This window comes from Ixodes scapularis, unplaced genomic scaffold, assembly GCF_016920785.2.
Source record: "Ixodes scapularis isolate PalLabHiFi unplaced genomic scaffold, ASM1692078v2 PGA_scaffold0__279_contigs__length_252992795, whole genome shotgun sequence".
Lineage (NCBI taxonomy): Eukaryota > Metazoa > Arthropoda > Arachnida > Ixodida > Ixodidae > Ixodes > Ixodes scapularis.
Window position 1 is genome coordinate 180,924,326 of NW_024609835.1, and position 71,090 is coordinate 180,995,415.

At 51.5% G+C, this 71,090-nt stretch overlaps 3 protein-coding genes across 3 annotated transcripts; all 3 read left to right on the plus strand.

Annotated features, from left to right (window-relative positions):
* Positions 1 to 18,793: 18,793 nt before the first annotated feature.
* Positions 18,794 to 19,302, plus strand: LOC121837792 (ice-structuring glycoprotein-like). The gene is made up of 2 exons (XM_042293605.1): positions 18,794 to 19,086; positions 19,188 to 19,302. Exons 1-2 carry the CDS (start codon positions 18,794 to 18,796, stop codon positions 19,300 to 19,302), a joined length of 408 nt encoding a protein of 135 aa, XP_042149539.1.
* Positions 19,303 to 26,715: 7,413 nt separating this feature from the next.
* Positions 26,716 to 32,712, plus strand: LOC121045739. The gene is made up of 4 exons (XM_042293606.1): positions 26,716 to 26,757; positions 28,724 to 29,756; positions 31,956 to 32,423; positions 32,573 to 32,712. Exons 1-4 carry the CDS (start codon positions 26,716 to 26,718, stop codon positions 32,710 to 32,712), a joined length of 1,683 nt encoding a protein of 560 aa, XP_042149540.1.
* A 6,160-nt stretch (positions 32,713 to 38,872) lies between these two features.
* Positions 38,873 to 46,810, plus strand: LOC120851076. Its single transcript, XM_040223623.1, has 4 exons — positions 38,873 to 38,933; positions 41,138 to 41,517; positions 41,822 to 42,213; positions 46,684 to 46,810. Exons 1-4 carry the CDS (start codon positions 38,873 to 38,875, stop codon positions 46,808 to 46,810), a joined length of 960 nt encoding a protein of 319 aa, XP_040079557.1.
* Positions 46,811 to 71,090: the final 24,280 nt, after the last annotated feature.

Sequence of the window (71,090 nt, forward strand, 5' to 3'; positions counted from 1 at the left end):
CTTGATTCTGCTCTGTGCTGGCGATGTACCGCTCAACTCGGGACCGTCTCCTACATGTCCTCGCTGCTGCATGCCGCTCTACGACAGCATGGCGGCGTTACAATGCGACGGGTGCAACATCTGGGTCCACAGGATATGCAAGCAGCTCTCACTGCCTACCTATCGGCTTCTGTCGAACTACACAGAACCATGGTACTGCGGCGTGTGCCAGCTGCCATCGTTCGACGACAGCCTTTTCGAAGCGTCGAAGCAGCCTGCACTAACGACGATCGCATCACCTACCACAGCCGGGGACAGACCAACGGCTCCCGGTACCACGGAAACAAGGAAAACAACCTCCTTCTGGTTCTCCAACCTCAGGTCCGTGAAGAACAAAATGCTGGAGTTCCCGGTGATCACTGAGTCCCGCCCCAACACCATATTCGCCTTGTGTGAGACTTGGCTGGACAACTCCATTTACGACAGCTAGCTCGTCGACCTGGCATGGTTTAAAGTCTACAGGAAATATTGTAACAGATCTGGTGGTGGAGTTCTCGTCGCCATACCGTCGTCAATCACATGCACTAGAGGACATGACGTAGACCGGAACAACCTCAAGGCCATTTTTGTAGACCTTCATTCAAAACAGGGACTTCTACATCTCTGTGTTGCGTACTGTCCCCCCAGCAAAAAAAAAAAAAAGAACAGAAAGCTACCATTTGTTACAGTCGTCGCTGTCCTCCGTTACCCTCTCAAAGAAGTACTCCAACATGCTAGTTGTCGGAGACTTCAATGCGCCCATTAATTGTTCAGGCTTAAGCTCTCCCAAGCCCACAGGATTTTCTGACACTGTCCTCCTCGACCACATAGAAACACTCGGACTTACCCGAGTATGCAGCGAGTCAACTTACGTCACCAGCAATAACCAAGTTTCTTTCCTCGACCTCATATTCGTCTCTAACCCCACACTCATCTCAAATTGTTTCAAAGAACCCAGCCTCACGGGCTTTGACCACAAAGCATTGACTGCGACCACATACCATCGTTTGCGTAAACCCGGACGTCATGCCAGACGCCTCTAGAACTTTGCGAGATTGGACACCAACCACCTGAATTCGCTTATGCACCTTGCCCTTTGGGGCATTGTGTTCCAAGACAACCATGAAGACCCATATGACATATGGCTCGACTTTATGTACGCCATCGAAGCTGAATGCGTCCCCTCCAGAAGAAACCGAAACAAACCCCGAGCGCCCCGGATAACAAAGGAGATACTGCTCCAAGCCCGACGGAAGCGTCAGGTGTTCGCACAAGCAAAGCGAAACAGCTGTCCCATTACACTTGAGGCAGCTCGCACTCTCCAGAGAAACCTAGAAAAACAGATACGAAAGTCTCGCCAAGATTATGCTTTGGACATGGCACAACAAGCTGTAAGGGATCGAGAGAAATTTTGGGCCTATGTAAGGCGTAACAAACAGAACACGTCTGCTCTAAATATATGCCAGGACGGCAAGGCTTTGAGCTACTTGGAGACTGCGGAACTTTTTAGCAAGCACTTCGCTGCAGCATGGACACCACCCTGCAGCCTTTCATCACAACCAGAAACTTGCCCATCATCATCGCAGTTGGCCCCCTCGCCGCGCTTAACCAGTGCCCTTATCACCGAGGATGATGTCAAGGAGGCTCTCACCTGACTTTCCCAGTCGCCCGGTCCTGACGGCATACACTCTGCGCTCCTTAAAGCATCTGGTCAACAACTAGCCCCATTACTGGCCCGACTGTTCCAGCAGCTCTTGGACACCGGGTGCGTCCCCGCCCCACGGAAGCAGGCTTATGTCACTCCCATCTACAAAGGGAATGAATCCCCAGCAGACAAGCCAGAATCCTACAGACCAGTCTCAACAACATCAGTCTTTTGCCGTACCATGGAGCGAGTGTTAAACTCTGCCCTACACAGATACTTAAACGCCCACGCTCTTCTGTCTCCAGCGCAATATGGCTTTCGCCCCGGTCGAAGCTGTGAGACTGCCCTGCTCACTGCTGTTCACCAGATCAGTGACAGCCTGGACAACTCCACGCCATGCGAACTGGTACAGGTAAACTTTACCAAAGCGTTTGATAAAGTAGACCACAAGCTCTTGATAACCAAACTGGAAAGCACCGGTATCGACGGCCCCTTCCTTCGCTGGCTATCTAACTTCATCCTGCAGAGACAACAAAGTGTGACGTTCAACGCGTCAAGGTCCCGATCTCGAACCGTTCAATCTGAAATCCCCCAAGGCACAGTACTTGGTCCGACCCTCTTTTCAATTTTTATCAACGATATCGTCCAGGTTATAGACTCTGCCACCATCATGTGTGCTGATGATCTCACCCTCCTTCAACCGATTCAATCTCAGGAAGACTATAATCAACTGCAACAAAACCTTGATCACATCCAAGCCTGGACGATCAGAAACAAATTACCCCTGAGTGCATCAAAATCTGCTACAATTCACTTCACCACAAAAAGTAAAGCACAGAATCTACCAGTAATTTTAACCGTTAATGAAACTCCATTGGAACGAAAGGAGAGCATAACCCTGCTGGGTGTCACCCTTGACAGCAAATTGAACTTCACTGCACAAGTCCACTCAGTCGCCTCACGCGCACTGCGGATGCTGGGATTCGTGCAAGCTATCGATAAGGGTGTGGGGCCTGCTGTGATGGCGGAGCTGTACATTGCACTGGTCCTGCCGCTATTAGAGTATTGCTCGCCTATCTGGTCGCCACAGGGAGCCTCAGCTCAGGCGACACTCGAGACCATCCAGCGGCGGGCAGCTTATAGCGTCTACTGCCGAACCTCTTCAAGTCCTCGCTTTTTGCCACGTGACGTCCCGGCAACCCAACTCTTGAGAGCAGCCAAGTGGAGTACACTGACCCACCGGCGAGATGTAGCCATCCTACGGTTGCTGGCTCAGGTGATTGGTCCTGGGATCCCGCAAGACGACTACCTTGGCTCTGTGTCCCGGCGCAACGAACGAACCGGGCGCATAGACCCTCTCTTCGCGTGGATCCAACGGCACGACAACTCATGTCTCCTCCAGGGTGTGAGACTGGAGGTCCCTGCCTGACGCCATCACCAGCTTGCCCATCACAGACAGAGAGAGGTGACACAGCTCTGCAAGGCAGCAGCCAAACACCTCAAAACCAACACCCACGAATGTCTTGCGTACCTTATCATCGACGCCCGCAGTAGTAGTACAGCGGGCGTCGATCAGCCGTGCGCCACACATCCGTCATCTCGGAGCCGGGGGGTTCGGCTCGGACGTACGGACCTTGCTCCTCAGTGCGCCAAGCGTAATGTGGCGCAGGGACTTCCCGTCGGGGCGGCGCCAGCTGCTGATACTGGCGGGTTGCGGGCGGTGGCCGTCAGGCCATGGCGGCTTAGCTCAAGGTCGGTCGCTCGAGAGGAGCAGGGTTTACTGGAGCCCGTAGTTCGATGACTCTTTAAACCTCTTCCCGCACAACTTCGGCGATGAACAGCGACGCCGGAGGGTCGGCAGCAGGCAGCAGTTTCTTTAGTTCTTCGCGAACTTCTCGGATGATCCCCGCAGGGTGCACCTGTGAAAGCAGGTGTTTGGAGAGTGGTGTCTCCACGGATCCTGAGCCCCGCAGGAGGCGCCTGCACTTTGATGCTAGGTGCTTGGTGAGTAGCGTCACCACGGACCCCAGCAACGTGGGTCACCGTACCCGCACGCAGGGGGCACCTGCTTTAGTAGGTGCTTCGTGAGTGGCGTCACTACAAACCACGAGCCATGTGGCTTCGCCCACCCACGCCTGGGTGTGCGTGACTTGACTCGTGTCCGGGGAAAAGGGGATCCTGGTGGTTGAGCTGAGCTCGGGGAACGTTTGGAGCCCTCGGGGCCCCCCGGGCGAGGCAATATACCGCTGGGGCCCCTGCTTCTCGTAGGCAAGTGTCCTGGCTTGGCCCGACCAGAATAATTCAGTCCCCCCACACCCCTGTGGCCTCTTTACACCTCTCCTTCTTTACTTCTCTTCTCCTTCTCCTCTTCCTTCTTATTTCACCTCCTTTGGTGGCAAGGGCTAACTTGGGTGTTGAGAGATACCCTCTTCCAGATCCACACTTGGTTGCACACTCCCGGTAGTGCTGGTAGCGTAACTGTGTCAGGCAAGCCACTCTTGTTATGAAACATTACGACTCCCTTTGTTGGGCTCGGTGGTGGGTGGTGCACCGCGGATTCCGAACAACCTTGCCATTTTATGGCGTCCCTTTCTTCTAAACCCCGGGCAGAGCGACCCCTTAAAAGTAGGGCTGGGCAATTGATCGATGAACCTTCCGATTAATCGATTAAGGCTTTAATCGCGATCAATTTTTTAACCGGTTAATCGGTTTTTTAATCGGTACCCAAAAAGTTGTCGATTGGACTCACGCACGGCTCTATCCTGGACGACCGGCCCAAACTAGAAGTTCGTAGCTGGAGCAAAAAAATCTGAGTCTGATTCGTTGAGCTAGTGCCACTAAATAAGCTACGCTTCAGAGTAACGACACTTGGCCATATTGTGTCTTAAAATCCTGCTTGCCAGTTATCTGAAGCTTTATCTGAAAGCACAGGAAACGCTTTTCCGCCCTTCACAAATGTTTAAACAGTTCGCGATAGAGCAAAGCAATATCGCGTGACCTTCCGAACACCGAACCTAATGCTGAGGAAGTCGCACTTTTGAATCATGACGATCGGCAGTTGCGTCTGCTCTGCATACGAGCCAAAATGGCGGCGCCCACAACGATGTCGGGGAACGGAAGTGCAGATACTCTAAGCGAAGCTCATTTAGTAGCTCTAGGTTGAACTATATGTATCCTCACTCGTAAACGTCCTGACTCCTTTGCGCCGTGTACCAGAGAGTAAAATAAGTCTTCAAAGGCAAGACGAGTTGTTGCATTATTTTAATATATTATAAAAATCAACGAAACCGATTAATCGATTAATTAATCGATTAAAGGGTGGCGATTAATCAGGTTAAAATTTTTAATCGACGCCCAGCCCTTAAAAATTTCGCCCCGCTTACTCTATTCTTGCAAAAGCCGAAGAACCCGACACCTTCTCACGTTTCCTTGTAGTTCATGCTGCAAACGACAGTCTACCGTTGTCAAAGATTTCATTTTTCCTTGTCTCTAAGGTCCTAGAGTAGACAATCGGAAAGAATTACAAGGCAAAAAAAAAAAAAAAGAACTTCCTGGGGACCTCCTTGTTGAAGTAGAAAATAAAGCTTAAAGCACAGCCTTACTCAAGTTGACAAACTTAGGCAAACACCAAGTTTCTGTAACCCTTGTGGTTCGCCTTGGGGCCACTGCCTTTGGGAGTACCACGTTCCCGGCGAGACGCTCTACCGCGAAGCGGGTTCGTACTCGCGTGGCATGCTGCTCGTTGAGCGCAAACAGACACCAGTCACGTTGGTCAAGGTGATAAACTTTGTTTATTTACGATGCAAAACAAATAACAAGAAGACAGCGGCTATAAGCTGGTGAACGCTGTCGGTGTGGAGATCGCTCACGGCCGGACGGTCGTTCACAAAGAACAAAGGACGGGGTAAACGCTCACCGGTGCACCGGACGGTTCCCCGTTGTTGCCGCCGCCGAATCCCAGGAAGAAGAGAGAGCGAGATACTGCTGTTCGCTGGGCGAAGTGGCCAATCAAGGAGCGAACGTCGATCTCCTTTCTGCGGGGGTTCGTTCAACACCACCTAAAGCTGAAGGCCGCAGCGCTCCTTCGGTGACGTCACACGGGTCGGCTGGCGAGCGCCGCGGAAAAGCACTACACTGAAGGCGTCGCGCATAGATTTTCCGACTTAGAATGGCATTTTTTATTGACCCAAACGTTTGTTAATTGGTAAAAAGGATTTATAAATATCTGTATGACTGGGAAATATATTTTGTTGCACGGGTAGCATATTAGGACGTACAATTATTGTTATGATATGAAAGAACAAGGTTAACGACGTTTTGTGAGATGGGTTTTCGTATTAGGCGTCCAAATCTTGGGTGCTTTAATTATCTCTAGGAGTTTGAAGACACAAACAAACAAAAAAATAAATGCCCTGAAACGTTATTATAAGTGATGGGACCAACCAAAATGCGTAACAGCAACAATCAAGATGGTGATGACATATGTTGTTACTAAATTCGTTAGTGAAGCATTATTTTAAAAAAATGTGCGGTTTTGGAGCATGAAGAGATGTATTGTGTTGAAATGTATTTTTTACCAGAAGTAAACATATGATAATAAAAACAAAACTGCAGGCAAACTAGGGAATGCTTTTTTATAAAGTCATTAATCCGAAACGAAGACATGAAGACAAAAAATTAATCGCAGAAAAGACACAAAAAAAGAGGCAAAGACGCGGCCTAGATCAAAGCGCACAAGTTTTGATTTAACCGGGTGCAGGCAAACCTAGCAAACTTAAAGCATAATTTTCAGTAAGGGACACATGCAGCTGTGAAAGCTTCATGCACACACCTACCCGCGCTCGTTCACACTACGAATAGATGTTGTGAATATAAGTTCTCTTACCTGTGAAAGCTTCAAATTGTATATTCTCGTGTATCCAAACTTTCTTCTTGTATCCATCTTGACACAATTTAAACACAGGTAACTTAGATGCCGCTCTGTAGCTTTCGCGACACTGAGACACAGCACGTGTACGGCCAGGTACGCAATAATAATGCTATGACAACTGTTGCACTGAATATAAAATGATTATTTAGATTTTAGGGTTTCACATTTTCTTTTCCTTTGACTTGGAATTAGCTTCATAGGCTTTTCGTTCACCCTTCCTCAATAGTTTTTCAGCACAACGTTCGTGCTGCACCAGAACGAATTCTTCAGCACGAGCTCACTTGTGTGCCTTTCTTCACATGCGTCGAAGTCAGAAGTCTCGTTGGTAGACAGCAGTTCCATTGTAAGCTCGCCGACGAGCTGACGCTGGATCGGAACCTTCATGGAGAGTTCTTGAGCAACAACGTGACTGTGTGTCATGGCACTAACGGCGAACATGGTTGGATAATTAGGAGTCCCCCTCGATTTAATTGCTTGACAAGAGAGTAGTTCTTCTGCGCAAGTGAAACTGTTGCCGTCTTATCTTCTTCGGTAAGCGAACCCTGCATTTTTGACATTTCGGCTTTTTCAAAGCGGCATAAACTGTGTACCCTGCAACGGACACTAGGACTGGGGGGTCTAATTTATCGCTCGTGACACTGCCTCGTATTCACACGGGGTTGTCGGCAACGTACTCTGCAGTCGCAGCTTATTTTCAGCTTCATAAAGCTGCCTCGTAGATAATTGATATTGTGAGCCAGTCAGCCGCCTGTACTTCCCCAAACGGTCTTCCCAGCTATCATTCTAAATCTTTCCCAGCACGACATAGTTCAGCCCGAGTTCAGTGAAGTGGTATTCGGTGATCTGTACAAGTGCACGGGTTGTTTGACGGACTGCTCCGTGAGTCTCCTTGGTTATCGTGCCACTGGTGAGGTTCTCACTCTCCCATACGTCAAGCCAGATGTCCAGCCAGTCAAAAAGACTGCACAATAAATGCACATTGAGATCAACTTCTGCACAAGTCACTGGTTCTTGAAAGTCGTCTCTGAGTCGCGTTACTTTGTTCGGCGTCCATGATAAAATTTCCTTCGGATTCCGAGACCTCGAAGGTTTCATTGATTCCTTTAATAATATGCGCCACAGATGTAGGAACAAGACGGGGACGTAGAGCGAAGGCTACAGGCTCTTTACCGTGGTTTTGAAAAGGGGAGCTTGCGCTACAAAGATACGTTTCTAAAACTAAAAGCGAGAGCTAGCCTGTGCTTGTCGCCTTCGCTGCCACGTCAACGTAAAATTCATCTAAATAAATTAAATAATTTTAAAAAATGTGGAAAAGATACGAGAGTTTTGACCCTGGTATGCGTCGATAGAATAAGGTTTTTTCGAGGAATCGTCCAAGCTCCTACTTTTCGCAGTTCTTCATCCTCCTGGAACTTAAACACAGACACTTTCTTCGACGACGTTTCATAGTTCCCGTGGCACCCAGGGACACAGCACTTATGAGACAAGGCCAGCCCCAAAGCCGCCCGTAACTTGACAACCATTACGCGTTAACCGCCGCGCACACCAAACACAAAAGAGAAGTGACGGTTATCGTAGTCCCGCCGCGAGACTTGTGCAAGCCGCCGTGCGCAAAGGAGACAAAAATTGTCCATTGCGCAACTGCCCCGGGAGAACCCTGGGCTCGGAGAAAGCTAAAACATTAAAACATAAACAAAAAAAGGTCGGAGCATGCGCCGCTTGGCGTCTTTGGGAAAACACATTTAAGAAAAAAAAAAGAAAAGAGAGCATGTGTTGCGGAGAAGCTTTCCTCTCAGGTTGGCCCACTCGTCGTGAATCCGTGACGTCACAACTCAGAGCGCTGCGGCCTTTACTCTAGGTCGTGTTGGTTCGTTACGAAAATCTCCCCTAGGGGGAAAAGGAGGAAGCCACTCACAGTGGTAAGCAGCGCCACCTCTCGCTACGTCAGCGCGGCCGCCACGGCACGCCAAAACGCTGACGCGACAGAATGTTGAGGGATCACAATCCCCACACCCTGCACCACACTTTGAATGCTGTCCGCGGCGTCATCTCCGAGGAAGACCTGCATCAGTGTACTGAAGAAGAAATCCTTGAAGGTCGGCGTCGGAGTGCTGTAGTAGCCGTGCGGCGAATCACCCTACGACGAGACCGACAAGAGATATCAACCCGACAACTAGTCCTGACATTTGAACTCCACCCTCTCTGCCTTCCACCGTGAAGGCAGGGCATCTAAACTGCAGAGCCTGTTTTTTTGTTACAAATCCCCAGCGGTGTTTTCGTTGCCAGCGTTTTGGGCATGGTTCCCGAAACTGCCGTGGCCGAGAAACCTGCCCAGAAATGTACCGCCACTGACCACGTCGCTGACATATGTGAAAATGACCATAAATGCATAAACTGTGGCGTACCACACGTGCACCCCGCGTTTTTTCGCACATGTCCGAAATGGAAGGATGAGACAGAAATAATCACACTTAAAGGGGCGGTGCAATGATATTCAATTGGAATGTTTTTTTGTTTTTTTTTATTTTACACGAGCTTACTGGCACTAGTGTGACTCAATGATATTCGCACGCAACGCCAATGGCCGAGAAACTCCTTTGTTGCGGTGTAATTTCAAGGACCAAGGCGAGCGTTTTCATTCAATTTCTCCTTCACAAAACTTGATGACGTAGCTCAGAGCTCCGAGTTCCGCCGAGTGACGATATTTGAATGCGGCTCATAAATTGGACCCGAGCACTGCGTGAACACTCGACTTGGGCTCGTGATAATCGATAGCTCGAGAAGCATTCGGGTAGTCGCCCGTGTCCAATTGCTGCAGAGAAGACAATAGCCGAACCATTACAATGTCTGGAACTCAGCGCGTGTCCTGTGACTTGCCAACCCCAGCGCGTGGCCATGATCAACATTGGCGGCAAATAATCGGCTCCAGATCACGTCACCGCTTGTTCTGGCTACAAGTTGAGAAGGTGAACGCTGCTCGTTTTTCTTTAATTTTTTCTGCGACTTGGTTTGCGTGTGGTGAAATACGAAGGGGTGCTTCACAGGTCATTAACGCCAGGAATCCGTTATAACCGGTATTCGCGCAAAGTACAAGAATTGCTGCATCGCCCCTTTAACGTCAAACACAATCTCAGCTACCAAGACGCCAAATAACAGTTTGCCTTCAAGGCAAGGGGTTCATATGCCCAGGCAGTGTGAAGGGGACCCTAACTGTCTATGGCACCCGTGGAGACGCACACTTCCCCGGAAGACCTGTCTTCTCCACAAGGGTCCTCAAAAGGGGTATTCACACGAGGGAGAAATCCCGGGGATTTCTCCCCGGCACGCGCGCATCACGAGATGAAAACGCGAGACTTTGGCACATCGCAAATCCTGACGTTTTCGTCGGGGGATGCGCGTGCCGGGGAGAAATCCCAGGGATTTCTCCTTCGTGTGAATACCCCTTAACGAACGTCCGAAGACGGTGGGCAGCCCACCGCCTTCATGCCCTAATGAGGTTGTTGTGCTCTCTAAAAAGGGGTACTGCACCCTCCAAAGATCCCGGCGTGCCGTCACCGGCTCTAGCTGACCCTTCTGGCTGGGGTCGGGGGCTACCTCCCCGTGCCTCTGGCAGCTCTTCAAAGCTTGGGCGGTCATATTCACCTCTGCCGCCCAAAGGACCAAAGGTCTCATTGGATGAAAAAAGTGATGAGAGCATCACTCTCTCTGATGAGGACCTTTTTCTCTCTAGATCAGGGTCTGTCTCCTCGGTTCCCTGCGACGCTGCAGGGCTATCTAAGGACACTGCAAAGAATAAAACTATCCTACGGATTGTGGCACTAAAAGGCATATAAACTACATTTCACTATTTTTTGTATAACGCATATATTGAACCGTTTACTTTTTGAAGATAAATGTCTTTCTTCCTTCAGTGGAACTTCAGAGGCCTCCTACTGAACTACGACGATCTGAGCTACTTTTTAGAAGATCACCGGCCCCATTGCATGTTGCTTACAGGAAACGCACCTCAAGACCCCACACACTAATGTTTTAAAACACTTCCAGGTGTTTCGTAGGGACCGTACACATGCAGCTCACGCAGTTGGAGGTGTTGCGGTGGTTGTGCAACGTTTGGTTCCTTGTAACGAGGTGGCCCTGCAGACTTCACTGGAGGCAGTGGCTACACGGATTCTGTTAGATCGAATAATCAAAGTCTGTTTTTTTTTGTATGTACCTCCCACCTATGGAGGAGCTAGTAGACCTTGTTAATCAACTTCCTTCACCTTTTTTACTTTTAGGAGATTTTAATGCACACAATCTCCTGTGGCGTAGTGACAGACTGGATTCTAGAGGGGCCCTAGTCGAACGTTTTTTGCTTTCTACGGGATTGTGCCGGCTAAACACAGATTAATCTACATATTTCAGCTCAGCAATTCACACTTTTACTTCCATTGACCTGTCCATTTGTCACCCATCATTATTCCCACTGCTTTTATGGAAGGTAATCCCGAATTCTCACGGAAGTGACCACTTTCCCGTCATTTTTTAACTTAACCATCTTCCTATGACAGTCCCAACGCACTCTCCTAGTTGGAAATTCGAAAACACCAACTGGTCAACTTTTAAAGAATCAACTTTTTAGGGTCTTTAGGGTCTAGCGTTGTCCGGCGTCGATCGATCGCCCATCCCATCTGTCTTCTTAAAAAAAAAAAAAAATGTTTGCGCAGTCGACAGGATTCGAACCTGTGCGGGGACCCCAATGGATTTCTAGTCCATCGCCTTAACCACTCGGCCACGACTGCGGGACGAGTAGGGGGCTCTGAGATGTGGTAGTAACTCAAGAGCTGGGGATGTCATGGATGAAACGTTGCATGTAGCCGCTCAACGTCCATACAGGAGAGGGCGCTGCGGTCAAATGCGTATATAATAACGTTAAATTTTGCATGCATTGGCTCAACGTTTATAGACGAGAGGGCGCTGCGGTCAAATGCTCAACTGCGTATATAACCACGATCCATACCACACATTCTCTTGCTGACATAAACCGTTGACTAAAGCGGTGGAGATGCGTTCCCACGGCTTCTAGCGGATCCAAGCTGATCCGCTAGGAGAACCACCGGCTCTGCATTTCACCGACCATAAAACAGTAATAATGAAGTCGAAACGGCAACCCGGAACTCAGCACTACCTATGAGCAATAAAAAAAATAAAAAAAATCAGCACCATCAGCACTACCTATGAGCAAAATCAGTATCATCAGCACCACCAGAGCTTCGCCCCAATCAACATCATTCACCACGTTGAGATGCGGTTATTTTTTTAACATGCACATCACTTGACGATCTTGATATCGACAGAGCCACTGAACATATCACTCAGCACATTTTAAAGGCAGCCATTCTCTCCATCCCCATGACTTCCTCACATCTACCCAGGAGACCTAAGCCTTGGTGAAACAAAGATTGCCGTTTGGCCAGAAAAGAACAAAATTGAGCATGGGGTATTTTTAGGCGCTACCCTACAACACACAATCTTATTGAATTTAAAAGAAAAAGGGCCCAGGGCGAGGCATATTCGAAGGCAATCGAATGAAAAAAGTTTTAGAGGGTAGGCTTCCTCAATTAACAGCACTGTATGTGCAACGAAAGTGTGGGATCGCATACATAAAATTAACGGCTCTTACTGGGCAGTCACTGTCCCACTCTTGTGTCGTAATGGAGTGTGTCCTGCTAGTCTTGAGGAACAGGCCAACGTCCTCGGTGAGCGTTTCGAGTATGTCTCCAATTCCCGACATTACACTCAAACGTTTCAGCGATCCAAGATAAATGCAGAACAATAGCTGTTATCACATCAGGTGGCATGCACGAACCCTTTAATACTCTATTTACATTATACGAACTTCTCATGGCACTTCTATGTTCCAAACAAACTGCTCCTAGACCAGATGTTATGCATTATAAAATGCTCGCACATCTTCATCCATCCACTATGGAGCTAAATTTGTACCTTTTAATATAGTTTGGCTCGAGGGCCACTTGCCATCCTATTGGAAGATCGCTGTCGTTGTGACAGTGCTGAAGCCTGGCTAAAATCCCTCTTGTGCATCTAGCTTCAGACCTATAGCTCTAACTAGCTGTCTTTCTAAGACATTCAAAAGGATGATCTACAAGGGTCTCATGTTTTTTTCTAGAAAAAAACAACTGCCTTGATAAGTTCAATGTGGCTTTCGTTCAGCACGGTCCACTGTCGATCATCTCGTCCGCTTTGAGACTTTCATACGTGAGGCGTTTGTCAACAGGCAACAGTGTATCTTCAACTTCTTTGACTTGGAGAAGGCATACGACACGGTTTGGCGTTTCGGCATACTGCAAGATGTATTCGATCTGAGTTTCCGTGGCCGAATGTTGAGTGCAATAGAGAGTTTTCTGCAGCACCGTTCTTTCCGAGTGAAGCTGGGGAAATCTCTCTTTAAGGAGTTTTTACAAGAAAATGGAGTTCCTCAGGGCGGTCTACAGAGTGTCACTCTTTTTATTGTCAAAGTTAATTCCATTGGCCGTGCAATTACTCCTTCAGGGCAATATTCTTTATATATTGATGGTCTCCAGATCTCCGTTTCGTCCTGTAATTCCTCAATTTGCGAACGTCGGATTTAACTTGCGGCTCACAATTTGGTCAGATGGGCCAATAAAAATGGTTTTAAACTTTCTCCTGAAAAAAAAAAAACAGCCTATTGCAGTTTTTCTCGCCGACGGGGTTCTTCAGAAACCGCCTTTCAGCATGTATGGTTCACCTATTGATGTAAAAGATGCACGCAAGATTTTGGACCTTGCTTTTGGTTTCAAGTTGACTTTCGTTCCACACATTAAAAGCTTAAACCTCAAGTGTTTTAAATTTTTGAACACCCTTAAGGTCTTTCACATGTATCATAGGGCTCTGACCGACTGCGCCTGTTGCGTATCTACCGCTCAGTCATTCGTTCTCACTTGGTTATGGTTGTATTGTCTATAACTCTGCTCGGGCATCAGTTCTAAAAATGTTCGATCCTATTCATTATTAGAAACTGCGATTGTCTGCTGGTGCATTTCGCACCTCCCCAGTGCTTAGCCTTTATGCGGAAGCAAAAGTCCCTGGAATATAGAAGGTTTTCCCTCGGTTTTATGCACTCTGTCAGGGTACGTTCTGTCGCGGAGCACCCCGTTCGAGATAATATTGAGACTATCAAGTTTGAACGCACATTTCAAGACGAACCTTCCATAGTTTCCTGTTTTTCTATGAGGAATATTAGTGCAGCACAATCTGTTGAGATGGATGCAAAGCCTCTGTTAGTTTAATACCCACCAGATATAGTTCCATGGAACAACTGCCACAAGCATTGCGACCTTATACTCACCAAGTATAACGAAAAGGATTCATCAGGCAGGAATTCTTTGAGCTTCAAACCAGGTACCACGAGTACGCCAATTTTTATACAGACGGGACAAAAAGACTCGGTAGTAGGCTATGGTGGGATCACTGGTAAATCAGGTAAAAAGAAACATTAAAAAGCCACTATACTAACAACAGAGCTTTATGGTTTGCTGCTGGCTGTTGGTTACATAATAAAAAAACGGCTTCCTCACGCTGTAATATACACCGAATCCTTGAGCTCTCTAAAGGCAGTCACATCAATGAACGGTGTAAAAAAACCGACGTGTTTCTGAGTTAAAGAACAAGATTATCCTGGCTGCAAATAAAAATCTTGACATAATCCTATGCTGGGTTCCTCGCTATGTTGGCATTCCTTTAAATGAAGCGGCTGATTGCGCAGCTAGCTCCGCTAATGATAGAGAAATTGACACACACCAAATACCATACAAAGATTACCACAACCCTCTTAAACGTTGCATCAAAGCAAAGTGGCAGCTGCAGTGGAACAATGAAACCGGCAACAAACTACATGCAATCTAACCTGTTCTAAGCGAGTGGGAGAGTGCCCGACATCGGGAGCGCTTTTATGAAGTCATACTGCGTAGGTTACGAATCGGTCATACCCGTCTCACACATGAACACCATTTGAGCGGGGAGGATGCCCCTAAATGTGTACGTTAAGTTTCCTCTTGAAGTATTATGCACATATTCATCGAATGCCCTATGTAGGACGAATGCCGTTATAAACACTTTTCACTGCTTTATAAAAAGCAGATTCCACTACACCTTGCCCTACTACTAGATGATGAACCGCTCATTCCATACAGTTGTGTTTTTAATTTCCTCACAGATATCGGCCGTCTACACCGACTGTGATTTAACTTTCTATCCTAGACGCATTGTCAGATTGTTTACACGTATAAGCATTCATGTTCATAGTTTTATCACATATTTCGCTACTACAGCTCTTTCCTCTTCTTAAATTCGAATTGCAATAGTCTAAACTTAGCGCATTATAGCCTTAGATGCTGATGCGCCATAAACCCCCAACGAATCAATCAAACTGGGATGATATCGCGAAGCTTGTCAGCCCTGGTGCTGAACTCGGAGCTGGCCGATACCAGAGTCGAATCTTCGGTTAGACGGTGGTTGTTTCGCCCCGCTCAATGTTTGTTGCTTGAGCGAAAATTCTTCAACGGTCGTCGGGGGGTTGCGATAAAGTCCGCCGAAGATTTCGCACTTCACGCCTTTTATGAGTAAGCGCAAGTTTATGTCGTCGGTGGTTTGCAGGTCGGCTCGTGCACTTGGGCATAGTACATCTTCAACGAAGCTGATTACGCTTTCGTTGGGGGCCTGAATCCGTGCTTGAAGCAGATCCTCCGCCCACTGCTCTAAGTGTTGGCTCGTAAGGGTTCGCTTCAACTCGGCCACGCAGATGTCCCACGACGTGAACGAAGCCTCGTGATTGTCGAAACAGTGCCTCGCTGTACTTTCGAGCGAAAAGTAGAGGTTCTGTAGGTTATGCTTGGCAGTCCAACCGTTGTGGCGTGCCACGCGCTCGTAGTGTTGGATCCAATCCTCGACGTCCTCGTGGATCTCGCCGTGGGAGGGCGTTGGCGTACGAGAGTCGACGGGCCGGTAAACGACGGACGGGGCAGCGGCGGGAGTCTCAATTTGCAGGCCCGGGAAGTCATAGTTGTTTTCGTCGACTTCTTCCACTGGGGGTTCAGTAGAAGTCTGAATTCCGGGGCTTATATTTGATGCGGTGGCTTCCTTGGGTCTCGGTTGTCTCCATGGACGGTCTTCTTAAGCAGGGGATAGGCTTGCGCTGCGATGCCTCGGAGGGGTACGCTTCGTGGGCCGTGGTATCCCGCACCTCCACCAGAAATGTCTCGGAGTAAGGCGAAGAGGCGATAAATAATGAACTGAAAAGAATGGCTTAATCGGCGATATTGTGCCAAACAAAATAAAAAAATGACCGTCGAGACAGCAGAAAAACGGGCGCCGATGCAGCGGCGCAATAGGAAGCGAGAGCGAGACTTACTCTACAAGGTCATAGGGAGCTCCTTATCTAGTGTGTGTCGGCATCGCAAAATTTCGGTCCAGAAGATTCGAGCACCGGGCGTTCGGGTTGAGAATGAACAGGCACTTTTGAGAACAAGACACTAGGACGAAATGATAATAATACTGCCTTTATTTTCCATCCGGGAGATGTGGGAAGTTGGGGAACAAAAGCTGGATAAATCAGCTTGACGACCTCCCCAGAAATTATACAATGTAGAAAACAAAAACAAAAAGGCATACAGTACAGCACATCGCGCAGAAACACTCTGTATAAATCATACCAACAAGCTTTTTTTTATGAGATTGGCTATAAACATTTTACAACCATAACACTTTGATGCTCATAACTTCATACTCGTGTTAGAAAAGAAAAACTTCAAATCTTTTTTGATGTAGATTCTAGCTGTATGTCGCAATTATTACTGAAATTAGGCAATTCTGGGAGCTTGCGTTGCATCATTGGCTCACCATAACTCGTTTTACACGAATAAATCTTCCATATGTCATTGCTACGTGTGGAATATGTGATTGTTCTTTTACATAAACAAGCTAACTGAGTAAGAACATTCATGTTGTGTTTTGCTTCCTGTCTATAGATTATACTTAAACGAAATGAATACATGTTATGAATGTTCATTACGCCATGTGTTTGAAAAGTCGGTGCAGAAGGGTTATCACACGGAACGTTATCTATATTTCTTAGCATTTTCTTTTGCAGTAAAAAACATTCTGCAAATTTTGGAGGGTCGTGTTTCCCCCTACTAGATGAAGTAATTTATATGCGAATAAAATAATGTGTTATGTACGAGAAGTTTAACTCTAGTAGGTAAAATGTGGCGATGAATGTAAGTTAAACCTATGATACTCGATAATTTCGAGACGGCGTAATTTGTATGTTCTTCCCAAGTCATGCGCTCCGTGAAGACTACGCGAAGGGTTTTGAAGGTGCTGACTAATCTTATTTTCAAATCAGACAATTTAATATCTTCATAAACGCGTATAATTTTGTTTTTTGGGTGAAATAGGACAGCTTTAGTTTTACTTGTATTTATTTTTAGCGCGTTGCTCAGAGTCCATATTTCCTATTTTACAAGGTTAGCATTTGCTCGGGACATTTTGTTCAGAGGGACATTTTTCGGAAAACAACAATGTAGTATCATCTGCAAAAATAACAAATTTTGCGACGTTATTGATGTTTATACTATATCGTTCAAGTATATGTCAAATAAACACGGACCCAGGATACTCCCTTGTGGTACACCTTATAAAATTGGTTTTATATCGGAGGAGTGACCATTTCTTTCGACTACTTAGATACGATGTTAAGAGCGTTAAAGCGTTTCGTTGGAAACCATAAATTTCCAGCTTTTTTAATAGCAAGTCATGATTCAAAAAATTGAAGGCTTTTGTAAAATCAACTAAAATTGCAAGTGATAATGTTTTGTTTTCAAAACAATTTAGGATGAATTCTTTCTGTTCTTTAAGGGCGAGTTCTGTAGACCGATGTTTCCTGAAACCGTATTGCGTGTCATTCAATATAGAATGCTTATCGCAGAAATTGGACATTCTAGATAAAATAATATTTTCCAGTCCATTCGCAAAAACAGGCAATATTGATATAGGCCGATAGTTCCCCATATCGTTTTTGTTCTCTTTTTTACACAAGACGGTGACTCTTGCTGTTTGCATTCGTTTAGGAAAGACGCCTTCTAGTAGGCAAAGGTTAAAAGTGTAAGCTAGATATGGCGATACCAAATTTAAAACATACTTTACGGGCATAATTTTGATACCGTCTGCATCGCAGCTTGCAGTGTTATATAGTCCTAGAAATACAGATTTCACTTCAGTTTCTATTGCCGGGCTTAGAAATAAAGACTTACTATATGCTCCTGTCATTTAAATTAAAAATTAACTGTCAAAATTACCTCTGTCGAGGTTGACAAAGAAGTTATTAAATTCATTAGCTAAGCAGCTTTCACTCAATTCTTGATTGTTCAGACAAATTTTCGCGATTGGTTTTGGTTTACAAGAGCGATTCACTATTGTGTTCTATGTTCTCCCCATTACATCTGCCTTATTTGCGCACTTGGAAAAAATGTCGCCAAAATAGTTTGCGTTTGCATTTCTAATCTCTTCTGTTAGTTTGTTGCAATATTGTTTGAACGTTTTAAGCAAATCACGATCACGCGTTTTTAAAAATCTTTTTATATAATTTATAGACCTTTTCTGTGTACTCTCGTCCCCCGCCACCTAATAGGCGTATCCGGTATGGGCGACGAAAAAATAATCCAACGTTTCAACCTGCAAATAGTAAAAAAATAAAGGGGAGGCAAAACGAGAAAGTGCGACGGTTACGCTTATATCCTAAATGCCTTCTTTTGGCGTGGCAAAGGTAAAACAATGTTTTCGCCCATACTGGAAGTGACGTCAATTCAAGATGGCGGCGCACTTGCAGAAAAGGACTATATTTTACTTGAATTTTTTGTCCAGCAACTCTGGGGTAATCCAAGGTTTCAAAATTTCTTTAAAAAAAAGTTACGCCCGGAGTAAAAATAAACGCGAATCTTATAGAATTCCGTGATTGAGTGCTGCTTGTTCCACCCAAAGGTTTTTTTTAATCAAATATAAAAAACAGATAATGGTCACTGTATGCAAATATGTAGACTTGAATACTGATTTAAAAACGTCGCATTGCGACTTGTTAAACTCATCATGGAATTCGCCTGCAGCTTTCTCTGACTATCCTCATCATGGCTGTTGTCGGTGCCCTTGCTGGCGTGCTCGGAGGCTACGGGAACCACGGACGCTACGAAGCTACCGAGGATACCGAGGCTACGGCCGCCAGGGCGGCTAGGGCGGCTAGGGCGGCTAGGGCGGCTACGGCGGCTACGGCGGCTACGGCGGCCACTGCGGCCACGGCGGCCACGGTGGCTACGAAGGCTACGCCGGCTACGAAGGCTACGCCGGCTACGAAGGCTACGGCGGCCACGGCGGCTACGGCGGCCACTGCGGCCACGGCGGCTACGCCGGCTACGAAGGCTACGCCGGCTACGAAGGCAACGGCGGCAACGGCGGCAACGGCGGCTACGGCGGCTAGGGCTCCTAGGGCGGCCAGGGCGGCTACGGTGGCTACGGCGGCTACAGCGGCCACGGCGGCCACGGCGGCTACGAAGGCTACGAAGGCTACGCCTGCTACGAAGGCTACGCCGGCTACGAAGGCTACGGCGGCTACGAAGGCTACGGCGGCTACGGCGGCTAGGGCTCCTAGGGCGGGGAGGGCGGCTACGGCGGCCACGGCGGCCACGGCGGCAACGGCGGCAACGGCGGCCACTGCGGCCACGGCGGCCACGGCAGCCACGGCGGCCACGGCGGCCACGGCGGCCACGGCGGCCACGGCGGCTACGGCGGCCACGGCGGCTACGCCGGCTAACCGTGGCTACGGCGACTACGGCGGCTACGGCGGCTACGGCGGCTACCGTGGCCACAGCGGCTACGGGCGCGGATAAGTCATGACTACTGTAAAGAGGATACGGCGGGCTCGGATCCTACGGCAGACATGGAAGCTTCTACGGTTGAAATCCAGATGAAAACGCGAGAATAAATAACGTTTCCGTTTCTAACATTGCTTGTCATCTCATTTTACTCACCACTACAGTTCTAGAGTTTACCGATACGGCCGTGTTCCGGTTTCAACGAGCAGATTGCCTTATGAAACTGGCAAATCGGTCTTAGGCTACGCACTCAACTAAATACGATGTAACTATTTTTAGTTCATAACCCCGTGAAAATATCCCTGCACTTTTTCAGCTCTCGACAGTATCATCACAGTGACTTTTGATCTAACTCGGTGCCCTTTTTATGGATGCAACTTAACCCAAATCAGACGGCTTGAGCGACGTATATGGGATATCCATAGGATGTTCTAACATAACTTCGACCTCCCAAAAGACACGTGCTTTAGGAGAATGATTCAGAATGACCTTTTACCCCGGTTGTTTGGCGCCACCTATTGGTAACCTGTGGGATAGTATCCATAAAGTAAATGGTATATATCGAGCATTCTCTGTTATTCTCCTAACAAAAAATGGGCTATGCCCAGAAAGCCTAATTGAGCAGGCAGACATCTTTGAAGAGTATTTTGAATTCGTATCGAGTTCGGAGCACTATTCAGCTACTTTCCATTATAACAAGGTGCAGGCTGAAAAAAAGGCCATCAAAACAACAGGAGGCGAAAGAGAGCCATATAACACCGCTTTCACACTGCTTGAACTTGAAACGGTTCTTCCTAATTCTAAGCCTTCAGCAGCGTGGCCAGATGGCATTAAAGGGAAGCTACGGAGCTTCTTGGAAAAAATGAGTTAGAAGTGAATTCTAGTGTATTTTTACCCCGTGAACCCGAATACCCAAACCATTTGCTGCGTAAGTATTGTTAAACGCGAGAAAAACGCGAAAGACGGTCGCTGTCCGTGACGTCATCGACGGCTCTTTTGGCTGCCCAAGGCGGGACTTCAGCCCTATTTTGAAATTGCTCTTCTGGCTCTCCGGCGCGTCGCATTGAAATATAATTTTGATATCTATTATTCTAAAGGCCGAATGAACGCAATTCAAGCGTTTTTTCTCAAATGTAGAAGTGCCCCATCTTCCCTTTAACTACATGCTTAAGCAGCTCCACCCCTCTACCTTGGAGATTGTTCTATTTCTTTTTAACCGTGCATTGCAACGAGGTATAGGGCCTTAGAGTGATAAACTGGCAGCTGAAAGTGGCCCCCAATTGGCCGCCGCCATGTTGTACAATTTTGACCACTAGACACGTGACCAGGCCCAACTCTATGACGTAACGAGACCAAATCTCTGGCGTCAACGATTCAAATTCAAATTCAAATTCGTTTATTTTTGCCACAAACGGTACATTTGTGACAGGGGCGCTGGAAAAAAAGCTGCAGGTCTGCAGCTTGACGAGTCCCAGCACCCCAGAACAAGGTAAGAGCGGCACCGGCACACACAGACAAAAAAGAACGAATATGCGCACACATACATAGGCATACACATATACAGAGGATAAACACGAGAAAAACATAAAGAATTCAACTTCGCAATCAACAGTATACAAAAAAGTGGTGGTTACTTATTATAAAGCTTCTTGAATGGAATAATGACTAACGGAGTGCATTTCAATATCACGGGAAAACAGGGTGTTTAATAAAAGTGGTAACTGGTGCCGATATCTTTGTAGACCAAAATTTGTCCTTGAAAAGGGAATACGCCAGGGGGGCCTACCTCGCGATGGATATACAGACTCGTTTGCTTCTAGATTACCAAGATCTAAAGAAATAACATTATTTTCTCTTACGGATCGTTGATAATTAGCTATCAGTCTATGTGCATACAAATTGGTTATATCAATGACTTTATGTTTTTCAAAAAGAGGAAGGGAATGATAGTCACGCGGAACATTTTCGATTATCCTGAGTGCCTTTTTCTGTAATAGGCGTAGTTTGTTAATGTTGCCCTTTGTAGTCGAACCCCATACCAGGTGGGAGTAGCAGAGCACAGGGTAAAACAGAGCATTGTAAAATAGTTTTTTAATATTTACCGGAAGTATGTGCCTGAATTTATTCAGTATTCCGACAACTTTGCATAGCTTTTTATGAATATAGGCAACATGATTATTCCAGGACATGTGACAAGAAAATATTACTCCCAACGTCTTTGTACTATCGACGCACTCTATCGCACAATCCCCCAAAAACAAATGGCGCGACAACCTGATGCGTGGTCCTGGACACTGAAATAAAACTGCCTTTGTTTTGGATGTGTTAATAACAAGGGAATTCATAACTACCCACGATTTTCATTTATTTAAAAAAATAATTCGCTTTGAAAGTGAGCACCCCTTCCGTAGAATCAGAAAAAAATATGCTGGTATCATCCGCGTATATAATAAATTTAGCAGACGTTTCAATATTTACAATATCATTAACATAAGTGATAAACAATAATGGGCCTAGAATACTTCCCTGAGGGACCCCGGAACTAATGCGTTGCATAGAAGATCTGTTATTCTTAATTTGAACGTATTGGGAACGGTACTGTAAATAGGACGAAATGAGTGCTAATGGAACTCCTCGAATACCATAACAATCTAATTTATCAAGAAGAGTTCTGTGATTTATCCGGTCAAATGCTTTGCTGAAGTCTACAAAGATCCCCAACGTTAAAAGTTTACTCTCGAAATTTTCTAATATTGTCTCTTTTTGTACTAATAAAGCAGTTTCTGTAGACCTACACCTTCTGAAACCGAATTGCGAGTCCGTCAACACAGAATATTTTTCAAAAAAGGTTATTAGTCGAGAATATATTATCTTTTCTATTGGTTTCGAAAATACAGGAAGAATCGATATGGGGCGATAATTACTCATGTCAATTTTATTCCCGCCCTTATAGAGGACAGAAACTTTAGCCACTTGCATGTTTTTAGGAACTAGATGATAATATGAGATTATACAAATGAGTTATGCATGGTAATATCAAATCTAGTACAAATTTAACAGGTTTGATTAAGAGGTCATTACAATCATGACTACGCCTATTTTTCATATTCATAAACACCGAGGATACTTCTGCAGTATCTGTGGGATTCAAAAAAATAGTTTCGCTAGTGCGGGAGACGTTATCTTTGGCGTTACTATTGTAAGTGCTATTCCCGACACTCACAAAGTAACCATTGAATTTATTTGCAAGTTCACTGCCGGAAATAATTTCATTATTTATAGTCATGTTAACGATGGCTGTATCTTTAGATTGGCTACGCAGAAGAGAATGCAGTTGCTTCCAGACCATATCGGGCTGCCTTAAACAGGATGAGTAGAATTTAGCCGCATAATAAAGTTGTTTAGCTTGTCTTAATTGAGCATTAACAAAATTTCTGAACTTTTTGAATTCGCGTAATTTTTCTTCGTCTCGTGTTTTCACAAAAGAGTCATAAAGTATGTTTTTCTTTTTAATGAGTTTCAAAAGGTGACCATTTACCCATGGCTTCCTAGCTTTCTTGTTTCGACGGATGCATTTGATTGGAAATGAAGTGGAATAAGCATTTTTGAAAGTACTTATAAAAAAATCGTAGCACTCATCAGCATCTGTAGAATTAAACATAGGACTCCAGTCTATAGTGCTGATTGTTTCTCTAAATTCTTCCAGTGTCCTAGAACTTATGTCTTGAGACATTGTTGAAAAGTTTGAAACTGCGCTATCTGACATATTCTTATTGATAAACATGATTATTGGAAGATGATCGCTGATCCCATTACTAAGCACACCAGCACTAATATTATTTTCATCATAAGATGGCAGCGCCCAGTGCGTGTCGGAAGCGTTGTGGGTGTTGATCGGAGTGTGTGGATTTCATCTGCGGAATTTGGTTTTTCAGGGTTTTGTATGCTCTCCCGCGTAGAAATAACGTGAAGTACGAGGGAATGAGGCTTTTCTTTTTTATTTCAGTCAGGGTAAGTTAGATTCGGTCCCGTGCTTCTCGTACGGGCTCGGATCACTACCGACCGGTGCTGCTTCGGACATCGCTTGGTCGTTCGAGTTTAATTAAAATATCCGCACTCGTTAACCATGGGAGCTCCTCGATAATCGCTGTGTCTAAGGATACGTCGAACCCATCCGGAACGCGGAGTCTAAAGGTATATAGGACGTAACCAGAACGCGGAGTTCTAACGGTACGGCGGACGTGCCCGGGCAATTTTCTTAGCTCGACGGTCAAGATTCGCATTTGAGACACCAAAAGAAGTGTTAAAATCACCGAACTGCTCGATTCTGAGCTAACTACGGACCACGTCACTACGTGATCCGTAGTGACATGCAAAAGACTGACAGAGGTCACTCCGGGCAAACGGCGGCTCCCGGTCGCCTGCAAAGTGCCTTCTGTAAAGGGGCGACAGTCGTGTAAGCAGTACTGTACCAGCTTCTCTTATAGTCTGTTGTTTTCGAGCAGCTTCCCGATCACTAAACCCCGCAAACGCGTGCCGAACTTTCAAAAGCTGTCTGCCCACCTGGAAAACCTTGAACTCACAGGGAATTTCGGATCATCTGGGAAAGTCAGAATCATTCAAAAAGTGGGCTAAATAAGGGAAGACGACTAGTGAAAGCGGCATGGCGGTCAATTGCTCGTCGGCCCGGCCATGCTGAATGACATTGCCGAAACGTCATCCTTCGACTCAAAAACTCAAGGAATTTGATCAAAACAGTCAGGAAAAGCTTGGAAAAGCCAGGGAATTTGAAATCAGTAGTTTGCTAGACACAATGTTTGATTTTCTTGACACTCCGTGTTTTTACACATGACAGGCACACGCCCGTGTATCACACGGCGGCCAGGACAAGCGGCTGCCAACCACTTATGCAAGGTCGATAAGACGCAAGCGTGGAACGCTTTTGGACTGCTGCAAATACACCAGCGGGAGCGTCCGGCCGCAGTCCGACTGCCCACGCTAGGACACCCGACACAAACTCCACGTCCTGGGTACGTCTGACGTATCTTTAGATTTTGCATCCTAGGTACGTCAGACATATCTTTAGACACAGCGCCTGATAATAGTAGTGAATAGGGTCACGTTCAGTGCGCAAATCACTTTATTACACTCGGAGAGCAGAATTCCATTCCCGTTGCGCAGGTAGTTCCCCAGCTAGGCATGCACTTGAAGACTATGTTTCACTCTTTTATAAAGCAAGCTCTGCGGGACCCCTCCGCCCTTGTGCATCCATCCGCAAGTCGTGTCGCCTTTTCTCACGTAACTCCCGCAGGTCCAGCGAGTTGCCGAGCCGCTGTAGCCCCGGCGTCGCTCGGTCCAAACGAGAAGATGCTCACGTTGGTCGTCCGACAGCACACTGGAGGGACGCGAAGCTCGCAGCCTCCTTGGTGCATGCAAGACGAGGCTGAGCAGACCTCCAAGCTCTTCTGACACACATGTGCACTCCTATGAGACAGGTGTCGCACCCCGATTTCTAGAGATGTGGGCGCACTAGCAGTCTTGTTGGTCCTCGGAATTCGTCGAGGGGTGCCAGAAAGCAGAATTCCATCCTTGTTGCGCAGGTAGTTCCCCAGCTAGTCACTTCCTTGAAGACGACGTCGCACTCTCTCTGGAAGCAAGCTTCGGGATGCTCTTGTGCACCCATTCGCAGGTTTTGTCGCCTTTGCTCACATAGCTCCCGCAGGCGGCAGGGCAGCGAGTTCGACACATGAGCCCTATTCGTCCCCCAATTGAGAGTCATATGAACTCTACAAACCAACCTTGCCATGTTGCTTGTCCATCTCTGGCTCCATTCTTGGCACTCTTTGCTCGTTAAGCCATCTTCTCTAGTGATTATGTTACATGGAGCCTGCAGAGCTGTTTTGGGTGCAGTTTTCACGACAGAGCTGACACTTGAGTGAAAATGTCTTGGTGCTGCAGTGGATCCGTGACCCTTATCAATGCCCGCGAAAGATTACCAACTTCGTCAAGAACTGTCGGATGGTGCGACCTCTTTCTGCGGCACTCTGCTGACGGCAGATGTGGTGGATTTGCAGCTTGAAGAAGTATTCCAGCATTGTCTTGACCATAATTGCGCAGTGGGTCTGGTTGTCGATTGTCTGTGCCAGGAAGAGGTGGTCAAAGCTCTTAAACAGTGGGGTCATGAAGATGATGGCCATTGCCTCTGCCTGCAGTCTTTGTAGCCAGTTTCGACCTCCTTTGGCCGCCTTGTCAAAGTGCCTGCGAAGCACCTTCTCCGCTATTTTGCACAAGCCCAGGATGTCCTGTGAGGGGCTGTGGAGCCCACCAGCATCCTTGATCAGTATAAGGTCGCACTTTGCTCTTGTAAGAAGCGCGATCTTAGAGCACTCTGGGCACTTGTTCCTTTTTGCAAAGTTGACTGTTACGTTTCCAGCAATGTACTCTACAACAGATTCGGCGAACTCTGAAAGCGGCTTGTAGGAGACAGTACTGTTGGCCTCTTCGCCTCTTGCATCCTCAGCCCTTCTCTGATCTTGTTGGTACCGCGCCGACGAGCTTACGAGAAGCGTCTCGGTGCCGTCGACCTGGCAGTTGCCGCAAGTTGAAGGCAGGACGTTGGCGAGCAAGCACTTTCTGTATGCTGACCGAAACTCTAGCGTTGTGGGGTTGTTGTTGTTACCCGTCCTGTTGCGTACAGTGGCAAAAAACAGCTCAAGGTGGTCCTGACTGAGCTTTCGCCTCAACAGGCACCTGAGTGGCGGACTGAGGCTCCAGACCAGGTCTTCTGCCAGACCTTTGATGGAATCAAGGACAAGTAGGAAACCGAGGACTGGAGTCTTCTTTGCCCCTTGGCTCAACGGCTTGCCCGTTACGTCTTTCAGGGCTCAAAGGTAGCGTGAAGCTTGCTCAATCCTTTCCAAAATGGTAACTTGGTTGCTGGCACGAATGGAACATTTGCTTCCACGACCAAGTGGATGACATGAGTTCGTCAGGTCAAATATATCATCGACTGCTGCGGCAAACTTGGTAGTCGCCTCAGCACCCTCGAAGCCTTGGATACCCTTTTCCTTGCAAAACAGCAAGGCGCAGCTGACGGACCGGCTCAAGGTTTGGGCTGCCAGTGACACCTTCATCTTCTGTCTCTCAAAGTCAATGTGCTGCTTTCGGAGCTTGTTGGCTGCATGAAGGCCTTCTTGCTGCTGCAGGTTGTCCAAGGCCGCAAGGTACCGCCAGGCCACGACCTTACCTGCCCCATCTCTGATGCACCCTTTCTCGGCCAGCAGGTTCCGCATGAGCTTTAGCATATGGCAGGCGTCCACGACGGCGTGGACCCTGCTGGTGGGGTCCGATGGATGCGTGAACCAGCTCTTCATCGGCTCAGCAAAGCGCACTCCGAGCGCTGTGAGCATGGTAATATTACAGTTTGTCCTGTCACAGGTCACACTTATACACTTTGCTACAGCATCCTTCAGTTTAAAGGGGCGGTGCAACGATTTAATGATTAAAAGAATCTGCATCTCGTCATTTTTACGTTGTTTATCGTGTCGCGGAGGATAGAGAAAACACCTCTTTCATTAAAAATGTCGCGATTCCGCCGCATAATCGCAAAGCAAAAGCCGAGCTTTTTCCCCCACCTGCAGCCCCAAGTGACAGCCGAAGGAACTACGGCGAAAAGATTACGTGACCTCGCTCGGCTCTAAGCTGCAGCATAACGCCCGCTAATGTCAGCAGAGAGAGGGAGAGGAAGCGTCCTCCGAGAGAGCACACGGGAACCTACACGGCACTCCGAGTGACGTTACTAGGAGGGGGACCAGGTGTGACCCTCAAGGCTGGGAGTGAGTTGACGGGTGCCCGAAATGCGAATCTTTATCTTTTTTTTTTTACGCAACAACTAGGACACGCAGGCGAAATCGGTTTTCGGTTCTTTAGCTCAGAAGTGTCAGAGGGCAACTTCCAGAAATCTTTGACCGAAGTCCGAAAATAGTTGCACCCCCCCTTTAATGATGTACTCCCGTACCAGGTTGGCGCGAGCGTTCCCGTCTAGACCATCGATGAGGGCGTAACCCAGGGGGATCGTTTCGGTTGACTGCCACCGCCAAAAATACAAGTGCGTGCTTTGCAAAGGTGACGCAGTCGTTACGGATGATACCGTGACCCAGGTCACAGCACCCGACGACTTCTTTGCCATCCCAGTCTGTTTGTATTTTTATTCCCATCTCATCGACCATCAGGCTGACGAAAAGAGGTCCCTTCTCGGCTTCCTGTGCAACTTTTTCAAACGACTGCTGGGAGAATCCTGGTCGTGCATCAACCACCGCTGCCCATTTCCGCAGAGTGCTTGGGTGTGGTAGCTTGACGTGCTTTCGCAGAAAGCTGTATGTCTTTGCCGAGTAAAAATGGAGTGTGAGGGCAAACTTGGGCACATATTCTGTACATCCGTTTTTGTTGTGCCTGACTCTTTTTAAGACGAGGTTGCGCATTGTGTTGGTGAATGCATTGTCAAGTATGTCGACTGCTGGCTTAGGAAGTCGTGTCCTTAGTTCACGGAGCAGCGTGTTCAGCTTCCTAATCCTGGCCGTCTTTCGATTGATCTTCTTTGCCTCTTTCAATCGCTCGTGTTTACGGTGGAATGGAGTGCATAACTCGCTCTAAACAGCTGTCTTCTTGCATGCATGGTGAGCTTTATACAGAGCACTCACCCCGCATAACTTTGTGGCTTCCGTCGGGTTGAAATCTTTTCGACCGATTTGGTGAAGCAAGATCTTCCTCCGAGGTTCATTTTCCGTTCCAAAGAGAACACTGAATATCTTTCCGGCCGACTTTTCTACAGGCCAACGCTACAGGCGCAGCAGCCCGCCAGCTGCGGCGCAGCAACATCTTGGGAAATTCATGGTGACCGGAAGTCCAAAACCGAAAGCCAGATGTCACGTGACGACCGGTCAATAGTGTGCACGGCGGCTAGTTCAAAGAATGGCGCCACTTTTCCCAGGATAGAGGGGCTTTAGTGCCGCCTAGAGTTCCTGTATAGGCTCCCTACGGGAGCTAGAGTTGCGCGTTCATCTCCGAAGCGCCGCCTTTCCTGCACGGCATGTTGAACCCACTCGTCACGTGGTTGAATTCGGCGAATAGCGGCGCCGCGCGTTCGAGGCGCGCGGCGTGCTCAACCTCATCCGCATTTCCACCTGCGAGTCCGCGGCACCGCTGCTGGCACGCATCGCGGAGAGGCCCGAGTCGCGCTTGGGGCAGCTTCTGTGCGTTTTGGGGGACGTCGCAGGCCCTGCACCGGCGATCACTCCCCTCCCACCATTGCACTCCGACCCCCATCCACTGACTGTCCACCTCCGAGTCGACGGGATGGGCCCTCAACGGAGGACGGCCGACGTCGTGGCCAAACAGCTGACGGAGGACCACATCGAGCGGCACCACCCCGGCTGGGCAAGGGTGTACACCGACGGCTCCGTGCGGCCCAGCGACGGCTCGTCGACGGCGGCTGTCTTTGTGGAGAGGGCAGACCTGGGCGTGGGCGAACGGTTCGCCTTCCACGCCACCAGCACCACCACGGAGCTGGCGGCGATCCTTCTGGCGCTGCGCCTGATCCACTACAAGAGCCGACGCCCGGACAGCTGGCTGCTGCTCTCCGACTCCCAGGCGGCCCTGTCTCAGCTGTACGGGCTCGAGGGGGCATGCCCCCTCGCTCGGGAGATCGCTGGTGAGGCTCTGCTTCTCGGCGGCCTCGGCCACCGCTTGGCGTTCCAGTGGGTCCCGAGCCACTGCGGGATTCCTGGCAACGAGCGCGCGGACGCCCTGGCGGACCGGGTCCATGACGCCGCCGAGTTCCGGACGTCGGACGTGGGCCCCTTCGCCGACGCCAAGCTTCTTATCGCACGGGAGGCCGCCGCAAACCACCCGGACGAGCGGTACGCGGCCGGGGACCGACCGGCGAAGCCCCCTCGGGGCACGGGCCGTCCAGCCGCCGCAGTCGTCCACAGGATCCGGACGGGGTGCGCCCTGACGCCGGCACGGATGCATCTCCTGCGCAACGAGGCCGACCCGGAATGCCCGACCTGCGGAGAATGGTCGGATCTCGACCACCTCCTCCTGACCTGCCCGGCACACGCTGACGCCCGGGCGGCCATGACAACATCCCTCGCCGCACTGGGGCTGCCCTGCAACACCACAGAACAAATACTGAGACCCAGGGGCGACCGGCGCGGCAAAGACCGTTCCTCCGGGCGCCCGCCGACTGCGGAGCGGGGCCCTGACGGCTGTGCTCAGTCGTGCCCTGGACGCTCGCTTTGGCGCGTACCTGCCGCGTGCTCGACGAACGCGCCCGGACTCCGGCGCGGGTGGACTAGAGTGGGACCTCCCACCACACGACGTGGTCGCCCCGGACGATTGCTTGATCGCCGGACACCGCGCCGTGCCAGCCTCCAGCGCTGGACCCCCAACTCCCCCCACCCCCCATCCCCGGCCACCCGGTATTCGATGCAACTAAATTAATCCCCCTCGCGCGTACTCCGACATGCCCGCCCCCCCTCCCCTTCTACAAATCTATTTCTATCTCCCCCCTCCACCCCCAACCTTTCTCCCCACACCCCCCTCCCCCCGAGAGCCAGTGACCAAGCGCCCGGTGCGCAACCACTATTGGCCCTCTCCTCCTCCCCCCCCCCCCCCCCCCCACCATCTTTCACAACGCTTAGAAGAAGAAGAAAGCAGAGGAACGTACGCCGGGGCGCGTGCAACGTCTACTTTCCCGCACGGCACTTGATCCGGCTGCTCACGTGATCGGATCTCGCGAATAGAGGCGCGGCGGCACGTGGAAAACAGACGCGCAACTCTGGCTCGTGCCGCCTAGAGTTCCTGTATAGGCTCCCTACCCGCTCATTCACACTGGAAGCGGATCCGCGTTCGCAAAGCGGTTGCGAACGCGGTTGTATAAAGATCCAGTGCAATTGCACGCGCACTCGATGACATCATGTGCGTGTGCAATTGCACTGGATCTTTATACAACCGCGTTCGCAACCGCTTTGCGAACGCGGATCCGCTTCCAGTGTGAATGAGCGGTACGGGAGCCAGTGTTGCGCGTTCACCCCCGGAGCGCCGGCTTTCCTGCACGGCGTGCGGAGTCTGCTTCTCACGTGACTGATTTCGGCGAATAGCGGCGCCGCGCGTTCGAGGCGCGCGGCGAGCTCAAAAGCAGGGGAACGTACGCCGGGGCGCGTGCAACGTCTACTTTCCTGCGCGGCACTTGATCCGGCTGCTCACGTGATCGAATCTCGCGAATAGAGGCGCGGCGGCGCGTGGAAAACAGACGCGCAACTCTGGCTCGTGCCGCTTAGAGTTCCTGTATAGGCTCCCTACGGGAGCCAGTGTTGCGCGTTCACCCCCGGAGCGCCGGCTTTCCTGCACGGCGTGCGGAGTCTGCTTCTCACGTGACTGAATTCGCCGAATAGCGGCGCCGCGCGTTCGAGGCGCGCGGCGTGCTCAAAAGCAGGGGGCAAGATGGCGGACGAGGCCCAGAAAGGAGCAGCCGCTCCCGCCCCGCCCCAGGACTCCCCCGTCGCGCACCACACGCGCCAGAGCCGCCGGTCGCCACCTGGAAAGAGTATCATCAGCTCGTCTTCACCAGGGATGATAATTTTAAGGCAGCTGGCGGCCGCCAGCCAGAAGAGTTTACTTGGACCCCCCCGGACACCGCGGACAAAGGACAAGCAGCTCCCGCCCCCCTGCCCAAGCACTCCGGGCCTGATCCCGATCGGCCCTATTTTTGTGTCCGAGCCGACATGGCATCTCGCTCCACCGTCCCCTGAACACCCCCCGACAACCACCGCCCGCCCAGGCCAACAGGGGGAGCACACGCCCCCCACCCCTTCTCCCGCGCCCCCGAGCACCCCCGAGGACAAGCGGCAAGAACCCCCGGGCCACGCCTCCCCCTCCGCCCCCCAGAGGGACTCGGAGGTAGAACCCCCCGCCGCCCTGGACAAGCAGCCAGAACCCCAGGCCGCCGCCTCCCCCGTCGTGACCCCGAACGCAGGCGCGCGCGGAAAGCCCCACCCCCCTTCCCCCGTGAGCGAGATACAACGCGGGGCAGCAACAGCCCCAACAGCAAGGCTCCAAGAACACCCGCCCCCCAAAAAGAGGGCCGCCGGGAAAAAGAACACCGACAGAGACAACAACAACAACAGCAGCAGCAACAACAACAACGACGACGACAGCAACAACAACAACGGACCACGCCCCCCCTCCCCCACGCGAAAGAGGCCGGGCGGGGCACCCCCAGCGTTTCCCCCTGCGGCCTCGGGTGCCCCGGAGCGACAGGAGCCCATAACGCCGAACGTCCCCAGCGAGCGGCCCCCACTATCCAAGGAGGCCCTACAAAATATCAGCGTGACAACCATCCCCACCAAAAACCGCTTCGCAGGCATGACCGACGACTGCGAGGGCGGAGACGGCGATCAACTTGACGGGACCGTGACCGCCACCCCCGCAACAATCGACCCGGCCGTGCGCCGACGCGGCAAAAACAGCAAACAGCAACGCCCCAAAGCAACTCAGAAACCACCCGCGCGGCCAACCATCCGACCAGGTGAGAGGATCACCGTCCTCGTCCGACCCACCGGGACTAAGGGTCAGTTTAACGCGACAAACAAACTAAAAATCGCGAGGGCTTTAACACTGGCTACCAACGGAAGGGCCCTCGCGACTCGCGTAAATACGCGACGCAACGTGGCCGCTGTCGACCTCGACTCCCCGGAAGCGATCGACATCATGCTCGGAGTGAAAGTCCTGCACAACATCGCAGTGACAACCTACCTGAGCAAACCGACGGCCCAGAGCAGAGGTATTGTCCGCCCCCGTTTCGAGGCGGAGACGGCCGAGGTGGTCGAAGGTATATCCTCGGCTGTCCCAATCCAGCGCACCGACGTCTTTGCGGGGGGGCGCACCATCAGACTCCACTTCGACGGCCCCCGCCCGCACCACGTCGATCTCTGGGGTCTTCGCCTCCCCGTCACGGCGGCGCATCCCCGCCCCATCCAGTGCGGCGCTTGCGGCAGACTGGGACACACCCGAAGAGCCTGCCGAGAGAAGAACCGGTGCCCGTACTGCTGCGGCGCCCACCCCAAGAACATCTGCCGCAGGGACACAACAAGGTGCCCAAACTGCGACGGCGACCATGATGCTTTCGATCGGAGCTGCGTCGCCTATGAGCGAGCCCGGGAGTGGGCGCGGGCCGCCGAAGCGAGGAGGCAGGCCGGCGGGCTCCACGGGGCGCGGGGCCCCCGCCGGTGGACTGGGAACACCGCAGAGGGGGATACGCGACGCGGTGAGCCCAACGCGATGCTGGAGCTGGACGATGACTTTCCCCGGCTGGACGCCCCGGGCGGCGGCGGAACATCGGCAGACACCCGTCCTCTGCACCGACCCGCGTGGGGACAGGCACAACAGCAACAGGCCCCCTCTCGCGCCGACCAAGCGCGCCGGGAAGAAACGCACCAAGGGCAGGCGTCGCGGTTGCCAGATGTTGGGTTGCCGCGCCAACGAACCCCCTCCCACGACGGGGCAGCGAGCTGCGCCGTCACCACCACCGCTGCGCCGGACGGGAGGGAATTCCCCCGCGCACTGCGGGGAAACAAACCAGGCGCTTTTCCGCAGGGGCAAAGTGCTCTTCGGGGAGACCACGGCGTTTTCTCGCAGGGGCACGGCGCCCAGCGCGGGGGCAAGCTCCCTGCTCTCCCGAGCGCGCTGCCTCCCCAAGAAGATCACCTGCCCGCCGGCCCGCAGGGCGGCGACTCTGAACTCCGGGTCCTCCTGGAACAACTGACCCGGATTATCGCCGCCCTCGCGCAACATCTGCCACAGCGGTCTCTAAACGGGCTACACCGCGCCTGCTCTGCCATCCTCGCAGACGTCGCACCGAACTCCCATCTCCACACCAACAATGGGGGACAACATTGACGATCCAGGGCCCCCCCACAGAGCGTCCGTTTGCGCCGTGCTGCAGTGGAATTGTAACGGCCTCGGTCGGCGCCTACAAGAGCTTCGCTCGCACCTTAGGGACAAAAAGAACCCCTATGAGGCTCTGGCCCTCCAAGAGCCTAGGTGCACAGCCGCCCGAGTGTCCGGTTACGTTCCATACTGCAGCACGCCCGCTCGCGTGGGCGACAATCCTAGAGCAATGTTGCTCGTCCGCAGGGGTCTCACGCAGAACAGGCTCGACCTCCCCGACATCCGAGGCCCAGCGGAAATGGTGGCGGTTACGCTGCAGCTCGCGGACGGACCTCTCCATATTGTTTCCGTTTACGTCCCCGGCAACGCCACCTGGGACACCCTTGACCTCTGTGCCCTCCGTGCTCGAGTGGGGCGTGACCGTGCTATCATCTGCGGGGACTTCAACGCCCACTCCGAAGCATGGGGGGACCGCAAAACGAATTCCCGAGGCAAGCGGCTACAGGAAACGCTAGAGAGAGTGGACCTCCTGAACATCACGGGGGGCTTCCCCACCTACGTCGGCCCCGGTGCGGGGGGCAGCGTGATAGATCTGACCCTCGTCACACCGGGCCTGCGACTCTCTGCGCGCCCTCTCCCAGACAGCTGGGGCAGTGACCACCTCCCCATCGTGGTGGGCACCCCCAAGAAGGCCCCAATGAAGGTATGCAAAATCACCGACTGGGACCACTACCGGGCACTGATCGCCGAGGGGGCGGCGGCCGGATTGCCCTTCACCTCCCAGCTTATCGAGGACGCCGTGCGAGCAGCGACGAGGACCGTCCAGGTGCCCAGCACCCGCCCCAACCCCGACCTCCTGTGGCTCAAACTCCGCGCCCGCAGAAGGCAGGCCCAGCGCCGCTCATGGCGAACCAGCCACCCTGAAGACATCCTAGCGTACAAGCGTCTCGACGCGGACTTCAGGCGCCATGGGCGACGACTAGCCAGGAGACAGTGGCGTCTCCTGTGCGCCTCCTTCGGGGCCCCAGGAGGGGGAAAACGTGCGTGGAAAATGGTGCGGACGTTGGGCGGCCTCCCGGTCCCGCGCAGCCCCGTGCTCTGCTTGGCAGCACACCTACATCTGTCCCCGACCGAGATGGCGAATTTCCTGGCGGACTCGCTCTTCACGGCCCCCACCCCCCCTCCCCCGGGCACGCCACCTCCCATGTGGTGGATGTTTGAGGCCCCGACGGCCCCCGCCATGCGGGCCCCCGACGCGGACTTCAAACTGCACGAGCTGCGGCACGCGCTGCAGTCCGCCCCGCGCCGACGCACAGCACCAGGCCCCGATGGGATCACCGCCCAAGCCCTCCGGAACCTGGACGAGGGGACCCTGCCACAACTCCTGGCCTTCTTCAACAACATCTGGCGAACGGCCAGGCTCCCCAGCGAGTGGAGGGAGGCTGTGGCAGTCCCCATCCCCAAGCAAGGCAAGGACCCCAACAACCCAAGCTCATACAGGCCCATCTCTCTGACGTCATGCCTCGGAAAGACAATGGAGAGAATGGTCCTGCGCCGCCTCAACTACCACCTCGAGGCGGCAGGGGCCTTGCCTGAATGCTTCTCGGGGTTCCGGACCAAGCGCTGCACGGCGGACTCCATCGGGGACCTCGTCAGCTCGCTCGAAGAGGCCAAGGCGAGGGGACACTCCGCGGCACTGGTCCTACTCGACATACGCCAGGCCTTTGATGCGCTGCCACACGCTCCGATCATCGACGCCCTGCGGAGGCTCGGGGTCACCGGGCGGCCGCTGGGATTCGTCCAGGCGTTCCTCGGCGGCCGCACGGTGACCGTCAAGGTGGGCAAGGACAAGAGCTCACCGCGGCACCTCACGCGCGGAGTCCCGCAGGGCAGCGTGATCAGCCCACTCCTCTTCTCGGCCGGGATGTCATCTGTCCCGGCGGCAGCCCGTACGGGGGGCACGGCGCGATACCCCGTCAACGTCGCTGTCTACGCGGACGACGTCGCGTTGTGGGTGACCGGACAGGGCGGCCGAGAAAGATGGAGGGCTGTGGCCGAGCTTCAAAGGGCGCTGGACAACGTCATCTATCATCTCAGGCAGCTCGGACTCACTGTGTCGGGCGGAAAAACTCGGACGCTCATCTACGCCCCGCGTCCGGCCTCATTCCGACCGACACTGCTCATCGAGGGGCAACCGATCATCCACGAGCAGACGGTCACATACCTGGGCCTTGTCCTGGACAGGAGGCTGACGTGGGGGGCGGCGGTGGCGAGCGTAGTCCAAAGAATGCGGCGCCGCATGAACACCCTGCGGTCGCTCGCCGGCAGCACTTGGGGGGCATCCCAGAACATGATGCTCCAACTACATCAGGGACTGGTGCTGTCGGTGGCGCTCTACGCGCTGCCGCTGCTCAGCCTCAACACCTCACAGGCAGCAAACCTCGAGACAGTCCACCGGATCGCACTTAGGATCTGCCTCGGCATATCCAGGTCGGCGGCGTCCATCCCGACGTACACGGAAGCTGGAGCCAACACCGTCAGCAACCATCTCCAAAAGCGCGCACTTGGGCACCTCATCCGCATTTCCACCTGCGAGTCCGCGGCACCGCTGCTGGCACGCATTGCGGAGAGGCCCGAGTCGCGCTTGGGGCAGCTTCTGTGCGTTTTGGGGGACGTCGCAGGCCCTGCACCGGCGATCACTCCCCTCCCACCATTGCACTCCGACCCCCATCCACTGACTGTCCACCTCCGAGTCGACGGGATGGGCCCTCGACGGAGGACGGCCGACGTCGTGGCCAAACAGCTGACGGAGGACCACATCGAGCGGCACCACCCCGGCTGGGCAAGGGTGTACACCGACGGCTCCGTGCGGCCCAGCGACGGCTCGTCGACGGCGGCTGTCTTTGTGGAGAGGGCAGACCTGGGCGTGGGCGAACGGTTCGCCTTCCACACCACCAGCACCACCACGGAGCTGGCGGCGATCCTTCTGGCGCTGCGCCTGATCCACTACAAGAGCCGACGCCCGGACAGCTGGCTGCTGCTCTCCGACTCCCAGGCGGCCCTGTCTCAGCTGTACGGGCTCGAGGGGGCATGCCCCCTCGCTCGGGAGATCGCTGGTGAGGCTCTGCTTCTCGGCGGCCTCGGCCACCGCTTGGCGTTCCAGTGGGTCCCGAGCCACTGCGGGATTCCTGGCAACGAGCGCGCGGACGCCCTGGCGGACCGGGTCCATGACGCCGCCGAGTTCCGGACGTCGGACGTGGGCCCCTTCGCCGACGCCAAGCTTCTTATCGCACGGGAGGCCGCCGCAAACCACCCGGACGAGCGGTACGCGGCCGGGGACCGACCGGCGAAGCCCCCTCGGGGCACGGGCCGTCCAGCCGCCGCAGTCGTCCACAGGATCCGGACGGGGTGCGCCCTGACGCCGGCACGGATGCATCTCCTGCGCAACGAGGCCGACCCGGAATGCCCGACCGGCGGAGAATGGTCGGATCTCGACCACCTCCTCCTGACCTGCCCGGCACACGCTGACGCCCGGGCGGCCATGACAACATCCCTCGCCGCACTGGGGCTGCCCTGCAACACCACAGAACAAATACTGAGACCCAGGGGCGACCGGCGCGGCAAAGACCGCGCGCTCAGGGCCCTACTGACCTTTCTGGAAGAAACCGGGCTCCTGTGGTCCCTCTGAACTTCCTCCTGGCGCCCGCCGACTGCGGAGCGGGGCCCTGACGGCTGTGCTCAGTCGTGCCCTGGACGCTCGCTTTGGCGCGCACCTGCCGCGTGCTCGACGAACGCGCCCGGACTCCGGCGCGGGTGGACTAGAGTGGGACCTCCCACCACACGACGTGGTCGCCCCGGACGATTGCTTGATCGCCGGACACCGCGCCGTGCCAGCCTCCAGCGCTGGACCCCCAACTCCCCCCGCCCCCCCCATCCCCGGCCACCCGGTATTCGATGCAACTAAATTAATCCCCCTCGCGCGTACTCCGACGTGCCCGCCCCCCCCCCCCCTCCCCTTCTACAAATCTATTTCTATCTCCCCCCTCCACCCCCAACCTTTCTCCCCACACCCCCCTCCCCCCGAGAGCCAGTGACCAAGCGCCCGGTGCGCAACCACTATTGGCCCTCTCCTCCCCCCCCCACCATCTTTCACAACGCTTAGAAGAAGAAAGCAGGGGAACGTACGCCGGGGCGCGTGCAACGTCTACTTTCCTGCGCGGCACTTGATCCGGCTGCTCACGTGATCGGATCTCGCGAATAGAGGCGCGGCGGCACGTGGAAAACAGACGCGCAACTCTGGCTCGTGCCGCCTAGAGTTCCTGTATAGGCTCCCTACGGGAGCCAGTGTTGCGCGTTCACCCCCGGAGCGCCGGCTTTCCTGCACGGCGTGCGGAGTCTGCTTCTCACGTGACTGAATTCGCCGAATAGCGGAACCGCGCGTTGGAGGCGCGCCGAGCGCCCAGAAGCAGGGGAATGTACGCCGGGGCGCGCGCGACGTCTTCTTTCCTGCATGACACTTGATATCTCGGCGAATAGCGGCGCGGCGGCACGTGGAAAACAGAGATCTTTTTTGCATAACCTTAAACCAGCCAGTAACTGACGTACCCTCGACCTGGTGCATTTTTGGATTGCCCGCTGACACAGGGTATGCAACCGCCAAGGACGTCGTGCATGAGTTAGTTTCGAGTGCTCCTTTTTACCGTGCTGCAATTTCCGAAAATCTAAGGTTGTCTGGCGACCGCTGCGTGGTCTATGGGTAAATAATTTTAAAATCATAAGAACTGTAGCAGCAAGTGTGCCATGAGCACAAGAAGCTGCAGCACGAGTGTGGCTGCAATGTTATCGAGCTTCGCATTTTCCCCGAGAATCCTTATTTATGAAGTCAGTCGATTGCGAGCTTGAATCGCGAGGGATTCGTATCAGAATCAACGTCACGTTTAAGCTCACGACCACTTCGTCTACGACAAGAGGACCGATTTCAATTCCCCGTGCAGGTGGTCCAATTAGGTTATCACTGCAAGCCCCATGGTATGTGAAAGGTATGAAAACGTCTACATGCCACCACTCAAGATGGAGCTATCAAATGTCGAGAGCTTACCAGCATAGACTACATTAAACTGCTCGTATATACTTGGCTGTGCAAACTCAATCAAAACACCCCACCGTCTTTGTCCTCGTTCTCTCGAGGAGGCAAGGTGATGGCCTGGGAGCAGCCAGCTGGATTCAACCGGACAAGCTCGAACCAAGTTATTGCAGCCCACCATAGCCAAGTCTAGCCAAGTTCCCCCCATACCCACACCGTTGCCTACCCAGATAGCTGTGCTGCCAGAACTAGCCGGTATTTCTTTTTCTAAGCCACTAGACGGCGTCGTCGGCGCTGCAATTCTCAAGATGGCGGCGCCGTTAAAGAAAGGGTCTTATGATGGCGCTGGGGGCACGGACCGACCGATGGGTTCTACCAGAACTTACCTACGCACACGATGTAGTACTGGCCGCGGCATCAGTCTGCGACATGCAGAAACTCCTAGATATCTGTACCGAGGTGGCAAAAGGACTTGGATTGAAATGCAATGCCAACAAGTCAGCAGCGGGTCCCTTTGCAGGTGGCCCAACATTCGGCAGTCTTCGACTCGGGGTGGACTGCGTACCTGTAGTGAACTCGTACAGGTACTTGAGCATTACACTCACAAATACAGAGGATTACTTGGAAGAGCACATCGCCCATCTCCGCCAAGCAGCCACCAGAGGAACCGGCATTCTCCGGAGACGGAATCTCTGAAGTTGTAATAGATTCGTTGTGACCTGGGAGCTGTGGAAGGCGGTGGTGCTACCGGGACTGACTTTTGCTAGCGCTGTGGTGTGTCCCCCTGGAGATATCCGAACTCACACAAAACGTAGGCAGAGGGAAGTCGGGTGCCAAGCGCTAGGCTGTCATGGTACAGTAGCAAATGAGGCTATCCAGGGCGATTTGGGATGGTCTTTTTTTTAAGCCCTTGAAGCCTTCACTAAAATCGCTTACGACGGACGTCTCCGACATATGGACACCTGCCGGTGGGCCAAAAGGCTCTTCAGGTACACTCAACTGACTGGGCTGCAGACTCGCTGGCAGAAACGCCTATATCAGCTTGAAAGCAAGTACGCGTCTTCTTTGCAAACCCTGTCATCGTCGGCCACGGAATGGGAGAGGTCCGGAAAAAGGTTCGCGACCAGGAAGCACGGCAGTGGCTCAAAGATGCCCAATCGAAGACTACGCTCGATGTGTACATTGCACACAAGAGGACCATCGGCTCGGAGGCTAGGCCATACGATAATAGCCTGGGTAGTCGTCTGCTATTTGAGACACGAGCCGGAGCACTAAGGACGCTGTCTTACAGACGACACTTCGATTCCACCGTGACCACGAGCGTGTGCCGGCCGTGCGGGGCCCACGACGAAACAGTAGCACACGTTATACTGGAACGTGCAGGACTTCGGCCAACTCGGTCACGAGACAACGACCGAGACCTTCAAAGCACCCTGAAGCTTGCCGAAGTATTGGGCTTCACTGTTTTTAGAGATGAACACCAAACCATTGAAGTTAGGCCAGCCGCACCAGTGGACAGGCCTGCCACGAACGAGAGTATACGGCCTCCAGTGGCCTGCATAGGCCTTCTGTCGAGGCAACAAAGAGACAATTAGAGGACTGGTGGAGAAAGATCTACCTTAGGGTTCAATAACACGCAAATGCCCCCAGGCTTGGGCATGAATATTGTTCGAGCCTGCCCGATCGAAAGGGAACAACCGTATCATCACCATCAGTCAGCGCGCAGATAAAACTAAACGCCGCAACCCCATGCCACTACGGGTCCCGTGCCGGTTAAAGCGGACACGTTGGCGCGCGCTCGGAGGCTTCTGCTCGTCCTACCGCCAACCAACATGCCGTCGCCTCCATCATTCACGTCGTCGGCGGTGCTTCTGCTCGTCTCGCCGCCGACGAACATGGCGCCGCCTCTAGCATCCACATCGTCGCCGGTGCTTCTGCTCGTCTCGACGCCGACGAACATGGCGCCGCCTCTAGCATCCACATCGTCGCCGGTGCTTCTGCTCGTCTCGACGCCGACGAACATGGCGCCGCCTTTAGCATCCACATCGTCGCTGGTGCTTCTGCTCGTCTCGCCGCCGACGAACATGGCGCCGCCTCTAGCATCCACATCGTCGCCGGTGCTTCTGCTCGTCTCGACGCCGACGAACATGGCGCCGCCACTAACATTTACATCGTCGGACATTCTTGCTTCCACATCCAAAACTCATAAGTGCTTAGGTGTCTTCAGACTTTTGATTATTTATTCATACCAAGAAAAAACAAGGCACAAGTTATTTATTTTAGAGCAACAACAATCGTATTTATTTAAGAGCAACAACACTCGGCTACTGCTTTATTTTGATCATTCATCCACAGTGTGTAATACCAGTGCCACACGGGCAACTCGAATGCCATTTACAACGAATGACATTTGAGCGGACGGCCAATCAGCGCGCGACACTCCGGGCGTAGCGCATTCCACGTGCGACAGATAGCGAGCTGATTCGCCGATCACACAAATGTCATTCGTTGTAAATGGAATTCGAGTTGGCCGTGTGACACGGGTATTACTTACCCCGTACGTGTTCTTAAAGCCCGGCGACTAGCACGAGCCAACATCCACGCCAAACTATACCCACCGTCACCATGCACACTATACACTGATGCCACACCCTACCCTCACAAACCTGCACACTGTGTAACTGTTCTCGGCCAACATCCACCACCAAACGTCACGGCGGCCACTATCCTCACTACAAACACAACCACGGCGGAGGAAGCGGCCATTGCCCTTGCGCTCGCCCAGAGCCCCACCCCCCAATTCGTCCTATCTGATTCTCAGCAGGCCATCCGCAATTTTACTCGCGGCAATATCTCCCCCATGGTCTTCCAAATTCTCGCCAACAACCCTCCATCCGACACCGTGACCCTGCTGTGGACACCAGCCCACACAGGCGTAGGCGCTAATGAGATGGTGCAGGGGGATCGGTGGCCGAGTGGTCTAGCGCACACCAGCTCGGAGCACGTGGAGCGAAAGCTCGCGCTGCAGAACCCAGGGATCCTGGGTTCGAGCCCCACCCCTGCCCGTTTCGATCTGGATGAGCATCGTACCGGCGTGCGGTCGTGTATCACTACTGCGTGATGCACGTTAAAGACCCCAGGCTAGCGGCTGTACCGCACTGGCTAAATTTCTCATCTACAGCTGGGAGACTCGTCGCCCCTGTGAGGCAGACCAAGTTCTAGGCTGTATAAACACACACACAACCCAATTTTTTGAGATGGTGCACGATCGTGCTCGCGAACTTATCGACCGAACCGCCGTTTCAACTGCGCCTACACGCGATGCCCCTGCAGGCAAGCCTACCTCCCTTCTGCAGTACAGGGATATTACCCTACACTACCGCCTCCTCCGCCGCCAATACCCACCTCCGCACCCCCACCTCTCCCAAGAGGAAGCACACATGCTGCGCCTCTTACAAACACACACTTTCCCCCACCGAACACAACTAATACACACTCACCCACACCTCTTTACCACCCCCGCCTGTTCTGCCTGCGGGGCATTCGACACTCATTACCATTCCCTTTGCGAATGCCCCGCAGACCCATACCCCCCTCTTCCCTCCCCTCACCTCTGGGAGCAGATGTTGCGCGACCCGGAGGAGTCAGCCCAAGTCCTGACCACCTCCCGGGCCCTGGCGATCGCGGCGGCCCTCTGGGCCTCCACCACCCCCAATACCTGATCCCGGAAGAATAATAAAGTTTCCTCCTCCTCCTCCTCGTTCCATAACTCCATGCGTAGTTCTGGTCGTCTTTTTGATTGTTTGATTTGGCATCTATAGCATCCTTTTGCTGTTTTGTCAAGCTGATTCACACTGTGCTTCATAACATTGACTATATGCGTAAATACGTTCCATATAATAGCCGTCTGCAACGTTAACAAGTATTATACACGTGTATTGAGTTAAATTAGCGCAGTGTTTGACGCCATGAATTCTAAAGAAAAACGTCCTAACTGACACATACTTTTGTACGTCCAATTGTGAAACGTTCCAAAAAATTTTATTCCGTCACAACACTAAGCAATGTTTACACTTATAATCGAGCGCTAAGAGAAAAGGCATTTCAGTTTTCCCATAGGAATGTATTAGGAGAAGTCAAATTTAGACTGCTTGCTGTCTGCTTCAAAATGCAACAGCACACAAGCGCCACCTGAACCTCTAGCGTTTATTATTATTAACTCTATGCACTAACCCAGTGGTCGGCAACCAGCGGCCCGCGGGCCGGATCCGGTCCGCGAGGCAGCATCATGCGGCCCCTAGCCCCCCAGCGCACCCCCCCCCCCCCCCCCCCTCACAACGCGGTCAGCTAAAAAAGAAGAAAATAAAGATGAAGATGTCTAATTCGCTGCCCATTGCCTGCCTTCACAAATGACTGACAAGAACCTCCACAATGTTTTGCGACTCGCAGTTTGTAGCTTGAATGTGGATGTCCGTAGTTTGGCGAGCGCAGTTCAACACCAGAAGTCTCACTGAATGGAGTCTCTGGGTTTTCATGGAAATGTTGCATCTCATGTCGTGTGTCGTGAAATAAAGAAACTGTTCCTTTTCGATTTATGTACGTCAATTTGAGTTCGTGCAAGTGCTTTTTTTTAATTTTAACCCCCCCCTCCCCCCACCCCTCCCCCGCTGCTTGCCGTCCGGCCCGTTCCACCTTAGCTTCACGGCGACTCGGCCCGCTGCGCCGAAAGGCTGCCAACCACTGCACTAACCAAACGTCATGTGCAGGCCTCGCCTTGTAGTGGTATTGAGCAAATCTTCCACGGCGAGGCGCGTCGTAGATTTCCACTTGTCTGGATCGGGATTGGCACACAAGAAGTTCATGTGAGACCGAGCCCAGAGTCTAGGAGCGCGCATTCCCCTAACGATGGTTCCGGCCAATAGACATATTGCTATATTACCCAAGCATCAAGGAGAATGCAGGGATTGGTGTTCCACGCGCCGCACGTGCTGCCCTCAGCAGTAGTAAATTTTCTAAAGCAAAAACCTAAAACAAATTGTATCTTGCACGCGCTTTCGTCACCGTTTTATTTTGGTTATTTACTTCAAATCTTTTGTACGGGGAAGGCGTGCGCGTGTGGCGCATGGAACACCAATCCCTGCATTCTCCTTGATGCTTGGATAATATAGCAAATGAGGGTCGTCATCGCCATGGGGCTCGATGACGCTGTCGGTCCTGCTGAGCCCCTCCAGTGTTCGCTCGGCGGCGGTGGTCGTCGACTCAGAATTCAATCGGTCGTTTTCTTCGTTCCAAAACCAAGCACAGGCAAGGTCAGCCGAGACGCCAGCCTCGCAAAATGAGCGGGCAAGAACGTCCTCGACCGGGAAAACGTCAAGGAGCATCGAGGAGACGACCGTGCCATCGATGACGGCACTGGTAAGTCTCCAGACCCAGGGTCGCTGCAAGACTCACTTTGAATTAAGGAGCCTCTTGGACTTGGTGCCTGGGTGGTAAACTGGTGTTCGCGAGGGGACGATACGTGCCGCGTCCGCGTCGAGGCTGGTTGGCTGGCTGGTCGGGGAGCTTTCTGAAGACCTCGGACTCGAACCTGGACCTGTGGGATTGAATAGCCGTCCTTCTTCAAGCGATGACGTGGACGAGCTCCAGTGTATTGAAAATGAGGTGCTGTTGTTCGAGGAGCATGGCGTCCTAGTAAAACAGATACGGGTGGAGACGCCCTATCTCGTTGACGTCTCTAGTGGTGAGACTTCTGGTGTTCTAGGCGAGGTCGTGCAGAATGTTGCAGGCTCGACGGGTCCTCGCACGGCGAATGGGCGGAGGGGTTCCACCCGAGGTTGTCGGATCCCGTTGGTGGCTCAGCCATACCTGCGGTGGGAGCAGCGGGGAGGGCTCGTCAGCACGGTTAGCTCGAACATCCACAGTCTGTGGATGTTCGAGCTAACCGTGTTGACGTTCCAATAGCTCTCGTTCAGAGTCCTGCGACAGGGACTGCTGAGACTGCTCGTCGTGTGAAGCGAGACCGGGGCGTCGACGATTAGAAGCAGGGCAGCTCCCACACTTTAGGCAAAGTAGCTAGAAATGATCTCCGCTGTCTGCTGGACGAGGGTGGCCATGTCATCGGTGGCTAAGTGCCTTGGCATGTTCGACGACGAAGCATCCTTCTTCTTGCCTTTTTCTCTTGACATGTAAAGATGCATAGCTGTGCCGACGGCTGCCACTCGTTCCGAAAATGATTCTTGGAACAACGAAAAAGCGAACGAGCTAAAGAAAACCTTCGGACGTTTCCTCGCTCCTTCCGCCGCGCCGGTCCCAGCACGAGAGGAAAAAAAAACACAAGCGGGGAGACATCAAGGCCTGCTTTCGCGAAGACCGCCGCCCGGCCAACACCGGCGCCAATCCCAAGGGCCCTATTGGCGACGAGCGCGACCGAAAGCGTCGCTGTGGTCGGCCTTCCACGATTGGCCGAACGCTGACTTATGACGTCGGAAAGGGATTTGATTGAAACGTTTATTTAATTTCCATGCCTCTGGTCTATGGAACCTCATGTGGCATGGGGGAAGGGGGAGTGGGAGAGGGGTAGTGATGGGATGGTGATAGATTAGACGTACCGTCCGATCCCGGAGGACCGGAGGTAGGAGATGATTGATGCGAAGATGAGATCTCGTTCTGCGGGTGCTGAGGTTCTCGGATGCGTCCATTCCCGAAGGGTCATTGGTCTAAGGTGCGGTGGTAGGGTGTTAATTGCCGCTATCCGTTCTAGTGACGTCCCTTCACAGGACCATACAAGATGGTAGCAAGTCGCAGGGAAACCGCAGTGTGGACATCCAGGGTCAGGACCTGTGTCATTCTCATCTGTTGACTTGTATAACTTGGCACGCCAAAAGGGAGTCACCATAGTCCGAGTCTGGAGCCTGTGTAGTGCCACTTGCTCCCATCGTGGAAGCCCGCGAGGGATCGGGTGGGGGTTAGAAGGTAGGAGCGCTGCAAGGCGCGCTTTTCGTGCTCTTTGTTCTTCCTTCTTCTTTTGGGTTAGATCAAAGCCCTCGTCAGGTGGAACGTCCCGTTGAACGGGCGAGGGGACCGGGCCTTGTGAGGGCTGAGTATTTGCCTGTAGCAGTGCCCTCGCGGCCCCGTCCGCCCGCTCGTTCCCTGGAACGCCTGCGTGGCCCGGTATCCACGCGATGGTGATTGTTTGTCGAGCCGCGGCTTGACGAACCAGTTCGCGGATGCGCGCAACTGTAACGTTGCATGTGCTCGACTGCTGTAGTGCACGCATCGCCTCTTGGGAGTCGGTGTATATTCGAGTTTCTGTAGTTTCTGCTCGTGGCATGTTCGTGGCTGTTTCAACGGCGAACAAAACTGCCAGAAGTTCCGCCATGCAACTGCTCCGTGTACATGCGGTAAGCTTGTGGTTCGTCTCTTTGCGTGTAGGGGAATGCCAGGCAATCGCAGTGCGGCCGTTGTTGTCTCTCGCCGCGTCCGTGTAGAAGACATCCACGTGCGCGGCAAGCTTGCTGACTTCAGCGCGGTGGATGGCTACTTGTGTAGCACGTCGTCCAGGGTGATCAGGTCCTTGATGACTTGGGAGGGGCTTGATGGGAGTGACTGCCTCTGCATCCCAAGGTGGCGTCGGTGTAGGCATGAGTGGGCCGTCAATTAGGTCGGAACGGCCAATCGAGGCAAGAATAATTCGCCCGTGAGGAGTGCGAGATAGCCGCTGAGCTTGGCTTATCCGCATCTCCTCGGCAATCTCACGGATGGTGTTCATTTGAGCGGTCCTTTCTAGCTGTTCAACCGGTGTGAAGCGGGGGAGCCCTGTAACGACCCGCATAGCCGCTCTCAGCATGGTTACTAGTGTGGTTTCTTGAGTATTTGTAAGGCGGAGGTAGTTCAGTCCGTACACTACCTTCGAGATTAGGAGGGTACGGACGAGTCGCCGGAGGAGATCATCCTGTGCACCCCAGGCCTTGCTCGAGATAGCCTTGAGCAAGTCTAGACCCTCCTTCCACTGCGATTTTACTCTCCGAAGCCAAGTGACTGCACCGCCTTTGTGGTCAAATGGGACCCCGAGGATTTTGACGGAGTTGTTCTGGGCGATGGGGATTCCATCCACCCTCAGTTGGATGTCGGTACGGGCGCTCCTGCGTCGGCTGGGTATAACCATGTACGTGGTCTTCTCCTTAGATAACTCCAACCCTGATCGGATGGCGAAGGTCATGACAACGTCAAGCGCGCTCTGCATGTAGCGTTGTTGGCTATCCGCCCCACCTGCCGTCGTCCACAGGGTGACGTCATCCGCATAAATGGTGAAGCGAATTTGTGGGATGGCTTCAAGGGCGAGAGCCAGGTCAACCATGGCGATGTTGAATAGTAGCGGCGACAAAACCGCCCCCTGTGGAACACCGATATTGTTTGTTCTCCATTGACCTTTAGTTTGTCCGATAGAAACCTGGAACGTGCGATCCTGTAGGAATGTTTTGATGAAATTCAGGAATCGGCCCTGTATACCTCTTTTCTTTGCGGCGGCCACGACTGTGCTGTGTGGTATCGAATCGAATGCCTTCCGTAGGTCAATGGCCACGAGCGTACGCGGTTGGCTTTTAAAAAGCCGGCGCTGGTAGAGATCATGATGTATCATGAGCAGGCTGTCTTGTGCCGAAAGGTGAGGTCTGAAGCCCGTTTGCATGGGATGGAAAGCACCCGTCGATTCAAGAATCCATGTCAGGCGTGTTGTGACCATGCGTTCTAAAACTTTGCAAAGGTTGGACGTCAAGGAGATCGGGCGGAGGTTAGCCACCGCGTGTGGTGTCTTGCCAGGCTTTGGGATAGGGATCACTGTAGACCTCTTCCAGTCGGATGGGAGTTCACCGTTCACCCAAATGGTGTTGAATGTGTCAAGGAGCTCTTTCATGGCATCTTGTGGAAGGTTCCGGAGCGCTGTGATGGTTACACGGTCTGGTCCAGGTGCCGACTTTGCTCGTGCCGCGCCAAGAGCGTCCAGGAGTTCTGCGAGCGTGAAAAGGGCGTCCGCCGGCTGTTCGTGCACGATGGTTTCCCGGGCGTAGACTTCGGCGGCGGGTGGCTCGGGCTGTTGGGGGAAGAAACAATCTCCTGCCTCTTCCGCAAGCTGCTCTTCCGTGATGTCAAGGCGGAGCGCCAGATTGCTTCCGGTGTTGCACATTTTTGTTTTCCCGGCAAGCCCTTTGTAGGCTTGCCACAGCTTGCGGTAGCCTGTCCGTTCGTTAAAGGAGTCGCACAGGCTACGCCAGATAGTGCGGCGGAGCTCGATTGTGTATTTTTTGGCCTTTGCTGTCGTGCGATTTAGGCGGATCTTATTCCTTAGGGATCTCCTGGCTCTGTAGCGCTGGAGAGCCTCCAGTCTCCTGTCCCACAGCTTGATCAGGTGCAAGTCGGGAGGTGGTGTGTCTTCCTTGACGTTGTATTCCGCACGGGACTCCCGAAGGGCTTGCTGAATCCGGTCTGCGAATGGGACGTTGGCAAGACGGCTCATTGCGGTGCGGAAGTTGTCCCACTTTGTGAAAGTGACTCGACGCCTGGGCGAGGAGCTGATGGGGAGCTTTATGCGTATAGGGAGGTGGTCACTGCCCCATGGATCAGTCTGGACTTGCCATTGCACCTGTAGATGTGGAGAGGCCCAAGTGAGGTCGGGAGATGTGTCTTTTTGGCTGGCGACTTGGGCCAGCCGTGTTGGAGTGTCAGGGTCGTTGCATAGATGAAGCCCAGCTGCGAGGCATGCTCTCTTGATGTGCTTTCCCCTGGCGTTTTTGTTCGGGTATCCCCACGCGGTATGTCGGGCGTTGAAGTCTCCAGCTAGGATGGTATGCTTGTTCTGTTCTACCAAGCCCTTTATCCAATTGACCTCGTTCGAGTCCCCGCACGGTCTTATGTATGTGTTATGTATGTTGATGGATGTGTCTCCAAACTTGACCCGCGTGGAAACGACTTCGCGGTCATCAGAACATGACGCCTCGGAATTCAATTTTGCCTGCTTGTGCTTTTTCTTTATAAGTGTAACTACAATACCGAAATTTGATGTCTGTCTTTGTATACTGGGGTTAATGTAAGTGTTGTATCCCCTAATTTTAAGATTCCTGACGTTAGCCTCCTGAAGAAGAATAACGTCAGGTGCCTTGTTGTTAAGTATTGACAGACGCGTTTTGAATTCATGAATTTTCTGTTGTAAGCCACCGCAGTTCCATTGCAGGATCCATGGTTGCGGGTTCACTCGAAGCTTGTTGCGCTTGTGGATGTGTTTTGCCCCTCGGGTGTTTGTATGTGTATGAGAATTACTATCCGTCACTGCGAGTGCCTATGAGTTTGTGGATAGCCGCCGTGAGCTCGGACAGCTGTTTTTCAACTCGCGCAAATCCCGCGTATTGAAGCTGTAGGATTTGCGTCGGCATGTCCATCTGTTGGGGTGGATGCGTCAATAATGAAGTGGGTTGAAATGCTCCCATTGTCACTGCTGCATACGACACGCCGGCATCTTGGCTCACCGGTACAGCGGCAGGTGGTAGGGGCTTGGGCTTTTTGCTTCTTTCCTCCGTTCTCGTAGTTTTCTTCGGGGTGCGCCGCGGTGGGATTGCGCGCTTTGGACATTCATTGCTCGTGGCCACGTCGGCCCCATCACAGTTTGCGCACTTTGGATCTTTCGTGCACTCCTCCATACCATCATGCTGGGAGCCGCACGTTCCACAGCGCTGACCTTTCCGTGGGCACACGTCCATTTTGTGGCCAATTGCATGGCATTGAAAGCAGACTAGCGGTCTCGGGCGGTACTCACGAACGGCGAGAACCTCGTGCATGTACGCCACCCGTTTAGGACAAGTTTTGCCCTGAAATGTCACGAGTATAACGTTTCCCTTCTTCCCCAAGGGGCGCGCTGCTACCACCTTCTGGGTTCTGCACACGATATCCTCCAGAAGTTGTGCAGGAGACACCTCATTACCTTGACCACGTAGGTACACAACACCGCGGCACTCGTTTCCGGAGAGGGCCTTGTATGGTTGGAATGTGCTGTCTTCGTCCCCCTTGCGGATTTCCTTTATTGTCATGAGCTTTGCGGTGATGTTAGGGTCCCTGGTGGTGATGGACAAGGCATTCGCTTTCTCATTCCGGTGGACGCTGTAGTCCGCTTGAGCGTGGATGCCGGCATGCTGGATTGCATCGCGGATTTCTTTTCCAGTGAATGCACCAACTTCTTTCTTTCCCACGGAGCGAAGCACCACAGTTTGTACCGGAAGCGGCCCCGGTGTAGATTTGTCGTCTTTTTCCGTTGCTTGTGGGCTTCGTTTTCTTATCTGCGAGGAAGCGCCTGGGAGCGGCCATTCTTGGTCGTCGTCTGTCTGGGAGACCGACGTCGCAGTTAGCGGTACCGATGGTACGGATTGGCCCGGCGTGGGTCCTCGGGACGTGCTGTACGTCGACGCGCCAGCTTGAGAAGCCCAGCCGTCTTCTTGCGGCTTCGGGTTTGCCGATGGGAAGCAGCCAACATCTTCCATTTGTTGTACTCCTTGATAGGACTCTGCCTCGCGGTCCCCAGTAGTTGGTCTCATGGGCGACCGTGACCTATCGTTATTTCGTTTAGACCGTGGGTACTGCCTTGGGTCTCTCTGTTTATGCTGGGGCGGGTCATTCAGGACTTCTTGTGGTAGCGGCACAAATCGAGCAACAAATTGTTGCAGAGCTTCCAGGATTGCCGGTTGGCGTTCAATCACTCCTGCCAGAACTTGAAAAAGTTGGCTCACCTCCGGCGGTGGTAATCTTTGGTGGGTCTGAAGGCCGGCGGACTGGGTCTCCTGCAGCTGACCTGTGCCATCTTCCCTGCCAACTTCTATTTGGCCCAATTTGCAAACGGTTTCTTGGGTCGGCGTGTTCTGGATGCCTTCCGTTATTGGGCCCGATGTGGCCGTGGTTGTCTCTGTATTGGCAGCTCGAGTGTTTGTGTCTCCCATTTCAGGTGATAGGCTTAGCGCGCTGTTCATGACACCATGTTCGAACATCACTGAAGTCGTCCCTCCCGGGTCAAACATTGGCGGTCGGAGGGTGACGGGAGGCCCTCGTTGGTCCATGATGCCCTTTCGGGCGCGAAGGTCCCTTAATTTGGGCGCTGCGAATAGCTCTCGGCGGAGGTAAGAAAAACAAATCTTACAGATCAAGCGCTTCGTCGTCCTCAGCCCCCGTCGGAAAGGGTATATCATCGACGGAAATAAGAGGAATGAAAGAACTTTAGTTTTGACGGTGTTGGCAGTGTTCCTTTGAGAGCGCAATGTTTTCAAGCTTCCACCATGCTATTTACAAACACCATCGAACTTGTTGTTTGCAAGGTAATGACGTCACATGGGGGAACCGTAGGAGGGCGCCACCATAACTTCTCGCCACTAATTTTGCGGTGGCACTCTCATACGGTTCCCTCTCGTGACGTCATTACCTTGCGAACAACCCGTTCGATGGTGTTTGTAACGGGCATGGTGGAAGCTTGAAATCATTGCGATCTGAAACCAACACTGCCAACACCATCAAAATTAAAAATCTTGCATTACTCTTATTTCCATCGATGAGAAATCCTTTGCTGACGTCATAGTCAGCTTTCGGCCAATTGTGGAAAGCCGACCACAGCGCCGCTTCCTATCGCGCACGTCGCCAATACTTACGACCACTCCATCTGAAAACACGCACCACAACTCGGCCCTCCGGGAGCACGCACCTCCAGGAGGGCCGAGTTTCAGCGGCGCCTCGTGGCAGGGCCTGGAACTCTGTGTATTTCAATAAGGTACTGCGGTGGGCTAGTTGGTTCATACTTAGTGTTTGAACAGCGCAAAGACGACAGGAAGATAGAAGAGAAGAGGACAGGACGAGCGCTGACTATCAACTGATGCTATTTATTCAGAAGAGGATGAAGTGCGCGAGACTCGAGAGTGCCAAATTGCACTTTTTTCATCAGACACACGCGCGGCAGCTTTTTGCACGGGAATGGCCTGTGCCAGCCGGCGTCACCTTTTCTTCAACCGAAAGCGCAACCAGAAAGCAAAAGAAAGAAAGATAGAAAAGAAGGAAAGAAAAGAAAGGAAAGAAAAGAAAAAGGAAAAAGAAAAAGGAAAAAGAAGAAAAGAAAAAAGAAAAAGGAGAAAAAGCACGTGCTATAGTTTGCTGACCCAGGCGTGGTAACCTTCGCCACCTGGAGACCATTGAGCTTGCGATTGCCGCCTTTCTTCTTTTAGGAGCCTTTGTGTAGATTCTGCGCATTGTGATGTCCAGCGGTCTTCGCCTGATGGTGACCAATGATCTTGGAAAGTGTCAACTAAACTAAGGCCTTTCCCGCACATGCCTAGGTTGCTCTTCGAGGAATTCTATTTCTTTGGCAAGCAGGGTTATTGATGGAGAGCTGATGGCTCCTTCCCCTCTTTTGTATATCGAAAAGGCCTCCACGATCTCCCGCGTCCTAAAGTCGTGATGTCTTTTTAGGATGGTACATTGACCGAATAAAGGGGAGCACAAACAGTCGCTGCAGTGTCTAACCAAGTTACTGCCTGAGGTGTTTCCTATGGAGGCGGCATGTTCCCTCAGTCGATCATTGATGCATCTTCCGGTCTGCCCAATGTATGAACGACCGCAGGAGAGATGTAAGTCATATACAGCACCTTCTGTACATTCCGTGAATTGTCTCGCGTGCTTCTTCCCGCATGGTGTTTGGGAGATGGAGAGGGATGTAGAATTCACCTTTTTGCACATCCGGCCAAACTTGTTGGGTGCCGAAAACACAACTCTGACTCCTACCTTGGCTGCAGTTCTTTTGAGGCTGTGGGAGATTCCATGAAGATACGGGATGACTGCCGTGGGTAACTTTTCCTTGGTTACATTTTGACAAGGTTCAGCTTGGCTACGAGACTCTTGTAGAAGCCTCTCCGCCACGCTGCATATAATATGATCTGGGAAGCCCGCATTTTTCAGTCGATTCACTTGAGTGGTAAAGCTACTCGAGACCTGGTGGCGACAAGACCTGTGAAGGGCGTTTTTTATGGCTGCAACCGCAATGCCTCTCTTGACTAGCTTTGAATGTGCGGATGAAAACGGAAGGAAGGATTTTTTAGAGCGGGGCGAATACTTCCAACAGACATGGTCTCCGAATAGAAGTGTCAAATCTAAAAATCGCAGCTGTTGCTCCTCGGGTAACTCATTTGTCAAAGTGAACGGGCGAAGAGTAGACTTGAACGTATTAAAAATATCTCTCACATCTTTTGATCCAGTGTCATCGGATGGTCTGTACAGGACAAGAAAGTCATCAACGTATCGAAATATCTTGATGACTGACGAGTCCCGGAGTGAAATTTCTAATAATCTGTCATAGAAGGCTAGGAGTAGATCACTGAGCGCCGGGGCTATGCATGATCCTATACAAACACCTTCGCGTTGCCGGTAAAACTCACTCCTGAACACTACTGTTGTGGAGCGTAAGTAAAGCATGAGGAGATTCAAGAAGTCCTCAGCTGCGATACCGACTGAGTTCTGAAATTTTAGAGGTCCATATCTATCAATGCCGTCGTTGACTATTTCACAAATAGAGTCGTGAGGAAGGGAATAGTATAAGTCCTTAATGTCCACAGAGAAGGCCAAAACCTTCCCTTTGGGAAGTTGTTGAAGGTAATCTGACACCATGGACGGTGTTCTGACCAAGTAGGGATCTTCAACTTCCAAGACGAATAAGGATTTCTGGAGGTAGTGCCCCAGAAGGCGCTGCCATGTTCCTCGTTCCGAGACAATGACCCGAAAAGGGCAAGCCATCTTGTGTGTCTTGGCCGAAAAGAAGGCCTCCAGGGAAAGGCCTTTGCAATTCCTCACTGATGAAGCGAGTTTCGTTAGATTTAGCCGCTCGCACATCTTGACGGCTTCCTTCCTCGTCTTTTCAGGTTTGTAACTCTTCAATAATGTAAAGTTACTTGTGATGGCCTCCGCGGCCTTCTGATTGTAGATGTCGTCGGGAACTATGGCGAACCCGCCTTCTTTGTCCGACAATAGCAACTTTAAATTTGCCTCACGGAGCGCGGAGATTGTGTCCTCAGTGCGAATCGAACTGGTGCATTTTGATGACCTGCGGAGACAATCCACGCCATCTCGGATGACTCCTTCGACGTTTTCTGCGTCCGCGCGGGCCGCGGTGCTTCTTACCATGGAAAGCAGCTCGGGCTTGCTTAGTTCGGGTTGATTGCAGAATTTGGGGCCTAGGCAAAGGACACGTCGTGCCTTGTCCGGCACGTCGGTGTTGCCGATGACGTGGACTGCCTGACCTTCCGGTGAGCGGCATTTGCTTTTCTTGGGTAGCGTGGCCAGGATCTGAAGCCACTGGACCTCTGTGATTCGTGATGCGGTTTGTAGTTCTCTCTGAACGCGCCTTGTGGCTTGATCGAAAGGTGCCTCTCGGTGGCAGGCTTCATGAATGCAATCCTTGAAGAAGCGGATTTGCCTCCAGGCTTCTGACCTGAGGATGCGGCAGATCCGAAGACAGTGACCTCGGGAAGGTGGTAGAGGGCCAACCAAAGCGGCCACATCCGGAGGAACGTATGGGTGCTGAATAGCAAACGCTAGCAGTCGAGCTCGGCACGACGCATGAATAAGGTGACGGGTGAAAATGGAAATGGGGGAAAGAAGACTTGGACAGAAAGGGCCCGATGTAGAAGAAATAAACTGCAATAAGGTACTGCGGTGGGCTAGTTGGTTCATACTTAGTGTTTGAACAGCGCAAAGACGACAGGAAGATAGAAGAGAAGAGGACAGGACGAGCGCTGACTATCAACTGATGCTATTTATTCAGAAGAGGATGAAGTGCGCGAGACTCGAGAGTGCCAAATTGCACTTTTTTCATCAGACACACGCGCGGCAGCTTTTTGCACGGGAATGGCCTGTGCCAGCCGGCGTCACCTTTTCTTCAACCGAAAGCGCAACCAGAAAGCAAAAGAAAGAAAGATGGTGTTAGCGGCGCGCGGCCGCAGCCAATACCATCTTGTGTTGGCTGCGCAAACTAAAAAAAAAAAAAAAGCAAACAAATTAATGAATTGGTCTCTTTTAGAATCTTTTACATAGAGAAAAACATTTTACAGCTGAACGCGCTTGAAACCAGGAAGGGCGATCAGCTGGCAGGCACCCACGGATAGCAGATGGGTAGGAAAACCGAGTTTTTGTGCCGCCTAGTGAGAACGCCTCTCACTATGTGGCGCTAAAACTCGGCCCTCAGCCGGGAGCAGGCTCTTTCATAGGGAGCACTGAGATGGAGTTGTCGTGTAAACGTCTGTTCACACGATACATCTTTTAGGCGCGCAACAGTTTCGCGACACTCAAGTTTCGCGAAATGTGCTCGTTCACACGTACCGCTTCACGTGCAACAACCATGACGTTTAGACTCGCGAAAATAGTTTGGGTGTTGACCATAAAGTGGCGCTTCAGTTGAAAGCCAACATCATTATCATCACCATTAGCCATTCTGCGTCGTGTTCTCCATCTCCCGCCACATTCTAAGAGTCAAAACGCAGGCGAGCTAGTGAACAATCATAATTAAGAAATAAAGCCTTAAGACAAGGAAACAAAAAGGGACATACACACCACCGTCTTAAAACCAGCACAGCATACAGCTGTCCTTTACTTCCATTTACTTAATTTACTCTTAAATTGGCATTTACTAGTTGTTGAATTGTCATTTACTGCCATTTACTTTATCTACTGTTGAATATGTATAATTTGGATGGAGGTTGACAAAGAAGAAGACTGTTGTGGAAGTAAATGAGAGCTGTACGCTGTGCTGGTTTTGAGACGGTACTCTATACGTCCCTTTTTGTTTCCTTGTCTCAAGGTTTGATTTCTTAATTATGACTAAAAACAGACGCGAATTATCATAATCACCAATTACGTCTTCGTCCATCGCTGGATTTTTTTCCGATATGCAACTCACTTTTCCTTCAGTGGTGCTTGACGTGCTTGCGGAAGCGCCGGCAGTATCCATCGTTCGTGGTTTCGGTTTCTTTCGGATTTGGCTCGGCTACAACACCGGCAGTGAAGTGGTCTTCTCAAACAGCTCGCTCCCCCTCTCAAAGGCCACGTGAGAGCGTTTCTGAGCGGCCATTGGCGGCGCCCTCAGAGTGATTGACAGGACTCGGCAAAGTTTCAGCAAAAGCTCGCTCCAGAAGCGAGGTGTGCGCACAACTTTTTTTAGATGCGCGCGTCCGATTCGGACTCGTTCAAGGGGTGTCCAAACAGGACACTACAAAACCCGCGACTCCGACAAATCGTGAAAATCGAAGCGGACGCTTCTATTTTTACGGTCTGTCGGAGTCGTGAAAATGTTTGCAGGAGTCGTGAAAATTTTTACGATCACGACTGCTCTCCTCTTCAGATTGACGTCACACGCCACCTGCGTCTGGCTCACCTCGCCAACGCCCTCGCGTACCGCCGTCGCCTCGGCTCGAAGGCCAAGGAGGTCCGGCTTTGGGTGGAATTGGGACATTCCTGCGTCAAAGGGTGCGTTTCGCCCGCCTCGGATCTGCTTTCTTTGTCGAGATTCACTTTCGTCGTGATGGCGTCTGATGCGGTTCCGTATTGCGAGCGGAGGCCTTGAGCGATTGACCGACAGCCAACAGAGCGTGTGAGTGGCTCTCCGGACCCACGTGATGAGCAGAGCAAGGCCGCCGTGGAGGAAGCGAGGGGGAGATTTGACGGAGGGAAGTTTCCCCCCGGGAAGAATTGACGGAGGGAAATTTCCCTCCGACGGCCGGAAGCGGATCGCGGCAGAGCGCGGCACGATTTGCCGGAGTCGCGGGTTTTGTAGTGTCCTGTTTGGACACCCCTTCAGACGGCGCAGCCATTTCGCGAAACTACGTTTCGCGACACTAGATGCGCGAGAGAAATGCGTCGTGTGAACGGGCCTTTAGTATTAGAGTTGGTCGTGCCCACGGCGACTAGGGAAAAGGAAGTGACGTCAACAACGCAGTTTGGATCAACGTTACTGGAGCAAGCTCAGTTTCACAGTACAAGGATCATGTGACGGGCTAGTTGGTTATACATTACGAATTTAAAAGTAGCGCTAAAGACGAGGACAAGTAGAAGACACAGACACGGACAGGCGCTGACTCGCAACTGATATTTAGTGAAGAATAAAAGGATGATAAAGCAGAAGTGCAAGGACATATACGAAATGAAAAAGAAGACTAACCAATACGAAAGAAAGCAACAATTATTTTTGACTTCAAAGTTAAGAAATAAGAGAAACAAAATACGGTAAAAATTAAAAAAAAAATATTACACAAAGCATTCAAATGAAAACCTACTCTAATTAAATGAAATAAAGAAAAAGAAAGAGTAAGAAGAGGACTCTTGAAATTAATTTAGTCAAACGAGGTTCTCACACAAAATGTTGTAAGTAGTGCAATTCCTTCGCCGATAAGGCTACCGACGGTGCACTGATGCATATATCCCCTTTAGCTGCTATGACTTGCGCCTCATAAATTTCTCTTGTTCGTTGATCACTGAACTTTTTTAGAATTTTTGTTCGATGGAATAGAGGAGTACACTTGCAATCTCGTACGTGTAGAGCAAGATGTCCCGCCGGTGAAGACTTAAGAGACAGTGCATGCTCTCGCAATCTCATGTTCACACACCGGCCAGTTTGACCCACGTACACCCTCCGACACGAGAATAAAATCTCGTATACTACACCTCTAAGGCAGTTCACAAACTTATTAACATGCTTTTCATCGCATTTGTCCTGTTTGTCGTGTTGAGAATTGATTTTCGGGCACAGACTTTTCAATTCGTCAGGTGCAGAAAGCACCACCCTGACATCAAACCTGTTTGCTACCTTTTTCAAGTTATGTGATATGGAATGGATGTACGGCACTATGGCTGGTCGGTTCCTCTTCTCTTTGCTTCGGTCTTGTATTTTTTCATGCATTAATATATTTTCTGCCACATCCGTCAAGATGGACTCGGGGTATCCCGAACTTTGCAGTCGCTGGATTTGGTTGGTGAAGCTCTCTCCGGCTGAATGGTGACACGACTTGTTTAACGCCGCTCTTAAGCAATTGGACACGATTCCTCTTTTGGTGAGTTTGGAATGAGCTGAGCCGAATCGGAGTAGCTTTTTCTTTGATCTTGGTAAATACATCCAGCACAAATGGTTGTCCTGGAAGGTCATTTGCAAGTCTAAAAATTGAAGGACGCTGTTTGTGAGAAGTTCATGTGTAAATTTGAGTCCTTGAGAATGTTTCACAAAGGTGGCGTGAATGTCTTGAACTGCTTTGGTGTTGCTGTTTTCCAAACGATTACAGAGAAGGTCAAGGCAGTCGTCGACGTGTCTCAAAATACGCGTGCCTTGGCCGCTTGGAAGATTGTCGGCAATAACCCGGTCGCACTTGGACAGGAACATATCACATAACACAGGGGCAACGCATGACCCTATGCATATTCCCTTTCTTTGAACGTAGTTCTTGCCATTAAACGTGACTACAGTGGATGATAAGTAGAACCTTAAGAGCTCTAGAAATGATCCTACCGGTAGGCCACAATTATTTTGAAAGGCTATTGCTTCATTTGCTTCAATAGATTAATTTACTGCTTCAAACAGTTCAGCATGTGGGACGGAATAGGATAAATCTTCAACGTCGAGAGAGAGCCCATAACGTACTGTTGAAGCATTGGTTTTTAGATATTGAATTAAGGCATCAGAATTGGGTACCGAGAACGGATCATCAAGTTGGAGAGTGGAGAGTTGACGGAGAAGGAAACGTGAAACCGCTCCCCGCCAAGAACCTCTTTCCGTGACGATTGCGCGAAAAGGACACTCTTTCTTGTGCGTTTTGGCAGTAAAGAATATATCTAGCAGGTCTTCTTTTGTAGACGTGATCTTTTTCATTAATTGTGTCAATTCAAGTTTGTGACACAATTGAAGCGTCTTGGCCTTCATTGGCTTAGCTTTGAACCCTGATAACTCTTTGAAGTTTTTTTGAAATGGCTATCCCAGCTTTCTCTAGATAGGTCGTTCTAGGAGCTACAACAAACCCACCTTCTTTATCAGATACCAATAGAGTCAGATTGTTCGTTTTGAAATGGTTGGTTATATAAGCCGATTTTGTCTTGATCTTGTTGTGAGGATTTGCTTTCAGCAACACACCAACACAGTCGTCAATGCAGCGGACTCTATCGGTTTCCCGGGCTTTCGCTGCGATGTTATGAACGGTTTCGTCTGTGCCTTAAGGTTCTTGCTGGGTTTGGGAGTCCCAGTGGCGGTCATGACGCAAGATTCCAGTCTTATCTGCTCACAGCTAGCAAGATGACTGAATTCATCTGGTGGTCCTACGTTCCTCAACTAAAAACTCACCGCAACAGCAGGAAACAACAGCAAGGCGAGTGTGTCACATTGTCGGGAGGTGCCATACTTCCTGTAAACATTGCGAAGGAGCTCGAGAAAGGTCCCAAATTTTGTACTCCGCCTCACAGGCAAGGAGTAAATATGCTATCAACCGTTCATAACATCGCAGCGAAAGCCCGGGAAACCGATAGAGTCCGCTGCATTGACGACTGTGCTGGTGTGTTGCTGAAAGCAAATCCTCACAACAAGATCAAGACAAAATCGGCTTATATAACCAACCATTTCAAAACGAACAATCTGACTCTATTGGTATCTGATAAAGAAGGTGGGTTTGTTGTAGCTCCTAGAACGACCTATCTAGAGAAAGCTGGGATAGCCATTTCAAAAAACTTCAAAGAGTTATCAGGGTTCAAAGCTAAGCCAATGAAGGCCAAGGCGCTTCAATTGTGTCACAAACTTGATTTGACACAATTAATGAAAAAGATCACGTCTGCAAAAGAAGACCTGCTAGATATATTCTTTACTGCCAAAACGCACAAGAAAGAGTGTCCTTTTCGGGCAATCGTCACGGAAAGAGGTTCTTGGCAGGGAACGGTTTCACGTTTCCTTCTCCGTCAACTCTCCACTCTCCAACTTGATGATCCGTTCCTGGTACCCAATTCTGATGCCTTAATTCAATATCTAAAAACCAATGCTTCAACAGTACGTTATGGGCTCTCTCTCGACGTTGAAGATTTATTCTATTCCATCCCACATGCTGAACTGTTTGAAGCAGTAAATTAATCTATTGAAGCAAATGAAGCAATAGCCTTTCAAAATAATTGTGGCCTACCGGTAGGATCATTTCTAGAGCTCTTAAGGTTCTACTTATCATCCACTGTAGTCACGTTTAATGGCAAGTACTACGTTCAAAGAAAGGGAATATGCATAGGGTCATGCGTTGCCCCTGTGTTATGTGATATTTTCCTGTCCAAGTGCGACCGGGTTATTGCCGACAATCTTCCAAGCGGCCAAGTCACGCGTATTTTTAGACACCTCGACGACTACCTTGACCTTCTCTGTAATCGCTTGGAAAACAGCAACACCAAAGCAGTTCGCGACATTCACGCCACCTTTGTGAAACATTCTCAAGGACTCAAATTTACACATGAACTTCCCACAAACAGCGTCCTTCAATTTTTAGACTTGCAAATGACCTTCCAGGACAACCATTTGTGCTGGATGTATTTACCAAGATCAAAGAAAAAGCTACTCCGATTCGGCTCAGCTCATTCCAAACTCACCAAAAGAGGAATCGTGACCAATTGCTTAAGAGCGGCGTTAAACAAGTCGTGTCACCATTCAGCCGGAGAGAGCTTCACCAACCAAATCCAGCGACTGCAAAGTTCGGGGTACCCCGAGTCCATCTTGACGGATGTGGCAGAAAATATATTAATGCATGAAAAAACACAAGACCGAATCAAAGAGAAGAGGAGCCGACCAGCCATAGTGCCGTACACCCATTCCATATCACATAACTTGAAAAAGGTAGCCAACAGGTTTGATGTCAGGGTGATGCTTTCTGCACCAGGCAAATTGAAAAGGCTGAGCCCGAAAATCAATTCCCAACACGACAAACAGGACAAATGCGATGTCAAGCATGTTAATAAGTTTGTGAACTGCCTTAGAGGCGTAGTATACGAGATTTTATTCTCGTGTCGGAAGGTGTACGTGGGTCAAACTGGCCGGTGTGTGAACATGAGATTGCGAGAGCATGCACTGTCTCTTAAGTCTTCACCGGCGGGACATCTTGCTCTACACGTACGAGATTGAGAGTGTACTGCTCTATTCCATCGAACAAAAATTCTAAAGAAGTTCGGTGATCAACGAACAAGAGAAATTTATGAGGCGCAAGTCATAGCAGCTAAAGGGGATACATGCATCAGTGCACCGTCGGTAGCCTTATCGGCGAAGGAATTGCACTACTTACAACATTTTGTGTGAGAACTTCGTTTAACTAGATTAATTTTCAGTCCTCTTCTTCCTCTTTCTTTTTCTTTCTTTCATTTAATTAGAGTAGGTTTTCATTTGAATGTTTTGTGTAAATTTTTTTTTTTAATTTTTACGGTATTTTTTTTTCTTATTTCTTAATTTTGAAGTAAAAAATAATTGTTGCTTTCTTTCGTTTTGGTTAGTCTTCTTTTCAATTTCATATATGTCCTTGCACTTCTGCTTTATCGTCCTTTTATTCTTCACTAAATATCAGTTGCGAGTCAGCGCCTGTCCGTGTCTGTGTCTTCTACTTGTCCTCGTCTTTAGCGCTACTTTTAAATTCGTAGTCAGTTTCACAGCTCCGCCTGCGACGTAAGCTCAGTGGCGGGTTTCAATTGAGCCAGTTGGTGCATGTTACTTGGACTGGGGCCAGCTGAACTTAGAGGAAAGATGAAGCGTGAGAAACAGGGACAGAAAAAGACATAGACACCAGCGGAGTGTCTATGTCTTCTTCTGTCCCTGTTTCTCACGCTTCATCTTTCCTCTAAGTTCAGCTGGCCCCAGTCCAAGCTCAGTGGCGGTCACGAAAACTAGCAGCACTGCAGTCAGGGGGGGGAAGGTGCCGCCGCTTCCAATGCACCCTCCTCAGAATTTACGGCGCTCCGTGGGGGCCGCCATGTTAAAACTTGATACCAGTGTTGCTGCATCTGTAGGTCATCTTTAAGCTAGAGCTGACAGAGAAAATCTGGCCACGGCGCAACGCCGATGTACGCTGGAAGCTAGAGCCGGTTTGCTTTCGTTGTTTTTGTTTGGTCGGAGAAAATCTAGCAACAACGCACGTTTCAACATGGCGCCGGTATTGCTTCGGCAGCTTCGGTTTGACCACGTTTGACGCGGTTTTCGAGCACATGTAGCGAAGACATGACCGGAGAAGTGCCCTTGATGGTCCCGGAAGACGGAAAGTATCATTCGTAATCGTCGCGTGCGCTTTGAAAGCGAAGGGAGTCACAGGGTCCACGAGTGCGCAACCACAAGCCAAGGTTCACGACAGCGCTCCGTTGACTTCGGCGATCTCGTTCTGTTTGGTGCAACACGGCGATGCGGCAAAGAGTTGAAACGTTCGTGGTGTGTGGTGCGGTGCTTGGAGGTAGAAGCCCATACTAACACGAAGCGCAAATTGGTTATTGTGGGGTTGAAATTCAGCTGTTTCAGTCCCGTCGTCGTCAGCTGATCCCGTCCAGCTGGTCCGGGAGGACGCAGTGAGCGTTTTTAAAAGTGAATCTTCCTTCGTTCCGTTTCAAAATGGGGAAGATTCTCGACGCATACCGTGAGTAAAAAGCTGCGGGCGTTTTCAACAAAATTACGTCGTTTTAATTGAACAATGGACTCCGGATTGTTGTCCTAGACCTGCCGATTTATGCTTCGTCTTGTTGGCGTTTGCACAGCGACGCACACCGCCCGAGTAGATGATTCGGTCCTGCAAACGACCGGTCATACAGAATTTCAGGGAAACTTAAGTCACCACCGATATTTTCTCGTAAATCTCGTGTGAGTTTGTTGCGCTCTTCATGTGGTGTGAATAAATTAGGGCAAGATTTTCTACCTGCCCGCGGATGCATGAACTGAGACCATTTTTTACGTAGTGAACATAGCATTTTTCCTTTATTTTGGAAAGAGGTGTTGGGGAATTTATTATGGTACAATCACTTGAGAGATCAGAAATTGGAGAGAGCGAGCATGCTTTCCCAACTTTGTCTCTTTTCTCTCTGGCATTGCCCCTAGTTTCAAGTTGCAGTTTCAGTAGACATGCCTACTAGCAGGTACAAACTGCTCTAAAGCAGGTAAAACACTGCTAAGTCGGGGCGGTGCGAACTCCGTGTTTCGCGCTTTTCGCAAGGTGACTGGGTAAGTGCTTTTGCGAGGTATGCTGAATACACAAACGATTTTGTTACGCCCGTCGGTTGCGTCTCTCCAGCAAAACGAATAAGATGATCTACAAAAGCGCAATCACAAGCCAATATTTACGATAACAGTGCATTTGATTCGGTGGTCCGTGTAGTTGTATTTTACCCTGCTTTCTGCAACACCGTGTCATGGCGAAGAGCTGGAACCTTCACGGATTGTCCTGGGCTACCGGTTGACCCAAAGGCGGATGCAGAACTCCGTTTTTTTTTTTTCTTTGGAAGGGGGGGGGGGGAGGGAGGGAAAATCTAAAGCAAGATAGACAGGACTCGGGTTGCGCCTTTTGTTTTTACCGCCGCAGAACCACAATGCACCGACGGGCCCTAGATGTGCGCCGCTGCGCCGACTTTTGGTTCTAAGCCGTGCTTTGAAACCGCCGCCGCGGACTTCAGTCTCGGTTGAAGCGACGGAGTGGTTCTCCAAGTTGTGGGAGCCGGGGGTGAAAGACAAGGCAGAGGGCACGTGACAGGCGGTCGGCGAAGAAGACACGAGCTGGCGCGAGGCAGTGTGCGAGCTGAGCGATGCTGGTAGCTGGACAAGGAACGTTGAAGCCGGGGCTGCCTAGCCTGGCCCATAACGAACCCCGGAGCGGTTTACCAGCGAGGTCTGGAGCAAGACCGGTGGAAACGGCGAGCCCGGGCCATATGACCTGTGCTATGACGACCCCGGGGTGGTTCAGCAGCGAGACTCGGGCATTGATAGCCCGGGACAGCCAGCCTACGCAGCGCTGACGTGGGAAAGGCGATCCGCAGGCCTGGACACGGACCCCGACTGTGAGCTCTGATCGACGGGCGACAACAAGGGTCGACGGGCCCGGACTACCGGCTCTCGACGACGGGCAACCGAGAGGTACAGTTAACCCATTCGCTGTCTTCTCGTTGCAGTGTGTAACTCCCTGGGTGACGGGCGGAACGCATACCGATCGGGCGGGATTATTAGTATAGAGGGACCTCCCCCGTAAAGAAACCCCACATTAAAATGGCGCCCAACGTGGGGCCCGTTCGGTATGCCTCTGCTTCTAGTCGTCCCCAGAGAGTCCCATGGATTCGTTGAGCGGGTTGTTCACTAACGCTAACGATGCCCGTTGAGACAAAGTATGTTGGAATTATGGTGACTTGTCTCACAGCAGAGCTCAGCAGGTGTCTCCTCGAATCGAGTACTTAAAGGTCTTGAAGGACGAGGTTGCGGACGCGCGTTCTCGGGTACCCCAGAATAGTGGTTGGCAGAAGGTGACCCAACCGGGGGGAACACGAGGAGCGCGGTTAAGATGTAAGGAAGTCGTCTTCGGAGGCAGAGGAGAGCCACGGCATGTTCGCTGGAAGGCAGGATAGCGACTGGCAGGAGGGAAAACAGCCAGGACTTATTCCATATTTAGGATTTAGGCTTGGAGTGATGCGGTAGGCAAGCAAGCGCTTGTCGAGGCCCGGGGTGCAGATCGGTTTTTGTCAGTGGGTGTCGGAAAGATTGCGGGAATTGCAGTCGACACCGGGAACACTGGCGGTCGAGATTGTCAGCGGGTGTTGGGTAAACTGGCGTAAATTGCAGTTGACACCGGGAACGCTGGCAGGCGAGTTAAGGAGCAGTATGATTTGTAACCGCTGGGCCAAGACGGCTAGTTGTTTCGCGTCACTCCAACAACCGACGAAAGGCAGAGGGACGACTCTCCCTTGAGGGGGTCATTCCGAGCAAGCTACGAAATGTTTTATAGGATACTTTTTCGGCTTCACTCTGGCCAGTCGTGGCAGTGACAGCAAGACTTTTAATAAGTTATGTCGCGTCACGACCTGGCCGGGGATGAGGCGGTAGACATTTAGGTGGCTTGTAGTTGTCCAGCTTGCCTTGAGGCGTGAACGGTTTAAGCGGGCTTGCTCGCTGAGCTACCGCCCCCTCCGAGGACCGAGCAGTCCCTAGAACTCGTATGCACGTGGACGGAATGGGACGCTGACGCTTACATCGAGTAGCACATGGTATATGTAGCCGTTGCGGAATTGCGGGTATGGTATTTGGTCATCCCGCCACAGGCTTTGGATCCCTTCGCTTGCGCAAAAGATGGACTCGGTTTACGCCGTCGTTACCTGTTCTGAAAGAAACTCACGCTCTGAGCAACGCAGCTAGTGGTTTTGCCGCATCGCTTGCTCCGAGATGAGAAGGGCACCCGAGGTATAAAGACGCGAGCGTCGTGTCTTATTTCTAGGCTTACTCGGCGAGATACAAACGAGGAGGCTTGCCCGGTTCACATCGCTGACTTGAAAGGATACTACCGTCGTCGCGATGGGGAAGACATATAGCATGAGGTTGCGGTAGGACACACGAAGTCCCCTGTTCTTGGCGACCCACAAGCGAGCTCTGGAATGCAGACTTGCTGAGTTGGCCGCATGGTACACGAACCCGTCGGCAAGCTATATGGCGGTAGAGGCTATGGCCACTGCCACAATCTGCGGCAGAGTATTTGTTTGCTGTGTGTTGTTTTAACAGTTTGTTCTGCGCAGAATAGCTTCTTGGAAAGACGGCCATAGACGCTGTAAACCAGGAAGCCCACCGGGAAGGAAGACGGGACCATTCGTTTTCCCAAGTGCTCAGGGTGGCCGACAGTTGTTCGGCTTGACGAACGGTTCAGGCGGGCAGTTCTAAGCCCGCTGTGACCTCTAAGCGGAACGGGACAAGTCCGTCTGCGTCGGCCGGACCAGCTTAGAGCAAGCCCCCTGCTGCATCGCGGTGAGTGGGACAGCGAGCGACAGACAGGTCGGCATTGTCTGCCGGCTTCGCTAGCCACCACCACCTACGCCGCTTTCGGACGCTGCAACGTGGCCACTCCGGCAACAGCAACAGCGGCCGCCCATGAAGCCCAGCGGCTCCCTGAGGCTCATGAAGTCCCCCGAAGTCCGGGCCTTGAGGGGGGGAGAGTGTGGGAGCCGGGGGTGAAAGACAAGGCAGAGGGCACGTGACAGGCCGTCGGCGAAGAAGACACGAGCTGGCGCGAGGCAGTGTGCGAGCTGAGCGATGCTGGTAGCTGGACAAGGAACGTTGAAGCCGGGGCTGCCTAGCCTGGCCCATAACGAACCCCGGAGCGGTTTACCAGCGAGGTCTGGAGCAAGACCGGTGGAAACGGCGAGCCCGGGCCATATGACCTGTGCTATGACGACCCCGGGGTGGTTCAGCAGCGAGACTCGGGCATTGATAGCCCGGGACAGCCAGCCTACGCAGCGCTGACGTGGGAAAGGCGATCCGCAGGCCTGGACACGGACCCCGACTGTGAGCTCTGATCGACGGGCGACAACAAGGGTCGACGGGCCCGGACTACCGGCTCTCGACGACGGGCAACCGAGAGGTACAGTTAACCCATTCGCTGTCTTCTCGTTGCAGTGTGTAACTCCCTGGGTGACGGGCGGAACGCATACCGATCGGGCGGGATTATTAGTAGAGGGATCTCCGTAAAAGAAACCCACAAAGTTCAGGGTACAAGTATGCCTGCTAGGGTGCGGCCTACCCTATTTCGAACCCTCGTCCTTGAGTACCGAGCCTCCTACCACCTGGCAGGCCGGTAGTTGGTGTTATTTCGGGGGATCCACCCATGTCAAATCGCCCTCCGAGAAGGGGGCAGGGCCCCCCCCTGCCCCCTTCTCGGAGGGGGGGGGGGGGGGGGGGGCGGCGGCCGTCCCCTGTCGCCCCCCTCTTGGGTCCGCCGCTGGGTTGACAGAAGCCCGCGTCGCCCGCATCGGCACTGAGTGCACTTGGGCTGTTGAGTGGCTCTAGGCTGTTGGTGCTCAAGCCTTTCATCCGCGGTTTGCCGCCAGCTTATCCGGCTGCTCGACGGTGAGGAAGCGGCGAAAGTTAGCTCTGAAGTAAATGTAAATCCTTGTTCATACAGTTATCCGGTGTCAAAGTGTGGAAGGTGTCCAACGTGTATTGAGGGCGGGAACTACGAGCGTTTTGCCTTGCTTTCGTAACCGAAACCAGAACAGCGAGATAACTGCCTTGCGTACTCCAAAATGATGGAAGCAATAAGTCGTCAAAAACCCGTTTCTAGGGTTTCAAACCAATTAAACAAGACAAATATAATTTAACTTCGTTGTCTGTATGCAGGAGGACTTATGTAACACAACAATACATTCTCGTTCCAAAACGAAAAAGAAAGTAAAACTCAGTCCGCCGTATTTGGCAGCAACTTCTCCGCTGCAAAACCTATGCTGGCAACGTAAGCGGTTTTAATATGGCAGCCTCCGCTTTGCGCCGCGTTCCCTTTCCCTCCTTCCCCCCCCCCCCCCCTGACTGCAGTCGAGCCTTGCTTCCGGATTGTATAGCCCGCCAAGTTTAAATAGCAATACTTGAGCTTGGGCGAGTTGTTGATTTATACTCACACTTCACAGTGCAATGAAACAGACGCACACAAAAATAAATTTCAAACACTCACAATGCGCTGACTCTGATCTCTGTGGTGTAGTTCATCATCTTTCTAGTTGCTATTATACACAAGGAAGTAAAAAAAAGGAAGAAAAGAAAAAGAAAAGGAAGCTCTCAACGTGGTGGTAGTCTAATGGTAGTAGATGACGCGCGAGACAGGGAAGCAAGGTCCGACCGCAGCGCCGCTAGTTCACGTGACCGCCACCTGGGCCACTCGCCTCTGCAGGTGAAAATAGGAAGCTGCGAAACTGAGCTTACTCCAGCAACGTTGGTTTGGATGTTGATAGGTGAGAGCCGCTGATGACTAATATCTGCGGAAGAAAATAAAGAAAAAATGAGCCTCGTTTGCTTCTGCGCAAATTCGTCATCAGCGACTCTCACCAATCATCTAACCTGCGTTTGCTGCGTTGTTGACGTTCCTTCCCTCGCCCTAGTCGCCATGGGAGTCCAAAAAACGCAACATAGGGCGCCTGGAGCTCCACCACAAAGGTGCTGGACTCCAAGCGTCACCAGAAATTCGGCCGGCTCGTCTGCAGGCTGGGCACGCAGGGAGCCTTTGCCAGGCTCTCAAGGTTGGCCTGCTAGAAGTCAGCAGCCCATGACAGGCCAGTGAAGACCAACGTCGCGAAGGCCGCTGCTAGGCCTGACACTCTTTACCATCTTATCATCATCGTCATCATTCTCACATCGTCTTCACCATCCTCTTCACCCTCTTCACCATCCCATCATGATTGTCATCGCGTCCATCTCGTGGGGCAAAGCTGTAGGTTGATTGGTTGGAAAATGTGTCTATTTAGTTTGCTGTTTGAATATACTCTGGTCCCCAGAGCAGCTGCCCTCCACGTGGCACGCTGGAATGAGCGCCACAAGTTTTCGAGCTCACCATGGCGAGCTCACCCCCCTCCCTCGAAAGACGTTTCGGACGTCTTTTGAAAGAGACGTCCCGAATGTGTGTAATCCCTTGGGTAACGTAGGATAAGCATGCTGACGGCATAATAACTAAACAAATGTCTGCTTTTGTGAACCTATAATTTAGCTGTCATTGCGGTTGTGATCAGCGAATTCCGTGGTTCAAGCGCACTGACCGTAATGAATTGTTTCAATGTTTGGGAAAACAAAATGTGACTTACAAAACGTATTATATCCTCTAGTTCAGTAGGCCGCGGGTCAGCTACACTGTTAGCAAAAATAACACGCCCAGACGTGTAAACCGTTGTCCCATAGCGGACACGTCGAAACGTGTTCGTTTTACACGGAGCCATCTGTGTTTTTCGTCTACACATGATGGTGCTGTGTAAAGTTGACACGCTACAACGTGTTTGCCTTCCGAGAAGCACGGTTCAACGTGTTCCTTATGAAACATGGCGGCCAGCAGCCGAGAACAGGCGAGGGACGAGCCCAGCCAGCCGCGCCTTTCAGCCGAACTGAAAGCACACAGGACGCGTTCGTTCTCGTTCGACGTCTTTTATGCACAGTAGTCTCCGAGCGGCGGACGTAGCTACGTGCAAAGGTACGTACGTACGTGCGTCGTCGGCGGTCGGTGGCGTTGGCAGCTACGACAAAACCGCTAAACAAAAAAAAAAAAAAAAGAATATTGAACTTACATGGATAAATAGCTCAAGCAAACTCTTGGAATCGGGTGGTAACTTGCGCCACCTAATGCGATTTCTAGCAACCAATGAAAAAAAAAAAAAGCAGGTGTCGGTTAATACGCTGGGAACTATCACGCGTAAACTGCAACTCTACATACATCACAGACAACACGAGCACAACGTAGGACACAGCAGCGACACATACACAAACACATCACCGACACTACGCCCGACACTTCCTACTAACAACGGACTCTCCCTGCGGCGTATATAAGCTTGACATGTGCGGGTGAGCTCTTTGGTCGCTTACCGTTACAGACTTATAGAAGAAGACACAAAACACGGCACAATGAACAGCCGTATGTAAGAACTGTTTGCATTTAAAAAGTATGGAGGCAAAATCTGTAAAATTGGTCCTTTGCGAAAAACAACGATGTACTAACAATAAATCTTAAACCGGCCATGAAAAAGTTCAAATTTTTGTTATTTTCATGCTCGACCAGTGTTATGAGCAGTCCGACTCGCTTGAATCAGATAGAAAAACAAATGATTGGGATTTTATCAGTACGTATTCAATAATCAATGGAAATTATACTTGCGCAAGGCATTTTTTAGATATATTATTGTGAAGGACATCCGCCCAACACTTCACTTCGGCTAGTTGTAGTACGCGTACGGGAGCACACGCCTTCACTTTTGGGGCGTTTTGATGCAGATTGTTGTCGTATGTCGTGTTGGTGTCGAGCGAAGCGGTGAGGCTTGGGAGTTTGTGACCGGTGTTATTCGTGATCATTAATGTGGCGCTGATGCGTTTTTTTTTTAATATTTCTTTATAGCCACGTTGAAAATTCACGAGCCCGCGGCACTGCATTATGCTAAAATCGCGAGCTCCTTCTCTGTTGACGTCGTTTTTCTGGTAGCACTCGTGGATCCTGCAAGCGTTTAAACAGTGCACAGTCTCGCCTACATCCGCGGTGACGTACTCGACCTGTTGAAACTTATTGCTTCGCTTCATTTTGGAGTACGCAAGGCAATTATCTCGCTCTTCTGGTTTCGGTTATAAAAGCAAGGCAAAACGATCGTAGTTCCCGCCCTCAGTACACGTTGGACATCTTCCACACTTTGACACTGAATAACTCGATGAACGAGGATTTACATTTACTTCAGAGGTCACACTCGCCGCTTCCTCACCGTCGAGCAGCAGGATCAGCTGGCGACAAGCCGCGTATGAAAGGCTTGAGCATCAACAGCCCAAGTGCACTCGGTGCCGATGCGGGCGATGCGGGTTTCTGTCAACCGCTAGCCCAGCACAGACCGTGACCGTTCCAGCTTTTCGTCATGACACGGTGTTGCAGAAAGCAGGGTATAATACCACTACACGGACCACCGAAGCGAACGCACTGTTATCGTAAATCTTGGCTTGGGATTGCGCCTAAATTTGTAAATAATCTTATTCTTTTTTCTGGAGACGCAAACGAAGGGCATAACAAAATCGTTTGCATATTCCGCATAGCTCGCAAAAGCATCAGTCACCTTGCGAGAAGCTCAAAACACGGTGTCCGCACCGTCCTGACTTCCCAGTCTTTTACCTGCTTTAGAGCAGTTTGTACCTGTTAGTAGGTATGTCTACTGAAACTGCAACTTGAAACTTGGGGCAGTGCCAGAGGGAAAAGAGACAAATTCGGGCCTCTTCCCAATGTAAAGAAAAACCACTATGTTCACTACGTAAAAATTGGTCTCAGTTCATGCATCTGTGGGCAGGTAGAAAATCTTGCCCTAGTTTATTCACACCGCATGATGAGCGCTACAAACTCACACGAGTCACACGAGATTTACAGGAAAACATCGGTGGTGACTTAAGTTTCCCTGAAATTCTGTATAACCGGTCGTTTGCGGGACCGAATCATCTACTCGAGCGGTGTGCGTCGCTGTGCAAATGCAGTCCAACGACACGAAGCATAGAAACGGCAGATTTAGGGCAACTATCCGAAGTCCCTTGTTCAATTAAAACGACGTAATTTTGTTGAAAACGCCCGCAGCATTTTACTCACGGTATGCGTCGGGAATCTTCCACATTTTTAAACGAAACGAAGGAAGATTTACTTTTAAGAACGCTCGCTGCGTCCTCCCGGACCAGCTGGACCGGATCAGCTGACGACGGCGGGGCTGAACCCGTCAAACGCAACCCCACAACAACCAATATGAGCTCCGCGTTAGTGCGGGTTTTTA

Excerpts from the sequence above, each read along its gene's own strand:
- LOC121837792 (XM_042293605.1), top strand. The coding sequence starts at position 18,794 with ATGGCTGTTGTCGGTGCCCTTGCTGGCGTGCTCGGAGGCTACGGGAAC. Across the intron at positions 19,087-19,187 it reads ACGCCGGCTACGAAGGCTAC|CGGCCACGGCGGCCACGGCG; the intron begins GCCGGCTACGAA and ends CGGCGGCTACAG.
- LOC121045739 (XM_042293606.1), top strand. The coding sequence starts at position 26,716 with ATGAAGGCCTTCTTGCTGCTGCAGGTTGTCCAAGGCCGCAAG. Across the intron at positions 29,757-31,955 it reads CGACCGGCGCGGCAAAGACC|GCATGACCGACGACTGCGAG; the intron begins GTTCCTCCGGGC and ends ACCGCTTCGCAG. Across the intron at positions 32,424-32,572 it reads GACGGCCGAGGTGGTCGAAG|TGCGGCGCTTGCGGCAGACT; the intron begins GTATATCCTCGG and ends CGCCCCATCCAG.
- LOC120851076 (XM_040223623.1), top strand. The coding sequence starts at position 38,873 with ATGGCGGCGCCGTTAAAGAAAGGGTCTTATGATGGCGCTGGGGGCACG. Across the intron at positions 41,518-41,821 it reads GCGTAGGCGCTAATGAGATG|ATGGTGCACGATCGTGCTCG; the intron begins GTGCAGGGGGAT and ends CAATTTTTTGAG. Across the intron at positions 42,214-46,683 it reads CGCGACCCGGAGGAGTCAGC|TTGGATGTCGGTACGGGCGC; the intron begins CCAAGTCCTGAC and ends ATCCACCCTCAG.